Source organism: Triticum urartu, chromosome 3A, assembly GCF_056163025.1.
Source record: "Triticum urartu cultivar PI428250 chromosome 3A, HENAU_Tu73, whole genome shotgun sequence".
Taxonomy (NCBI): Eukaryota; Viridiplantae; Streptophyta; class Magnoliopsida; order Poales; family Poaceae; genus Triticum; species Triticum urartu.
The window spans coordinates 252,736,708-252,808,796 of record NC_141875.1 but is presented as its reverse complement, the minus strand read 5'-3'; the positions used below and the strand labels follow the sequence as shown (position 1 = coordinate 252,808,796).

The following is a 72,089-nucleotide window of genomic DNA, read 5'->3' as shown; positions in this document are numbered from 1 at the left end:
CGGGAAACGACCCTTCGTTAAGGCGGAGGAATTCTAACATTCCCACAGGTCATCGAGTGGTTGACCAGTCTCACGCTATATCATGACAGTCAGTTTTTGGCTTTCTCTACTGAGGTGCTCGTCCGGATGAACCAGGGCACAATCGCAGTAGTTCTCCTGGTGCTACCTTATCCGGCAAGGCGGAACGTAAGACACAAAAACACAGGAGCCGGGCAAACCCAACATTTGACCAACGACAATGATTCGGAGCTGATGCATATAGGGCCAAACTCGCGACGCCGAATACTCCCTAAGGTATTCGGTCTTTGTGGTATAAACCGGGCCTAAATAGTGGCCTTTGTAAGAAGCCCCGTGTGTCCAGGTACGTGCATTGTTCTGGCGTGGCCACATGCCAATACGTCAGCATCCTTCTCAACGGTGGATATGTATCAACAAGAGACAGTAAAAAAGGTTTACGCAGGGTCTTAATCTAAAAAGAATCCTTGGAGCGGGTCCCTGCTGCACGTCTGCGCCTGTGTCTCCATTGTACCGTATCTTGGACGGGTGTAGCACGATGATCGTCTGTAAAAGAGAGGAAGTTAAGTGAAAAAGTTGTCGTGCAAAAGGATAGTTTTTAAAGAAACCATGTATAATTCAAGATGATAAGAAATTGCCACTTGTTTGCGCGCGTTGAGCCCCTTGTATTGACAAATAGGGGTGTGACCACTTATTTCCGTATAAATAGCAGCGCCAGACTTGATTAGTTGTATCTGAGGTCTTGACGACCTATTGGATGCTTTCGTTTGTCCGGGCGCCTTTAGTGTGCGGCGGCCAAGGCAGCCTCACTCTCTTCGGCGCGCAGAGATCGCTTGATATTTCCGTGCACTGTAATGATGCCACGTGGACCGGGCATCTTGAGTGTGAGGGAGGTGTAGTGTGGTATTGCATTAAAGCGAGCGAAAGCTTCGCATCCGAGCAGTGCTTGATAGCCACTTTGAAACGGAGCGATGTGGAAAGTTAAATGCTTGCGACGGAAGTTATCGGGGGAGCCGAATGTAACTTGTAGTAGGAGGGAGCCCGTACAATGAGCCCCTAGGCCTGGCGTTACTCCTTTAAAGGTAGTATTGCTATGGCAAATTTGTGTTGGGTCTAGCCCCATCCCGCGGATTGTATCCTGATATATTAGGTTTAGACTACTGCCGCCATCCATCAAGACCTTTGTGAAGTGATATCCGCCAATTACTGGGTCTAATACCAGGGCAGCCCATCCTGCGTGTCGGATACTTGCTGAGTAATCGCGATGGTCGAAAGTGATCGGTTGAGATGACCAGTGGCAGGACTTCGTGGTGATAGGCACTTGGGTATACTTTCCTGGGAGTGCCGCATTGTTTTTTCCCTTGATTACGTGTAACACGTTTACTGTTTTGACTTCTGGTGGAAATTGCTTTTGTTCCCCCATGTCTTGCTTGGGGGGCTCGTCCTCGTCTTCACTTGATGTATCCTCCCCCTTGTGTGTTGAGCTTGCCGGACTGCTTGAAGACCCAACATTCTCTGTGGGTATGATTAGCAGGTTTACCAGGGGTACTATGAATCTGACATACTTGGTCCAGAATTTTATTGAGGCTGGACAGTGTTGGGGAACGTAGTAATTTCAAAAAAATTCCTACGCACACGCAAGATCATGGTGATGCAAAGCAACGAGAGGGGAGAGTGTTGTCTACGTACCAACGCAGACCGACTGCGGAAGCGATCACACAACGTAGAGGAAGTAGTCGTACGTTTTCCCGATCCGACCGATCCAAGCACCGTTACTCCGGCACCTCCGAGTTCTTAGCACACGTACAGCTCGATGACGATCCCCGGGCTCCGATCCAGCAAAGCTTCGGGGAGGAGTTCTGTCAGCACGACGGCGTGGTGACGATCTTGATGTTCTACCGTCGCAGGGCTTCGCCTAAGCACCGCTATGATATGACCGAGGTGGAATATGGTGGAGGGGGGCACCGCACACGGCTAAGGAACGATCACGAGGATCAACTTGTGTGTCTATGGGGTGCCCCTGCCCCCGTATATAAAGGAGTGGAGGAGGGGAGGGCCGGCCCTCTCTATGGCGCGCCCTAGGGGAGTCCTACTCCCACCGGGAGTAGGATTCCCCCTTTCCTAGTCCAACTAGGAGTCCTTCCATGTATTAGGAGTAGGAGTCAAGGCAAGGGAAAAGAGGAGAGAAGGAAGGAGGGGGCGCAGCCCTTCCCCCTAGTCCAATTCGGACTAGGCCTTGGGGGGGCGCCCAACCTCTCCTATCTCTTTCCCCTAAAGCCCAATAAGGCCCATATACTCCCCGGCGAATTCCCGTAACTTTCCGGTACTCCGAAAAATACTCGTATCACTCGGAACCTTTCCGATGTCCGAATATAGTCGTCCAATATATCGATTTTTACGTCTCGACCATTTCGAGACTCCTCGTCATGTCCCCGATCTCATCTGGGACTCCGAACTCCTTCGGTACATCAAAACTCATAAACTCATAATATAACTGTCATCGAAACCTTAAGCGTGCGGACCCTACGGTTCGAGAACAATGTAGACATGACCGAGACACGTCTCCGGTTAATAACCAATAGTGGGACCTGGATGCCCATATTGGCTCCTACATATTCTACGAAGATCTTTATCGGTCAGACCGCATAACAACATACGTTGTTCCCTTTGTCATCGGTATGTTACTTGCCCGAGATTCGATCGTCGGTATCCAATACCTAGTTCAATCTCGTTACCGGCAAGTCTCTTTACTCGTTCCGTAATACATCATCTCGCAACTAACTCATTAGTTGCAATGCTTGCAAGGCTTTATGTGATGTGCATTACCGAGAGGGCCCAGAGATACCTCTCTGACAATCGGAGTGACAAATCCTAATCTCGAAATATGCCAACCCAACATGTACCTTTGGAGACACCTGTAGAGCTCCTTTATAATCACCCAGTTACGTTGTGACGTTTGGTAGCACACAAAGTGTTCCTCCGGCAAACGGGAGTTGCATAATCTCATAGTCATAGGAACATGTATAAGTCATGAAGAAAGCAATAGCAACATACTAAACGATCGGGTGCTAAGCTAATGGAATGGGTCATGTCAATCAGATCATTCAACTAATGATGTGACCTCGTTAATCAAATAACAACTCTTTGTCTATGGTTAGGAAACATAACCATCTTTGATTAACGAGCTAGTCAAGTAGAGGCATACTAGTGACACTCTGTTTGTCTATGTATTCACACATGTATTATGTTTCCGGTTAATACAATTCTAGCATGAATAATAAACATTTATCATGAAATAAGGAAATAAATAATAACTTTATTATTGTCTCTAGGGCATATTTCCTTCAGTCTCCCACGTGCACTAGAGTCAATAATCTAGATCACATCACCATGTGATTAACATCGATAGTTCACATCATCATGTGATTAACACCCATAGTTCACATCGCCATGTGACCAACACCCAAAGGGTTTACTAGATTCAGTAATCTAGTTCACATCGCTTTGTGATTAACACCCAAGGAGTACTAAGGTGTGATCATGTTTTGCTTGTGAGAGAATTTTAGTCAACGGGTCTGCCACATTCAAATCCGCATGTATTTTGCAAATTTCTATGTCAACAATGCTCTGCATGGAGCTGCTCTAGCTAATTGCTCCCACTTTCAATATGTATCTAGACCGAGACTTAGAGTCATCTAGATTAGTGTCAAAACTTGCATCAGCGTAACCCTTTACGACGAACCTTTTTTTTCACTTCCATAATCGAGAAACATATCCTTATTCCACTAAGGATAATTTTGACCGCTGTCCAGTGATCTACTCCTAGATCACTATCGTACTCCATTGCCAAACTCAGTGGTAGGGCATACAATAGATCTGGTATACAGCATGGCATACTTTATAGAACCTATGACTGAGGCATAGGGAATGACTTTCATTCTCTTTCTATCTTCTGCCGTGGTCGGGCTTTGAGTCTTACTCAACTTCACACCTTGTAATACAGGCAAGAACTCTTTCTTTGACTGCTCCATTTTGAACTACTTCAAAATCTTGTCAAGGTATGTACTCATTGAAAAAACTTATCAAGCGTCTTGATCTATCTCTATAGATCTTGAAGCTCAATATGTAAGCAGCTTCACCGAAGTCTTTCTTTGAAAAACTCCTTTCAAACACTCCTTTATGCTTTGCAGAATAATTCTACATTATTTCCGATCAACAATATGTCATTCACATATACTTATCAGAAATGCTGTAGTGCTCACACTCACTTTCTTGTAAATACAGGCTTCACCGCAAGTCTGTATACAACTATATGCTTTGATCAACTTATCAAAGCGTATATTCCAACTCCGAGATTCTGGCACCAGTCCATAGATGGATCACTGGAGCTTGCATATTTAGTTAACACCTTTAGGATCGACAAAACCTTCTAGTTGCATCGTATACAACTCTTCTTTAGTAAATTCATTAAGGAATGCAGTTTTGTTTATCCATTTGCCAGATTTCATAAAACGCGGCAATTGCTAACATGATTCGGACAGACTTAAGCATAGATACGAGTGAGAAACTCTCATCGTAGTCAACACCTTGAACTTGTCGAAAACCTTTTGTGACAATTCTAGCTTTGTAGATAGTAACACTACTATCAGCGTCCGTCTTCCTCTTGAAGATCCATTTATTTTCTATGGCTTGCCGATCATCGGGCAAATACATCAAAGACCATACTTTGTTCTCATACATGGATCATATCTCAGATTTCATGGCCTCAAACCATTTCGCGGAATCTGGGCTCATCATCGCTTCCTCATAGTTCGCAAGTTCGTCATGGTCTAGTAACATGACTTCCAGAACAGGATTACCGTACCACTCTGGTGCGGATCTCACTCTGGTTTACCTACGAGATTTGGTAGTAACTTGATCTGAAGTTACATGATCATCATCATTAGCTTCTTCACTAATTGGTGTAGTAGCCACAGGAACAGATTTATGTGATGAACTACTTTCCAATAAGGGAGAAGGTACAATTACCTTATCAAGTTCTACTTTCCTCCCACTCACTTCTTTCGAGAGAAACTCCTTCTCTAGAAAAACTCCGAATTTAGCAACAAAAGTCTTGCCTTCGGATTTGTGATAGAAGGTGTACCCAACAGTCTCATTTGGGTATCCTATGAAGACATATTTCTCTGATTTGGGTTCGAGCTTATCATGTTGAAACTTTTTCACATAAGCATCGCAGTCCCAAACTTTAAGAAATGACAGCTTAGGTTTCTTGCCAAACCATAGTTCATATGGTGTCGTCTCAACGGATTTAGATGGTGCCCTATTTAACGTGAATGCAGCTGTCTCTAATGCATAACTCCAAAACGATAGTGGTAGATCGGTAAGAGACATCATAGATCGCACTATATCCAATAAAGTACGGTTATGACGTTCGGACACACCATTATGCTGTGGTGTTCCATGTGGCATGAGTTTGTGAAACTATTCCACATTGTTTTAATTGAAGACCAAACTCGTAACTCAAATATTTTACCTCTGCGATCATATCGTAGAAACTTTTATTTTCTTGTCACGATGATTTTCCACTTCACTCTGAAATTCTTTGAACTGTTCAAATGTTTCAGACTTATGTTTCATCAAGTAGATATCCCCATATCTGCTCAAATCATCTGTGAAGGTCAGAAAATAATGATACCTGCTGCAAGCCTTAATATTCATCGGACCACATACATCAGTATGTATGATCTCCAACAAATCTGTTGCTTGCTTCATTGTTCCGGAGAACGGCGTTTTAGTCATCTTGCCCAAAAGGCATGGTTCGCAAGCATCAAGTGATTCATAATCAAGTGATTCCAAAATCCCATCAGCATGGAGTTTCTTCATGCGCTTTACACCAATATGACCTAAACGGCAGTGCTACAAATAAGTTGCACTATCATTATTAACTTTGCATCTTTTGGTTTCAATATTATGATTATGTGTATCACTACGATCGAGATCCAACGAACTATTTTCATTGGGTGTGTAACCATATAAGGTTTTATTTATGTAAACAGAACAACAATTTATTCTCTTACTTAAATGAATAACCGTATTACAATAAACATGATCAAATCATATTCATGCTTAACGCAAACACCAAATAACACTTATTCAGGTTCAACACTAATCCCGAAAGTATAGGGAGTGTGCGATGATGATCATATCAATCTTGGAACCACTTCCAACACACATCGTCACTTCACCCTTAACTAGTCTCTGTTTATTCTGCAACTCCCGTTTCGAGTTACTAATCTTACCAACTGAACTAGTATCAAATACTGAGGGGTTGCTATAAATACTAGTAAAGTACACATCAATAACATGTATATCAAATATACTTATGTTCACTTTGCCATCCTTCTTATCTGCCAATCACTTGGGGTAGTTCCGCTTCCAGTGACCAATCCCTTTGCAGTAGAAACACTTAGTCTCAGGCTTAGGACCAGACTTGGGCTTCTTCACTTGAGCACCAACTTGCTTGCTGTTCTTCTTGAAGTTCCCCTTCTTCCCTCTGCCCTTTTCTTGAAACTAGTGGTCTTGTCTACCATCAACACTTGATGTTTTTCTCGATTTCTACCTTCGTCAATTTCATCATTACGAAGAGCTTGGGAATCGTTTCCGTTATACCTTGCATATCATAGTTCATCACGAAGTTCTACTAACTTGGTGATCGTGACTAGAGAATTCTGTCAATCACTTTCTTATCTGGAAGATTAACTCCCACTTGATTCAAGCGATTGTAGTACTCAGACAATCTGGGCACATGCTCACTAGTTGAGTGATTCTCCTCCATCTTTTATCTATAGAACTTGTTGGAGACTTCATATCTCCCAACTCGGGTATTTGCTTGAAATATTAACTTCAACTCCTGGAACATCTCATATGGTCCATGACGTTCAAAACATCTTTGAAGTCACGATTCTAAGCCATTAAGCATGGTGCACTAAACTATCATGTAGTCATCATATTGAGCTAGCCAAACGTTCATAACGTCTGCATCTGCTCCTGCAATAGGTCTGTCACCTAGCGGTGCATCAAGGACATAATTCTTCTGTGCAGCAATGAGGATAAACCTCAGATCACGGATCCAATCCGCATCTTTGCTACTAACATCTTTCAACACAATTTTCTCTAGGAACATATCAAAATAAACACAGGGAAGCAACAACGCGAGCTATTGATCTACAACATGATTTGCAAAATACTACCAGGACTAAGTTCATGATAAATTTAAGTTCAATTTAATCATATTACTTAAGAACTCCCACTTAGATAGAAATCCCTCTAATCTTCTAAGTGATTACGTGATCCATATCAACTAAACCATAACCGATCATCACGTGAGATGGAGTAGTTTTCAATGGTGAACATCACTATGTTGATCATATCTACTATATGATTCACGCTCGACCTTTCGGTCTTCGTGTTCCGAGGCCATATCTGCATATGCTAGGCTCGTCAAGTTTAACCTGAGTATTCCGCGTGTGCAAAACTGGCTTGCACCCGTTGTAGATGGACGTAGAGCTTATCACACCCGATCATCACGTGGTGTCTGGGCACGACGAACTTTGGCAACGGTGCATACTCAGGGAGAACACTTCTTGATAATTAGTGAGAGATCATCTTAAAATGCTACCGTCAAACTAAGCAAAATAAGATGTATAAAAGATAAACATCATATGCAATCAAAATATGTGACATGATATGGCCATCATCATCTTGCTTCTTTGATCTCCATCTCTAAAGTACTGTCATGATCTATATCGTCACCGGTATGACACCATGATCTCCATCATCTTGATCTATATCAATGTGTCGTCACATGGTCGTCTCGCCAACTATTGCTCTTGCAACTATTGCTATCGCATAGCTATAAAGTAAAGCAATTATTTGGCGCTTGCATCTTATGCAATAAAGAGACAACCATAAGGCCTTTGCCAGTTGCCGATAACTTCAAAAAAACATGATCATCTCATACAACAACTTATATCTCATCACGTTTTGACCATATCATATCACAACATGCCCTGCAAAACAAGTTAGACGTCCTCTACTTTGTTGTTGCAAGTTTTACGTGGCTGCTACGGGCTTAAGCAAGAACCAATCTCACCTACGCATCAAAACCACAATGATAATTTGTCAATTTGACTCCGTTTTAACCTTCGCAAGGACCGGGCATAGCCACACTCGGTTCAACTAAAGTTGGAGAAACAGTCACCCGCAAGTCACCTATGTGCAAAGCACGTCGGGGAAACCGGTCTCGCGTAAGCGTACGCGTAATGTCGGTCCGGGCCGCTTCATCCAACAATACCGCCGAACCAAAGTATGACATGCCGGTAGGCAGTATGACTTATATCGCCCACAACTCACTTGTGTTCTACTCGTGCATATAACATCAAACCATAAAACCTAGGCTCGGATGCCACTGTTGGGGAACGTAGTAATTTCAAAAAAATTCCTACGCACACGCAAGATCATGGTGATGCAAAGCAACGAGAGGGGAGAGTGTTGTCTACGTACCAACGCAGACCGACTGCGGAAGCGATCACACAATGTAGAGGAAGTAGTCGTACGTTTTCCCGATCCGACCGATCCAAGCACCGTTACTCCGGCACCTCCGAGTTCTTAGCACACGTACAGCTCGATGACGATCCCCGGGCTCCGATCCAGCAAAGCTTCGGGGAGGAGTTCTGTCAGCACGACGGCGTGGTGACGATCTTGATGTTCTACCGTCGCAGGGCTTCGCCTAAGCACCGCTATGATATGACCGAGGTGGAATATGGTGGAGGGGGGCACCGCACACGGCTAAGGAACGATCACGAGGATCAACTTGTGTGTCTATGGGGTGCCCCTGCCCCCGTATATAAAGGAGTGGAGGAGGGGAGGGCCGGCCCTCTCTATGGCGCGCCCTAGGGGAGTCCTACTCCCACCGGGAGTAGGATTCCCCTTTCCTAGTCCAACTAGGAGTCCTTCCATGTATTAGGAGTAGGAGTCAAGGCAAGGGAAAAGAGGAGAGAAGGAAGGAGGGGGCGCAGCCCTTCCCCCTAGTCCAATTCGGACTAGGCCTTGGGGGGGCGCCCAACCTCTCCTATCTCTTTCCCCTAAAGCCCAATAAGGCCCATATACTCCCCGGCGAATTCCCGTAACTTTCCGGTACTCTGAAAAATACTCGTATCACTCGGAACCTTTCCGATGTCCGAATATAGTCGTCCAATATATCGATTTTTACGTCTCGACCATTTCGAGACTCCTCGTCATGTCCCCGATCTCATCTGGGACTCCGAACTCCTTCGGTACATCAAAACTCATAAACTCATAATATAACTATCATCGAAACCTTAAGCGTGCGGACCCTACGGTTCGAGAACAATGTAGACATGACCGAGACACGTCTCCAGTCAATAACCAATAGCGGGACCTGGATGCCCATATTGGCTCCTACATATTCTACGAAGATCTTTATCGATCAGACCGCATAACAACATATGTTGTTCCCTTTGTCATCGGTATGTTACTTGCCCGAGATTCGATCGTCGGTATCCAATACCTAGTTCAATCTCGTTACCGGCAAGTCTCTTTACTCGTTCCGTAATACATCATCTCGCAACTAACTCATTAGTTGCAATGCTTGCAAGGCTTTATGTGATGTGCATTACCGAGAGGGCCCAGAGATACCTCTCCGACAATCGGAGTGACAAATCCTAATCTCGAAATATGCCAACCCAACATGTACCTTTGGAGGCACCTGTAGAGCTCCTTTATAATCACCCAGTTACGTTGTGACGTTTGGTAGCACACAAAGTGTTCCTCCGGCAAACGGGAGTTGCATAATCTCATAGTCATAGGAACATGTATAAGTCATGAAGAAAGCAATAGCAACATACTAAACGATCGGGTGCTAAGCTAATGGAATGGGTCATGTCAATCAGATCATTCAACTAATGATGTGACCTCGTTAATCAAATAACAACTCTTTGTCTATGGTTAGGAAACATAACCATCTTTGATTAACGAGCTAGTCAAGTAGAGGCATACTAGTGACACTCTGTTTGTCTATGTATTCACACATGTATTATGTTTCCGGTTAATACAATTCTAGCATGAATAATAAACATTTATCACGAAATAAGGAAATAAATAATAACTTTATTATTGCCTCTAGGGCATATTTCCTTCAGACAGTTCGTCCCTGGTGCCTTTAGGGGGCGGCTTTTGGCCTGGCTGAGAGCTTTTGAATCCGGCATTTACTGACGCGCCCTTCGTGCTGCCTTCTTTATTCCGGCATTTGTTATTGTTGTTGCGCCGTGATTTCCCGTTTCCATCTCTAACTTCAGATGTACTGGGGTCGCTGGTGCTGCATCTGGCTAGCCAGCTGTCCTCCCCCGCGCAAAAGCGGGTCATGAGGTTTGTTAATGCGGCCATCGTTCTCGGCTTATTTTGGCTGAGGTGTCTGGCGAGCCATTCATCACGGACGCTATGCTTGAAAGCTGCTAAGGCTTCGGCGTCCGGACAGTCGACAATCTGGTTCTTTTTAGTAAGAAACCTGTTCCAAAGCTTTCGGGCTGACTCTCCGGGCTGTTGAGTTATATGACTCAAATCGTTCGCATCCGGAGGTCGGACATACGTCCCTTGAAAATTTTCCCGAAAGGCGTTTTCGAGCTCTTCCCAACTTCCAATGGAGCTTTCGGGGAGGCCTTTGAGCCAGTGATGAGCTGACCCTTTGAGCTTGAGGGGTAAGTACTTGATGGCGTGGAGATCATCTCCTCGAGCCATATGGATATGAAGGATGTAGTCCTCAATCCAGACCCCGGGGTCTGTTGTTCCGTCATATGCCTCTATGTTTATGGGCTTGAATCCCTCTGGAAATTCGTGGTCCAGCACCTCATCGGTGAAACATAGGGGGTGTGCGGCACCCCTGTAGCTGGGTGTACCGCGTTGTTCGGATGTTTTTGTGTTGCATTGTATGCCGGGGCGCGCTTGCGTGGTCCATAGATGGATCTTGTTGCACCGTCCTTTGGGTGTGAGCCCTCGCATTGGTTGCGTGTTGTATGGTGAGCGGCGTTGTATGCCGCTCTATGTTGGTAGAGGGGTCGTCTATCCGACCAGTTGGCTGCTTTGATATTTGGTTGTGGGGGGTCTGAGGCCTCCTCATCGAATTCGGGTAGCAGCTTCCGCTTTGGGTAGCTCTTGTAGGGGCGATTGTCGCCATACCTTGCTGCTGTGTTGAGTATTTTACTCCATATGATTTGGAGTGTGTCTTGCGTGGCCTAAAGCCTTTGCTTCTATTTTTTCAGACTCCTCGCGGTGGCAACAAGCCTTTTACGGGCAGTCTGCTGCTCCGGGTACCTGTCCGGCGTTATGTCGCCCAGACCATTATCCTTGATAGGATTTGTTTGTTCGGTTTGATTATCCGGATTGCCGTTGTGCGGCAGCGGTTCGCCCTGCTCCAGCGCTGGGTCTGTGTGATCACTATTTCTGTCGAGGCTGGATTTGGGGCGACGCTTGCGTCGCCGCTTTGACTGCTTTTCGAGGGAACAAGCCTTCGGTGCGTCCTTCCGCTCCTCGTCGTCATCTTTTGGTGCGTCCACCATGTATACGTCATATGATGAGGTGGCGTTCCAGGGCCCAATAGGCGCTGGTTCTTCATCAGCGTCCATACCTTCGATGTCTTCGGAGTCGAGGTCGAGCATGTCGGTTAAATCATCGACAGTGGCTACAAAGTGGGTGGTGGGTGGGCTTTGAATTTCTTCATCGTCCATACCCCAACCTTGCTGACCGTAATTCGGCCAGGGCTCTCCTAATAAAGAGAGAGACTTTGGTGTCTTCAGAATATCGACGAAAGGCGAGTGCTGGAAGATGTTCGCGGTAGTAAACTCCATGATCGGTGCCCAATTGGATTCGATCGGCAGGGGCGCGGAGGGTTCGGGGTCCGGAGAGGAGTCCGGCTCCTTGGAGTCACGAGTCTCGCGGAGTGCAGGGCGGTGTTCGGCTCAATCGCCGTTGGGATCGCAGCCCCCGAGGCGGTGTCCAACCACCCATCCTCGATCGGCGTGGTTGGCTCCGAATTAAGGGTCGAAGTCGATGCGGGTGCGGCCTCCAGGGCACTGTTCGGTGGCAGAGCTAGATCATGCTCGTCGGGACAGAGCTAGATCATGCTAGATCATGGCTCGAATCCGTCGAAGATCAAGTCCCCGTGGATGTCAGCCGTGTAGTTTAAACTTCCAAATCTGACCTGACGGCCAGGGGCGTATCTTTCGATCTGCTCCAGATGGCCAAGTGAATTGGCCCGCAGTGCGAAGCCGCCGAAGACGAAGATCTGTTCGGGGAGGAAGGTCTCACCCAGGACTGCATCATTATTGGTGATCGTAGGAGCCATCGAGCCTGACAACGACGACACAGAGGAACTCTCAATGAAAGCACCAATGTCGGTGTCAAAACCGGCGGATCTCGGGTAGGGGGTCCCGAACTGTGCGTCTAGGCCGGATGGTAACAGGAGGTAAGGGACACGAAGTTTTACCCAGGTTCGGGCCCTCTCGATGGAGGTAAAACCCTACGTCCTGCTTGATTAATATTGATGATATGGGTAGTACAAGAGTAGATCTACCACGAGATCGAAGAGGCTAAACCCTAGAAGCTAGCCTATGGTATGATTGTTGATGTCTATGTTGTCCTACGGACTAAAACCCTCCGGTTTATATAGACACCGGATAGGGTTAGGGTTACATAGAGTCGGTTACAATGGTAGGAGATCTACATATCCGTATCGCCAAGCTTGCCTTCCACGCCAAGGAAAGTCCCTCCCGGACACGGGACGAAGTCTTCAATCTTGTATCTTCATATTCCAGGAGTCCGGCTGAAGGTATAGTCCGGCTATCCGAACACCCCCTAATCCAGGACTCCCTCAATGACCATAAAAGATATTACTCATATAAATAGAACAACCATTATTCTTTGATTGAAATGAATAACCATCTTGCATCAAACAAGATCTAGATATAATGTTCATGCTTAACGCTGGCACAAAATAACAATTATTCAGGACTAAAACTAATCCCGAAGGTAGATGTAGAGGTAGCGTGCCGACGACGATCACATCGACTTTGGAACCATTTCCCACGCGCATCGTCACCTTGTCCTTAGCCAATCTTCGCTTAATCTGTAGCCCCTGTTTCGAGTTGCAAATATTAGCAACAGAACCAGTATCAAATACCCAGGCGCTACTGCGAGCATTAGTAAGGTACACATCAATAACATGTATATCAAATATACCTTTCACTTTGCCATCCTTCTTATCCGCCAAATACTTGAGGCAGTTCCACTTCCAGTGAGTAGTCCCTTTGTAGTAGAAGCACTCAGTCTTAGGCTTAGGTCCAGACTTGGGCTTCTTCACTTGAGCAGCAACTTTCTTGTTGTTCTTCCTGAAGTTCCCCTTCTTCCCTTTGCCCTTCTTCTTGAAACTGGTGGTCTTATTGACCATCAACACTAGATGCTCCTTCTTGATTTCTACCTCCACAGCTTTTAGCACCACGAAGAGCTCGGGAATTGTATTATCCATCCCTTGCATATTATAGTTCATCATGAAGCTTTTGTAGCTTGGTGGCAGTGATTGGAGAACTTTGTCAATGACATTATCAACCGGAAGATTAACTCCCAGCTGAGTCAAGTGATTGTGGTACCGAGACATTCTGAGTATATGTTCACTAAGAGAACTATCTCCCAATCCAGGCATTTGCTTGAAATATTAACTTCAACTCCTGGAACATCTCATATGCTCCATCACGTTCAAAACGTCGTTAAAATCCCGATTCTAAGTCGTAAAGGATGGCACACTGAACTATCGAGTAGTCATCAGCTTTGCTCTGCCAGACGTTCTTAACGTCGTCAATAGCATCTGCAGCAGGCCTAGCACCTAGCGGTGCTTCCAAAACGTAATTCTTCTGTGCAGCAATGAGGATAATCCTCAAGTTATGGACCCAGTCCGTGTAATTGCTACCATCATTTTTCAACTTAGCTTTCTCTAGGAACGCATTAAAATTCAACGGAACAACAGCACGGGCCATTTATCTACAACAACATAGACATGCAAAATACTATCAGGTACTAAGTTCATGATAAATTAAATTTCAATTAATCATATTACTTAAGAACTCCCACTTAGATAGACATCCCTCTAATCATCTAAGTGATCACGTGATCCATATCAACTAAACCATGTCCGATCATCAGGTGAGATGGAGTAGTTTTTAATGGTGAACATCACTATGTTGATCATATCTACTATATGATTCACGCTCGACCTTTCGGTCTCAGTGTTTCGAGGCCATATCTGCATATGCTAGGCTCGTCAAGTTTAACTCGAGTATTTTGCTTGTGCAAAACTGGTTTGCACCCGTTGTATGTGAACGTAGAGCTTATCACACCCGATCATCACGTGGTGTCTCGGCACGACGAACTATAGCAACGGTGCATGCTCAGGGAGAACACTTGTAGCTTGAAATTTAGTGAGAGATCATCTTATAATGCTACCACTGTACTAAGCAAAATAAGATGCATAAAGGATAAACATCACATGCAATCAAATAAGTGATATGATATGGCCATCATCATCTTGTGCCTTTTGATCTTCATCTCCAAAGCATCGTCATGATCACCACCGTCACCGGCTTGACACCTTGATCTCCATCGAAGAATCATTGTCGTCTCGCCAACTATTGCTTCCACGACTATCGCCACCGCTTAGTGATAAAGTAAAGCAATTACATGGCGATTGCATTTCATACAATAAAGCGACAACCATATGGCTCCTGCCAGTTGCCGATAACTGTGTTACAAAACATGATCATCTCATACAACAATTTATATAATCATGTCTTGACCATATCACATCACAACATGCCCTGCAAAAACAAGTTAGACGTCCTCTACTTTGTTGTTGTAAGTTTTACGTGGATGCTACGGGCTTCTAGCAAGAACCGTTCTTACCTACGCATCAAAACCACAACGTAGTATAGTGATTGCTTTTTGATCTTCAGAAAGAACCCTGTTCATTGAAACCGATTCAACTAAAGTTGGAGAAACAGACACCCACTAGCCACCTATGTGCGAAGCACGTCGGTAGAACCAGTCTCGCGTAAGCATACGCGTGTCGGTCTGAGCCGCTTCATCCAACAATACCGTTGGATCAATAATCAACTAGTGATGGCAAGCAATATGTATATACCCACACCCACAACTCCTTTGTATTCTACTTGTGCATATAACATCTACGCATAGACCTGGCTTGGATGCCACTGTTGGAGAGCGCAGTATTTCAAAAAAATTCCTACGATCACGCAAGATCTATCTAGGAGATGAATAGCAATGAGAGGGGGAGAGTATGTCTACGTACCCTCGTAGACCGAAAGCGGAAGCGTTATGAAACGCGGTTGATGTGGTTGAACGTCTTTGCGATCCGACCAATCAAGTACCGAACGCACGGCACCTCCGTGATCTGCACACGTTCAGCTCGGTGACGTCCCTCGTACTCTTGATACAGTTGAGGCCGAGGGAGAGTTTCATCAGCACGACGGCTGATAACGATGATGTTGAAGTTACCGACACAGGGCTTCGTCTAAGCACTACAACGATATGACCGAGGTGGAATTCTGTGGAGGGGGGCACCGCACATGGGTAAACAATCAACTTGTGTGTCTATGGGGTACCCCCTCCCCCGTATATAAAGGGGTGGAGGAGGGGGCTAGCCGGCCACCTTAGGCGCCCCCCCCAAGGGAAGAATCCTACTCTTACTAGGAGTAGGTTCCCGCCTTTTCTAGTCCTAATAGGAGGGGAAGGAAGGGAGAGAGGGGAGGAAGGAAAGGGGGGCCGGCCCCCCTCCCAATTCGGATTGGGCTTGGGGGGCGTCCCTCCTCTTGGCCTTCTCCTCTCTCTTCCACTAAAGCCCATGTAGGCCCATTAAGCCCCCGGGGTTCCACTAACCTCCCGGTACTCCGGTAAATGCCCGAACACATCTGAAACCATTCCGGTGTCCAAACATAACCTTCCAATATATCAATCTTCATGTGTCAACCATTTCGAGGTCCCTCGTCATGTCCGTGATCATATCCGGGATTCCAAACTACCTTCGGTACATCAAAACACATGAACTCATAATACCCCGATCGTCATCGAACGTTAAGCGTGCGGACCCTACGGGTTCGAGAACTATGTAGACATGACCGAGACTCATCTCTGGTCAATAACAAATAGCGGAACTTGGATGCTCATATTGGTTCCTACATATTCTATGAAGATCTTTTACCGGTCAATTCGCATAACAACATACGTTGTTCCCTTTGTCATCGGTATGTTACTTGCCCGAGATTCGATCGTCGGTATCTCAATACCTAGTTCAATCTTGTTACTGGCAAGTCTCTTTACTCGTTCCGTAATGCATCATCCCGCAACTAACTTATTAGTCACGGTGCTTGCAAGGCTTATAGTGATGTGCATTACCGAGAGGGCCCAGAGATACCTCTCTGATACACGGAGTGACAAATCCTAATCTCGATCTATGCCAACTCAACAAACACCATCGGAGACACCTGTAGAGCATCTTTATAGTCACCGAGTTACGTTGTGACGTTTGATAGCACACTAAGTGTTCCTCCGGTATTCGGGAGTTGCATAATCTCATAGTCGTAGGAACATGTATAAGTTATGAAGAAAGCAATAGCAATAAACTAAACGATCATAGTGCGAAGCTAACGGATGGGTCAAGTCAATCACATCATTCTCTAATGATGTGATCCCGTTCATCAAATGACAACACATGTCTATGGTTAGAAAACTTAACCATCTTTGATTAACGAGCTAGTCAAGTAGAGGCATACTAGTGACACTCTATTTGTCTATGTATTCACACATGTACTAAGTTTCCAGATAATACAATTCTAGCATGAATAATAAACATTTATCATGATATAAGGAAATATAAATAACAATTTTATTACTGCCTCTAGGGCATATTTCCTTCACAAACATAACCTTCCAATATATCAATCTTCATGTCTCGACCATTTCGAGACTCCTCGTCATGTCCGTGATCACATCCGGACTCCGAACAACCTTCGGTACATCAAATCACATAAACTCATAATACCCCGATCGTCATCGAACGTTAAGCGTGCGGACCCTACGGGTTCGAGAACTATGTAGACATGACCGAGACTCATCTCCGGTCAGTAACCAATAACGAAATCTGGATGCTCATATTGGTTCCTATATATTCTACAAAGATCTTTATCGGTCAAACCGCATAACAACATACGTTGTTCCCTTTGTCATCGGTATGTTACTTGCCCGAGATTCGATCGTCGGTATCATCATACCTAGTTCAATCTCGTTACCGGCAAGTCTCTTTACTCGTTTCGTAATGCAACATCCCGTAACTAACTCATTAGTCACATTGCTTGCAAGGCTTATAGTAATGTGCATTACCGAGAGGGCCCAGAGATACCTCTCCAAATGGGAGTGACAAATCCTAATCTCGATCTATGCCAACTCAACAAACACCATCAGAGACACCTGTAGAGTATCTTTATAATCACCCAGTTACGTTGTGACATTTGATAGCACACTAAGTGTTCCTCCAGTATTCGGGAGTTGCATAATGTCATAGTCATAGGAACATGTATAAGTTATGAAGAAAGCAATAGCAATAAACTAAACAATCATAGTGCTAAGCTAACGGATGGGTCATGCCAATCACATCATTCTCTAATGATGTGATCCCGTTTATCAAATGACAATTCATGTCTATGGTTAGGAAACTTAACCATCTTCGATTGACGTCAGTCAAGTAGAGGCGTACTAGTGACACTCTGTTTGTCTATGTATTCACACATGTACTAAGTTTCCAGTTAATACAATTCTAGTATGAATAATAAACATTTATCATGATATAAGGAAATATAAATAACAACTTTATTATTGCCTCCAGGGCATATTTCCTTCAGTCTCCCACTTGCACTAGAGTCAATAATTTAGATTACACTGTAATGATTCTAACACCCATGGAGTCTTGGTGTTGATCATGTTTTGCTCGTGAGAGAGGCTTAGTCAACGGGTCTGCAACATTCAAATCCGTGTGTATCTTGCAAATCTCTATGTCTCCCTCCTTGACTTGATCGCGGATGGAATTGAAAAGTCTCTTGATGTGCTTGGTTCTCTTGTGAAATATGGATTCCTTTGCCAAGGAAATTGCACCAGTATTGTTACAAAAGATTTTCATTGGACCCGATGCACTAGGTATGACACCTAGATCGGATATGAACTCTTTCATCCAGACTCCTTCATTTGCTGCTTCCAAAGCAGCTATGTATTCCGCTTCACACGTGGATCCCGTCACGATGCTTTGCTTAGAACTGCACCAATTGACAGCTTCACCATTCAATAAAAATACGTATCCGGTTTGTGACTTAGAGTCATCCGAACCAGTGTCAAAACTTGCATCGACGTAACTGTTTACGACGAGCTCTTTGTCACCTCCATAAATGAGAAACATATCCTTAATCCTTTTCAGGTATTTCAGGATGTTCTTGACCACTGTTCAGTGATCCACTCCTGGATTACTTTGGTACCTTTCTGCTAAACTAATAGCAAGGTACACATCAGGTCTGTTACACAACATTGCATGCATGATAAAACCTATGGCCGAAGCATAGGGAATGCCTTTCATTTTCCCTCTATCTTCTGCAGTGGTCGGGCGTTGAGTCTGACTCAACTTCACACCTTATAACACATGCAAGAACGCTTTCTTTGTTTGATCCATTTTAAACTTTTTTAAAACTTTATCAAGGTATGTTCTTTGTGAAAGTCCAATTAAGCGTCTTGATCTATCTTTATAGATCTTGATGCCCAATATATAAGCAGCTTCACCGAGGCCTTTCATTGAAAAATTCTTATTCAAGTATTCTTTTATGGTATTCAGAAATTCAGTATCATTTCCAATCAATAATATGTCATCCACATATAATATCAGAAATGCTACAGGAGAGAGGTGTTTAAAGTAACATAACATGTTACTGTAACATAGCGCTTTCCGAAAAAGAATGAGTATACAACCTAATAAATGAACCAATCTATGACACTACTATTATGTTACTTTGCACTATGAAGATAATAACTTATACTAGTGTCATGCATATGATACTAGTTTAAGTTACTTCCCACTATGACCAGCCTTATTGTTTGTAGAACATATTTATTGTTTGATGTTCCGTGAGCGGCCGAAGAAGCGCCAGCGCTCTCCACAGGCCCAGTCCCCACTCTCTCCCTCCTGACCCCCTCAGCTCAGCCCCCCTCTCTCCTCGAGATCTCCCACGGGCCAAGGCCAGGAGCCAACAAACGCAAGGCCACCGCCGCCTCTGCGCCTACGCAGTCGCCGTTCTGCGATCTTGCCCGCCGCCGCCCGGAGATATGGCGAAGGCGTTTTACGCGGTAGGTTTCTGGATCCGGGAGACCGGTCAGGCCCTCGACCGCCTCGGCTGTCGCCTCCAGGGGAACTACTTCTTCCACGAGCAGAGTAAGCATAAACACCTTCCCTCGCCCCTAATAATCCTACCTTTCGCCCCTCCCTCGCCGATTTCTGCAGATACTTCGGGCATCGCGTGGATTCGGTCTTCTCTGGCGGTCCCAAATGAGTGAGCATTTCGGGATTGCCGCCTAGGGTTAGGGACGGTTCAGGAAATATTACGGTCATGTGTGCCCCATTAGGTTGGGGTTGGTCTAGGGTTATCTATTCTTAGGTCATCGTGCATTCGTCGTTAATTCACATGCTAAGATTCGAATTCAAATTGAGGTGTCTTTCTACGCAGGTTGCTTCATAGTGTGCTAAAATTATGGAGGTGGACAGTTGTATGGATTATGGATCATTCTTTGGTAGAACTTGCTACTTACCCAATTGTTTATACCAATGGGATATTAACTGAAAGTCCTGAATATGTCAAATTGCTATCCGCAATATCTATTATCGTTAGGTATTTGCCATGATATTGGGATGCTATACGAATAGCTGTAGTTCTGTTAAACATTCTTGAGCTCCTTTCTGCCCCCTTTATCGTTCTAGGCCTTTTTATTTACCATACCAGGTGAGCTGAAACTCGAGGAATTCCTGTCCAAGACGGGGGTTGTGGTTGGAGTTTAATAATGTTTTTGATAATTTGTTTGTTTCAAATAACTTATATCGTTATTGGTAAGATTTACCTTTATCTTTACAGATAGTCGGTCATGGCTTTTGAGATTTTACATGATGTCAACTAAAATTTTAGAAGTTCTAGAGCTGTCGATGATGGTTTCCTCCGACGAGTTGATGCTCACTAAGATGCTTGAAGATAATTTAATAGCTCCAGTTCTGTTATCATCGCCATGGACCATCCTACTCCATTTATTGTTTGAGGTTTTACTCATTCTGTTGCAAAATGTAGGGCGTGTTTTTATCGGTTTAAGACAAGACTTTGACCACAACAGTCACTCCATAAGTATGCAATGTTATATGATTTTTTGTACTCAAAATTATTTCCTTATAATTGTGATTTTGAATAACACAACCAAATTTTAACATACTAATTGTTCGTCAAAAGCCCCCTAGGTAGCTGGTGCTGCAGCTTGCTTGTTAGAATTATCTCTTGTCGCGATTGACTATTGCCCCGACCAGGGATCGCCATTTACATCTGTCTTTGATTCAAATACTCCCTCCGTTCCTAAATATTTGTCTTTTTAGAGATTTCAAATGGACTACCACATACGGATGTATATAGACATATTTTAGAGTGTAGATTCACTCATTTTGCTCCGTATGTAGTCACTTGTTCAAATATCTAGAAAGACAAATATTTAGGAACGGAGGGAGTAGAAATTAACACTGGTAGTTTGCTTTCAAAAGACTCTTAATCTCCTGAATCTACAATACTCTAGTATGCAAGCAATTGTACCCTTAAATTATTAACTCTTTGAGTAAATTGCACAATAAACGTAGCATTTAAGTTTTCCTTCCGCATGACACAATATCTTTGGCAATCTAGTATTGGATCTGACTTGCTTACAGCCCCCACTCGCAGCCATGTCTCAAAATGCTGGCTGGCCGTGGACTGTGGTGGTATCTGATGTGTCTCGTTGGAGTAGTCTCTCTGTTGCACAGCAGACCCCAAGACACGCTGTTCAATCTTAGCCTCTCAGGCTGCGCCAATCTCCCATGTCAACACTGTTGCCACCGTATCAGCCCAGAATCGTGCCTGTAGCTAGTTCTGCTCTGTCAGTAAGCTGGCCTACGCAGACAGTTTGTTTAGGTGATATAAAGCGCTTTCCTTTGGCAGAGGATTGGCTGATTGTGGATGTATTTCTTAGAGGTTTTGTTTTATACAAATGAGTTCGGTATACATGGTGAATTGTGCAATTTGCTCCGGTACTGTACCCGCTGCTCCCGAGAGCGACACAAATATGACTGGACACTTTTTGGTTCTGCACATTTCTCCCTAATCGATCCATTATCCTTGGATGTGCATATGTTGTGTTCACCCCTTGCTTGTATATCTGATGATGTTATTTTTGCTGTTTTCTGCTGGATTGTTTTTATATATTTGTAGGCTTAGTAATTCCGTGTTAGCATTTTGATTGTGCATCTCCTGAATGATATCTAAGTATGTCACATTTCAGTAAAAAAGGCATTGACATTTCACTTACATCGACTATCTTCTTTGAGCACTTAATCTCTGATCAAGCTCATGAATTTGTGTTTCCTCTTCATGTCACACTCTGGATAAAATTATCCATCTGTAAGTTTTTTCTTCATCTGCATATTAGCTTTCTGTGGCTGTGAAGTGGCAGATAACTCGGAGACACTTTTTGATTACCTGATCTTCTGCATCTTTATCTTCAGGATGCTGCTTATGTTCTGCACTGCATCTAATTATTATGGCCATGTTTTATGTTGACATATGTTATAATTGTTTGTGCTGTTGTGAGCAACTACACCTATAAAAGTGCTAACATGATTTTGTTTTGGACCTTTCCAGTTTCAAGGCATCGCACACTTATGAACATCTTTGACAAAGCCCCTCATGTTCACAAAGAGGCATTTGTCGCTCCAAGTGCATCCCTTATTGGCGATGTTGAAGTTGGGCAAGGGTCTTCAATTTGGTACGGATGCGTCTTAAGAGGTTTGTGCTCAGTGTTCCAGTGAGCATCATTTTGATCTTCTTTGCTAAATTAACGGGTGCTTCCAAATTGTGCCTGTATTCAGATTTGACTGTACCAAAATGTGTGATAGTAATCACCCCGTTGTGCTGCGTTTCTTTTCCAATAGTCTTCCGGCTCTTATCTTATGCAATTTACTTTCTAGTTCTGGTTCTATATTATTCTTGGCTAGCATATCTTTCGTTATTTGTTATTTCTATACATAAATAAATACATCATCCAAGACAAATAAGCAACAGTTCTGTGGCTAAATGCACCATGCATATCCATTTGCATCGTCTTGTTGCAGATAATGTTGAGAAGGGTGAGTTCAGTGTACATTAGTTGTAGCCTTGTAGGTGCGGTGGGCGTGCACAGTCCATGGTTTATTATTCCCTTAAATATGCAGTTGAATTTAACAAAATACCCAGCAGTATGAAGATTTGAAGAGATAGACCCCATGGATTTTAGTAACTAGATATTAGACAGATGATTGATTCGTAGCTCCACCAGTGGGTGATCATGATCATGTCTTTCCATCTCCATGTTTTTTTTTGCCTTGCCACCTTATGCAAACGTTGACGCCTGAGTGCAGCTAGTTTTTCTTTCACTAGATCTATTTGATCCATGCTGGAATTTCTCAGTATACAAATAATTTAAATTCCCAACTTTAAGATTTGCCGTTTACTGAAAATTGCAAAAAAGGGAAACTACAAGGAGGATACGGCATGATGGCCCACCTGTCATTTGCAGTAAAACGCAGATGATCTGTTGCTGTGTTGTATTGTAAACAAGAATATCGTTTGAAGAAAAAGGAAAGAGAGGGGCTCTCAGCTTACAATGAAGAGCAAGCAAGAAATGTGATCTTTCTTGTCCCTCGACTCCCTTACAAAAGGCATGATGCAAGTCCAATTTCAGGGGTTTGTTCATTGAACAATCGTAGCAGCACGTTATCCGAGGAGGATAAATAGTGATGCTACTCTTCCTCACCAGTTCTATCAGTCCACTGCCTCTTTCTCTCCCATAACCCACAACTCTGACTGCAGTTTTGATTTTGTTCTTTGTGGTGCCTTGAAGGCGCCGCCATTGTGGTGCCTCACACGAGTTGATGATTCGGCACCGGGTTAGGTCTAGGCATGTTCATGACCCCCAGCGGCGTGCTTTCTTGGTGTTTGTATTTTGTGTGTTTTTCAATGCTTGTCTTCAGTGTGATACTCCATATTTGTGTTCCTTCATGTTGTTATGTTGCTTAGTCTAGGTTTCAAGTCTATCACTTAGGATGGATGGTGTTATATCTCTTGTAACAGATGCCAATATCCTGCAGCAACGGTGACATAATATTATTGTGTGGACACCGTCGTTGTTTGTGCCTCACCATCTTTCAGATTTAGCTATTTGTTGAGCTAATGTTTTCATAAGCAGTAGAACTAATGCCATATCAATCCATGATCTTCTATGCTTCGTTATATCTACTTGTTACTACTTTCTCCAGGTTTATTATATAGCCCCCCACGTATTTTGGGTCAAACTTTGACCATATGTTTAACTAATAAAATAGAGATAAGCCCACTTTTCAATCCTTAACTAACCAGATGGTTTAAGAATCAACCCTGAACTCATTAACCGGTTACTGCATGACCTCCAACTTATCCCATCGCCCCCCTTAACCGGGCGAAAACTGTTTTTTTGCTCATGCGGCTGGTATTTACCGAGTCGACCGCCTCATCGGCATTACAATTTGCCATGTCAGCTAGCTCACTAAAGGCACCGAGTCGCGGCGCCTCACTCCCCAACCCTTCACTCTATTACCCCAACGCTAGACGGCAGACTGACGAACGGTGGTGCTACACATCCGATACGTGCTACCCTCTCCACCCCCTTGCCACGGCCCCAAACCAAGAGCATGGTGGGGCTTCAACGTCGGTGTTGTCCATGCACGATGTTGAGCCGGTTCATCTCATGGCTGCTCACCCAGTATGCCATGGCGGGGTGCGCGGCGGCCAACGCGAGTCAGAAGAGGACGTCGGCAGCTGTGACTAGAACGGTGGGGAGATGGAGTAGAGCGGGACCAACAACAATGGAGAGTGGGCTTGTGGGGGGTGCTTCCCGCTCACGATTGAGCATTTCAACATGCTAAGAGGGATTAGAGGAAGCTCTTGGAGGAAGGGACCAAGAGGAAGCCCCTCTTGATTTGCGAGGCTGCGGCGGTGTCCTCGGCCGGAGAGGAAGAAGGCTAGCATGGGAGAAATTGCAGCTCGGGGAGCTCGATTGAGAGTGATCGGAGTTCGGTGGCGAAGCGTGGCATGATCGGGTTGGCTTATTTGCAGGCAGTCGTCGGTGCGCCATGGGCGGCACGCATGGTTGCATGTGGTAGGAAGCAGCGATGAGCGTTCTTAGTCTTGTTGTGGCTTAGCGATGGTTCTAGAGGCTTGGTCAAGGCTAGGAAGGCTGTGAGGACCAAGTGGAGCAAGCCAATGCTGCGGGGCTGCAACATCGATGCCGCAATGTCTCACGCAATCGAGTTGTTCGACATGCTCTCCTGAGCTTTGGAGGAGAGAAATGTCGGGGAGAAAGAGGAGCAATGGAGGGGTGTAGTTGCAGGTTCCAGGGGAGGCTGAGGGGCATACATGGCGCATGTGGTGTGCCAGCACCAGTCTTGCCACACCCAAATGCCGGTTTGGCTGGGTGTTAGTGTAACTTCTGATCCGACAGTACTCTCGGTGTTGGTTTTGAAACCCTAACTTGTAAACTCCAGTAGCCAAAGCAACGTACGTGCAAGCTAACCTCACAAGCAGCCAAGCAGGCAGCTTAATTGATAGTAGCTAGCTAGCTCGTACTTGCCGGCGACTTGTATTACACAGGATCGATTCGATCTTTGGCAAGACGTAGCGACTTCTTTCGATAGAACGAACACAAAAACGAATTGATGTGATGGCCACAGGTGCGTGTCGCACCTGTTGAATACTTTGTATTGCTTTTCTCTTCTCTAATTTTCTGGTTACAAGGAGCACCCCTGGGGTGCTTTTTATACACGTCCATAAGGGACTATGGAAATAGACTAGGACTAGGAATCCTAATACTACTAGGACTCGCACTTACTCTTTTTCCTAATCCTACGTGTACTGAGGCAACGTGGTTAACTTCTACATTCACCTCCTTAACCTTGTTGCTTGACTGCATCTCATGTACTCCGACTTTGTTCCTCATCTCGGTGAACTTCTGCCGACCAAGGGACTTCGTGAGAATGTCGGCAAGCTGCTCCTTCGTGTTCACGTGCTGGACTTCGATCATCCCTTCCTCAATGCACTCCCGGATATGGTGGAACCGGGTATCTATGTGCTTGCTCCTCTCGTGATGAATCGGATTTTTGCACAAAGAGATTGCAGCTTGGTTGTCAATCTTCAATGACACCTTCTGCACCTCCCACTTTGCAAGATCAGCTAGGAGTCTTCTCAGCCACACTGCTTGACAAGCCGCCGTGCTTGCCACTATGTATTCTGCCTTGCATGAAGACAACGCAACCACCTTTTGTTTCTGAGAATTCCAGCTGATAGGATTTGGGCCAAGGTAGAATATCATGCCCGTGGTGCTTTTCCAGTCATCCACATCACTTGCCATGTCACTATCTGAGTATCCATGAAGGATCAACCCTTCCTTTCCCTTTCTGTACGTGCAGCCAAGATTAATAGTGCCTTTCACATAGCGCAAAATTTGCTTGACCGCGCTCATGTGCTCGGTTGTCGGATTCTCCATGAAACGACTCACGATCCCGACTGAATAAGCCAAGTCAGGTCGGGTATGCACCAAATATCTTAGGCTGCCCACAACGCTTCGATACATTGTGGTGTCCACCGGCGGATTTGAGCTACGCTTGCTCAACTTGTGGCGTTGGTCCATTGGAGCTTGTGTCTTGTAGCAATCTGTCATGCCACACTTGTCCAATAACTTGACCGCATAAGCCGATTGACATAGGGAAATCTCCTCGGAGCTTTGCTTCACTTCGATGCCCAAGTAATAGCTGAGTAATCCCAAATCGCTCATGCTAAACTTCTTCATCCGCGCCGCCTTGAAACGTTCAATTTCTTGCGCGCTATCTCCGGTGATAATCAGATTGTCGACATAAACTCCAACTAGCAGGTTTGATCCTTTGGAGTTCTTTGTATAGACGGCGTGCTCGAGGGGGCATCTCTTGAACCCGAGCGAGATCAAACTTCGGTCTAACTTTGCGTTCCAAGCTCTTGGCGCTTGCTTCAACCCGTAAAGTGCCTTCTTGAGCTTGTAAACTTTCGCTTCTTCGCCTTTCTTCTCGTAGCCGAGGGGTTGTTCCACGTACACTTCTTCTTTGCTGCCAAAGCTAGGAGCACTCTCACGGTCTCGATTCGAGCAACCGGTGCAAACACCTCCTCATAGTCAACTCCTTGATGTTGTACGTAGCCCTTTGCGACGAGTCTTGCCTTGTACTTTACAATGGCACCCTTCGTGTCCTTCTTTAACTTGTAAACCCACTTCAAACCTATGGCCTTTTGGTTTGGAGGTCGGGTTACCAAAGTCCACGTGCCATTGCTCTCGATCGCCTTCATCTCCTCATCCATGGCGTGCATCCAACTTGAACTTTTGCTCGCCTCTACGAAGTTCGCCGGCTCCTCAACTCCGAGTAAACACAAATCGGAGCACTCGAGCGTAACTGGCTTTGCGTACTTGTAGACTTTCTTGAGGGTCTTGTAGCGATGAGGCCCGGAAGAATCCGTTGTGGCTTGCGAAGGAGGCGACACAAATTGTGTCGGCGTCGATGCACTTGAGGAAGACGGTCGAGTCTCGGGCGTGGTAGATGCCGGGTCGTTGGCATCTGCGTCTTCGGCGTAGTCGTCGTGATCGTGACCATCATCTTGATTGTCATCATCACTATGCGCCTCATTGTCGATGTCGTTGTTGAGATCTCTACCCGTGTCTTGCACATCGTTGTCGCTATCACCTTGCGACCCATGCGCGTCGTCGTTTGGTGTCGGCACCATGATGATCACTACCATTGTGGTCACCTTGGTTGGGCGTCTTGCCAACCACCTGGACGTCCTCCCCTGCATCATCATCCGTTGGAAATTCAACCGTGAATATATTACCATTTGGAGCATCGTTGGCTGTTGCGCTCCAATTCCACGCTTGGTTTTCTTCAAATACGACGTTGCGTGAAATCCGTAGACGCTTGGTTCGTGGATCGTAGAAGCGGTATGCCTTGGTGCCGGAACTTCTCTCGTATCCGATGAACACCATCTTGGTGCTGCGATCGGCAAGCTTTGAGAGATGCGGCTCCGCCGTCTTCACATGCGCCACACACCCGAACGTTCGTAGATGAGACACATTCGGCTTCCGTCCGTAAATTGCTTCATACGGAGTCTTGCCGATCACCGCCTTCGTTGGAGCCCGGTTGAGAAGATAGACTGCTGTCGAGACAGCTTCTCCCTAAAATGTCCCTGGCAGATTCTTGCTCTTGAGTAAGCTCCTTGCCATGTCAACGGCGGTTCGATTGCGCCTTTCAACAACCCCGTTCTGCTGCGGCGTATAAGGTGCCGTGAGGAACCTCTTTATGCCAATCTTCTCGCAGTAGTCGTTGAACTCGTTCGACGTAAACTCTCCGCCGCGATCTGTCCGTAGAGCGCGAACCTTCAACTTGTGTTCCATCTCTGTTGCAGCCTTTAGCTTCTTGAATGCTTCAAACACCTCATCTTTAGATCGTAGGAGAACGACCCACATATATCTCGAGTAGTCATCTACCACAAGGAAGAAGTACTTCTTTCCTCCATGAGTTGCTGGGGTGATAGGGCCACATAGATCACCATGGAGCAGCTTGAGTGCATGACTTGCATGATAGGTAGACTGAGCAGGGAATGGCCTGCGGTGTTGTTTTCCAACGAAGCACCCATCACATACTCGATCAACATGGTCGATAAACGGCATCCCAGATACCATCTCCATCTTCGACATCTTCTTCAAGGCGTAGAAGTTAACGTGTCCAAATCTAGCATGCCATAACCATGAATCGTCATCACTCTTGGCGAGCCAACACTCTGGTTGAGATTGATCAAAGTTGAGGATATAGAGCCTGTTCCGTGTGCGATTAACATGGGTTAGCACGTTTTGGAGGTTGTCGAAGATCATCAACACTCCGTTCTCAATATCCACCTTGCATCCATTCTTGTCAAGTTTCCCGACAGAGATGATGTTGTTGCGAAGCTGTGGGATGTAATACACTCCGGTGAGTATGCGATGTTCTCCTATGAGACCCTCGAAGAGGACAGAACCTTGCCCGCAAATCTCCACATTTGAACCATCACCGAACTTGACCGAGCCTTGAACATCATATTCCAGCTCGAGAAACTTCTCCTTGCACCCCGTCATGTGGTTACTGGCACCTGTGTCTAGATACCACGACATGTTCTGACTCCCGGATAACTTTGGTGTTACCTTTTTCCCATGAAGTAGCACCTTCCGGTTTGGCTTCGCAACTGCTGTTTGGACGAGATCACAAACTTCGGCCATCAGAAGACCTGGACGTACGTCTTCCTGCTTTGCCAAATTTGCCTTGATCTCCCGCTTGTTAGGCTCCGGACAATCCTTCGCAAAGTGACCCATCTCGTTGCAGTTATAGCACTTGACCTCGGACATATCCAAGTTCCGTGGCTTCCGCTCTTTAGATCGGTCCACCTTACCATGACTTTGTGGCTTGCCTTTTCCTTTGCCTTTTCCGGTTTGTTCGCCACGCTTCGTGTTGTTTGAGCCTTCACCACCGTCACGCCTTCCTTTGCTACTTGGGGCCTCCCAATCTGCGCGCGAGTACATGAGTTGGTCACCACCTCCTCCTTTGCCTTTCCGACAGCCACGAGCATTCTCTTCCCATGTCCGCAAGCGTCCGATCGCCTTCGTTATGGTCATGTCGTTGATGTCGTAAAGCTGCTCGAGCGTGCCGATGATGAACGTGAATTTATCAGTCATCGAACTAAAAAACTTCTCCACAATCTTGGCTTCCTCGAGCTTCGCACCAAGCGCGCGGATCTCTCCCACCAATGTAGTCAGACGCATGGCATAGTCGTTCACCGATTCAGTTTCCTCCATCTGCAACTTGTGAAATTGGCGCTTCAGCACTTGTGCCCGAGCCTTCGTGACGCGATCTTCTCCAATCCTCATCTCTTTGAGTGCGTTCCATGCCTCTCTTGCTGTCTCGAACTCCGCCAATGTCATCAGCACAGAATCCGGCACAGACTGGGCTATGGCGGCCATGGCACCTTCGTCGCACTCCTGGTCAAAGTCGTCGTCCGTGATGGCCTCCCACACTCGAAGGGTTCGGAGAATGATCTTCATAATCACCGCCCACACGCCGTAGTTGGCGTCGGTGAGCATCGGGTACTGGATGGGGATATTGCGATGCGCCAGTACGTTGGCGCCGCCCGTTCCGCCACCACTAGTCGCTGACTTGCTGCCCTTCTTCACCTTGTCGCTGTTCTTGTTCGCCTTGGAACCGCCGTTGCCAGACTTGACTGACTCAGCGTCGCTGTCCGTCATCGTAGATCGTAGATCGTCGAGGCTCTAGATAACAAGTGTTGGTTTTGAAACCCTAACGCTCTGTTTGGATGTAGACATTCAAGACCTGGATATTGCATTGGCTCCAATGCCTAATATCCCAAGGCATTGGTATTGAGCTGCAATGCCACACTTTGTGTTTGGATGTTCTTGTATTGGGCACTTGGAATTCAAGGGACGGAGGAATGCCAAATCTTGTTTGGATGCGCATAGTGTAGAATTGGGCATTGTGAAATGTATGAACAATATAATAATTTCTTGTACAAGTTTGGAAATTAAATCTGATCATCATGCCATACATTTGAGAGATTATTGTATTATAATACATAAAATTGCATGCAAATAAAATACAAGAAAAATTGGCTGAAAAGTGTACATAGGCAACATGAACATATTATCATGCACTGGACAAGTTCCAACTCCTCAAAAACATGAAAAATAGGCTGAAAACTGTACATTACAGTAGTATACAGCAGCATATTATGATGAACTTGATAACACAATCAACTGTTCAAAAACATGAAAAATTAGGCTGAAAACTATATGTAACAGCCACATATCATGATGAACTTGAGAACATCAATTTGTCCAAAAACTATCATCAACAACAACATATTATGATAACCTTGCCAACAACATTACATATTATAACATGTCTCACACCATCCAGAACACATAGCAAGTCTTGTGCATAACAACGCAACTTTAGGACAAGTTTAGAAGTCTCTCACAAACTAGGAGAAATAAGAGTAGCAACACACATACATATTATAACATGTCTCACACCATCCAGAACACATAGCAAGTCTTGTGCATAACAATGCAACTTTAGGACAAGTTTAGAAGTCTCTCACAAACTAGGAGAAATAAGAGTAGCAACACACATACATATTATCAATCAAGAGCCATTCTACTAATTCAACATCAACAACCATTCCTTCCTGATGTTCATGGGAAGCTCAAGAAGCGCTTGGTACAAGCGTTCGCTAAGGATCAACTTACCATAAGATCGCAAGATGTCACCACGAGCTAGATCAGGGATCATCTCAAGTGTCGCAAGGATTTCAGCAGGAGGTGTAACTTGGGGCAGAGGTAAAGGCTCGAGTGACTTCAAAGCATCATGAAATGAGCCTTTCATATCCCCAAGAAGGCACAGGATGGCATCACCAGTTCGCTGTTTTTTTGTGGCACTTCAGGAGAGGCTTCATTGGGTTCCGTAGTTGGTTCTACAACAGTTTCAGCACCAGTGACAGCGCCTTCACCATTTGCATGATCTTTTGAGTATATGGTGGTGATAGCATCCCAATTCTTAATGACCCTGTTCTTGTAAAATCCTACTTTCTTGTTAGCCTGCACACACACACACAAAAAAAAAAGAGAGAATTGTCAAACAAAGGTAGATCTTACATATGTACAATATAATCAAAATGTGGAAAGGATAAGTTTCTTACCACGACATATTTAAGCCACACATCTTCACTATCAATTGACAGCTTGTTATTGACCCAATCCCACCCAAATCCACTTTGAGATAGCATCTTGCTAATGGCCTCGTAGTGCTTTTCAAAGGTTTTGCACCTTGAACTGATGTTTTCCTTTGTGATGGTCACAGAGCACTTCTCACGCACATTACCTATAACAGCATTGTAGACATGGGACTTCCATCCGTTCTGGGCATGATCGCCATTGTTGTGATGCTCAACAAGGACCTTGAGTAGTGCAGTGTCCATTTCATCTGTCCATGTGAGGTAATTTCTACCAAATTTTTTTCCACCTCCTTCAGCCATGGTCCTACAAGAAAATTCATGCACATAATATCCAAACACAAAGACAACATAAGGTGCATGTAAGTTGAAACACAAAGACAGCAAGGTAATGTCACACACACACACACACACACACACACATATATATATATTAATTTCATAATATGAGGCATGTACAGAATACCCAAAAGGCACACATTCCACCAAAGTCATATCAAGGTTGATCCACACATCCCACCAAAGTCATATCAACTAGCTAGCACAAAAGAGAACACCATTATCTAGTCGACCCGCACATCCTACTCCAACTCTAGTTCAGCATGTCTCACGAGGTACTCGTCAAACATGTCATTAGCTAGCTGCTCTCTAAAGTTGGTCCATGAAGTGCTGACTTGAACACTCCTAATTAAGTTAGCATCATCTAGAGGATCATCTTCGGAAGAGGATCATCCACACATCTCTAAAGCTGAACCCTCCCAGCCAGGCAAGACATACATAAATTTCATATTCCAATCAACCACACCAAGCATGTTAGTGCTGATAGCTTGCTTCCTGTTCCTATATCTCCCTTGGTCACACACGGGCACACAAACATCAACATGACACCCATCTAGCGCTCCAAGTGCATTGCCAAACCACTTCCATTTGTAATCATCAGGTGGCTGAGTAGAAGGATCAGGAAGCTTAATGAACTCCGCGGTTAGAGATAGAATCGCTGTTAATACATTGTCAAAGTGGGTACTAATAGTCCATAAGGAGCGCTTGTAAGTGCCACGCAGAATCCTCATTTTGATACCATGGCCAACTACCAACAAGAACATTGCCACCTTTTCTTCCACGAAAACATAGACACTGTCATGAAGACCAGCCCTCTCACGCAACATGGTGCATAAGTCATGGAAGTTTCTTTTAGTTAAATGCAACTGATCATAGCATGTTACTTCTGCCCCATCATACATTCCTTTTAGCAAATACTTCCGATGAATGTTCTTTTCCTCATCGTCACTAAAACTCCCTAAATCCCTTGGTGCCCTCCTCGTACTAAGATATGCTATCCCACGAAGAAACGATTCAAAGTACAGTTTGGTCAAAACTATCCGTCTCCTCTTTCTTCTTTTGTTCTCCTCGTTTATGTAAGCAACCAAGTCCATGTCAGACATGGTGCAGCTACATTACATTTCACAAATTAGACATTCATGCCTCATTCAATCACACAAGTAAATATACAAAGACATGGTACAGCAAGCATTTCAAAAATTATGCTACGGCTAGCTATTAAGGACAAGTCATCAATCAGCCATACGACATAAGCAAGCAAGATACAATCAGGCATATAAGACAAGCTATCAAAAATTGTTGTAGTAATTTATGCTACAACAAGCTATCAAAATTTCAGCAAGCATTCAGTCATTTAAGACAGGGCACAACAAGCATTCACTATATTGTCAAATGCTGATTCTAGTTCTCTTCACCACATGAATGCATGGCCAAACAAAACTTATTTTTTCCTTACTGATAGCAAAAATTATCTTTGAACATACCTTCAGTTGGTCTACAGGGATGTGCCAATCCAAAACAAATAACCTGTAGCAGAGTTAATTTAAGACAGATTAGTATCTTAGTATGCAAACATATTGGGGAGGAGGGACGAACTGTGATGGGGAAGAGGGGGAGCAGCCATCAGATCTGAATGGGAGGGAGGGGAGGTCATGGGATTAGGGTTGAGTAGGAGAGGGAGAAGGGCAGATGGGGGGTGGTAGATGGACGGAGCTACCGCTGGTAGGGATGGGAGAGGGACAATCCAAGGGACGGGTCGCCGGCGGCCATCGGACCTGAAAGGGCTGGGGAGATTGGGGAGGGCAGGGGGAGATGAAGCACGAGGAGAAGGCCTACCGGAGCAAGGGGAGAAGGAGGAGGAGGAGCGGGAGATGGAGGAGACCTGCCGGAGATGGGAAAGGAGGAGGACGGCGGCGGGAGATGAGCACCCACCTGCGCCGCCGCTGTTTTCCCGCGCCGCTTCTCCTGCGGCCTGTGTTCTCTGTTTTCGGGGGAGGAACGGGGAGGGTTGAAGAGGTAAGCGAGCCAGACTGGGCAATTTCAGCCGAAAACAGAGCGGGGAGGCAAGGTATTCGCGCGGGCACTCGCTAGTCTTGGCGCGCTGTGTCCAATATCAGGCTACGATGCCACGACCGAATACCCAGTGCATCCAAACGCTGGCATTCGGGAGCTACAAATGCCAAATGCCAATATTACCTCCCAATCCATACATCCAAACATATCGTAACTTGTAAACTCCAGTAGCCAAAGCAACATATGTGCAAGCTAACCTCACAAGCAGCCAAGCAGGCAGCTTAATTGATAGTAGCTAGCTAGCTCGTACTTGCCGGCGACTTGTATTACACAGGATCGATTCGATCTTTGGCAGGACGTAGCGACTTCTTCCAATAGAACGAACACAAAAACGAATCGATGTGATGGCCACAGGTGCGTGACACGCACCTGTTGAATACTTTGTATTGCTTTTCTCTTCTCTAATTTTCTGGTTACAAGGAGCACCCCTGGGGTGCTTTTTATACACGTCCATAAGGGACTATGGAAATAGACTAGGACTAGGAATCCTAATACTACTAGGACTCGCACTTACTCTTTTTCCTAATCCTACGTGTACTGAGGCAACGTGGTTAACTTCTACACTCGGAGGGGTATGGTGGATAGCTAAATTTGTTCGGAGGGATGTACGAGTGGCAGATCGGAATGGCTACACACAAGACACAAGGATTTGCCCAGGTTCGGGCCCTCTCTGATCTCTAGCCAGCACAAGCAATACAACTCTCAGTAGACAACACAAGGATCTCATCAATGGCTCAAAAACCTTGCACGGTACATACCCAAGTATTAGTCAACACTCGAGACAACATAAAACAGCTCCTACATACACAACATAAAAAGAGCCACTAGCTATAATATAAAACAACCAATACCTTGAGGCAAAGAGACATTTTTCCAATAGCCCCTACTCATGATTGTGGCATGAGTTAACTTTCCTTTCTTTGTTCTTGTGTGCTTGCATTCTTCCCAAGCATCACTACAAACCATTGCTCTTAATTCCTTCTTAGCAACCGAACTTTGCAAAGTAACAAATGCTGAAGCAAATCTTGTCACTCCTGGTCTCACAATGTCTCTCTCTTTTGTATAAGACCTTGTCAAGGACAATGTTTTATGATGTGCATAAAGGAAAATAATCAGCTCCTTTGATTTAGTGATTCTAACACCAAACTTTTCAGACGATGTTGGACAAGCTTCTCTTCAATCGGCGCTACCCCAACTCTATCTCGTATATCATCATTCCGGATTCGGTCCTTGTGTGGCCACACATCCATCTCAACATGCACATCTCCGCCACACCTAACTGTTGAACATGTCACCTTTTAGTCAGCCAACACTCAGCGCCATACAACATTGTGGGTCAAACTGCCGTCCTATGGAACTTGCCTTTTAGCTTTTGTGGCACTCTCTTGTCATAGAGAATGCCAAAAGCTTGGTGCCACTTCATCCATCCAGCTTTGATTCGACGATTCACATCTTCATCGATATCCCCATCCTTTTGCAGCATAGACCCCAAATATCTAAAGGTGTACTTCTGAGGCACCACCTGCCCATCAAGGCTGACCTCCTCCTCGTGGAAGCAATTCAACATTGAATTGAAATTTTCTAGCACTGCCCATGCACAAACAGATGGACAAATGGAAGTGGTGAACAAGTTTTTGGGTAATCTGATCCGTTGCATTGGTGGAGAAAGAAAGGGACAATGGGATTTGGCTTTATCTCCTGCAGAGTTCTACAATAACTCCAAGCATAGGTCCACAGGAAGGAGGCCTTTTTCCATTGTCTACACTAAATTTCCAACATATGTGGTGGACCTGGTGAAGCTACCATCAAGGGGAAACTCAAAATCAGCATTGTCCTTTGCTGATAATTACACTGAGTTATTTGAAGAGATTTGTGGTGTTTTGGAAGCACAAAATCAGAAATATAAACAACTTGCTGATTGCAAAAGGAGGCCAAAATCATTCCAAGTTGGTGATAAGGTGATGGTCTACCTCCGAAAAGAGAGGCTGCCTTTAGGTGTTAAAAGGGAAGCTTAGGCAGCGAAGGTGTGGGTCCTTCTCTACCATGAGGAAGATAAATGATAATGCCTATGTGATAGATCTTCCAAGCGACATGGGCAGATCTTCCAAGCGACATGGGCATATCCAACACTTTCAATGTTGCGGACTTGACTCTCTACCATCCAGAAGAAGTGCTCTATGAAGATAACTCGAGGGCGAGTTCGAAACAACCCGGGGAGAATGATGAGGAACAATAGATGAGAAAAATAGAAAAAGGAAACCACATGCTAGATCTGTTTGGCTACTTCTAGATACTTCCACTCTAGTGTAGTATTTCTTCTCTACCCTACCTACTGTTTTCTAGAGTCCTCTAGTTGTGAGTAGCTATGAGTATAATGGTGAATCTTAAGTAATGTTTTCCGGAGTGTTCTAGCCATAACTAGAAGTATGTGAAGACTACCCAAAGCCCTATAAATAGAGGTCGTCACCTCTAGTTTGTACCCAGATGATGTACCCCCACTATCTATAATATATCTTGGTGTTCTTATCTAAGATCTTGGAGTAGATCTTGTGCTCTAGGAGTTCTGGATTGAACTCCTGCTGCCATATTGGCCTACATTCGCCTCTAGAATGATATCTAGCGCAACACGTTGAAGTAGTTCCTTCAACTCTAGTGCTGTACACTTTGTAGCAGCAAGGTGGAGTTGCTCCTCCACAACCTTGTGCTGCTTCACCACCATGCAACTTTTTACTTGACGTTTCACTTGACCAACATGTTGCTTCAATCTGCTTATCCTAATACTGATCTCCTTTCCACACAACCTGCATTTCACCCTCTGTAGATCATCAGGATCATACAAGACTCCAAACTTCCGCCCCATGTCATCTGAAATTTTCTTTTAAATGTTGGAGCACTTGCTGCAGTTGAAGCAACCATAGATTGCTACAAAAATGAATGTTGCATACATATCAGTACACATACCAATCTACAAGTATGTAAAATAAGAATACATCTATATGTTGTTCTACATACATATCAGTACACATGCCAATCTACAGATCTACATGCAAATAAATATATGACTTGCACATCTATATAGATTATAGAATAGCAACAGCAGCAGCAAGCCAGCAACATGGAGCATAAATCAGCAAGCTCATTTATATATGACCTGACAACATTGCCTGTACATGCAAGCAGAGCAGTGAGGAATAGCAACAACTCAATTTCTGCAGCAAACTAGCAACACCTCAAAGTGGTGGGAGGCTACAAAGCATGGATACGGCAGAAACTGCCGAATTGCCGTCCTAGTACTGGGGGATACGGGGACACACGCGGATACGCCGGGATACACGTATCCCGCAGTATCCCATCTTTTCCTAATTAAAAAAAGGCGGAAAGAAATCTGGATACGGCAGATACGGTGTGGACACGGTGGGGACTCGGGAGCCAGCCTCGCTGCCGCAGCCTAGGCTTGAGGCTGCAGCCGCCTGGACTCGCTTCTCTGGTCGCCGGCTCGCTCTTCCCCCGACGAAGAACGTCCATCCAGCAGAGAGGAAGATGGCAAGGCGTTCGAGGACAAGGAAGAAGGACCGGGCAGGGAGAAAGATGGGGACTGCAGCCAGCAGCGAGGAAGAAGATATAAGTGGCGGCGCAATCTTTTTTCTGCTCTCTGCAGCTCTCAGGCGGCTGGAGGAAACAAGAAGAGAAGGGCTAAAGGAGCTGACTAGTCTAGGGTTTCAGGAACTGGACCTTATATGGGCTCTGAGTGGAGAGCTACATGGGTCTGAGTGGAGGGTTCGTATGGGACTATGGGCTGCCCCAAAGTCTTCTATCAATAGAAATGAGGCAACATATATCCAGTAATTCCTTTACAAAAAACATATATCCAGTACAAAATCTCTGATAAAAAATTATCATTAAATCTTTATTACATGCTGTTATTTTTTTCTATATATTGATATACCCTGCCGTATCCCTGAATGGCTGTTTTCGAAAAATGCCGTATCCCGTGTCCCCGTATGTGCGTATCCTCGTCTTTCCGTCCCCATGTCCGTGCTTTTTAGGTGGGAGGAGCAGCAACATACCTTGCTGCTGGACGCCATGGACAGTGCAACGGTGGAGGTGAAGGTGACCTTCATTGGCTTTGGCTGCAGTACTGCAGCAGAGACAGCAGCGTCCGAGGTGAGGGGCAGTGCCGCCGGCTGGTTGGGTGGGGGAGGTGAGCTCGAGCTGCTGAAGGTCGGGGCGCTCGTTTGGGGTGGGGAGGAGGTGGTGGTGGGGGGGGGGGGGGGGGGTTGAGGGGCTGGCCAGCGGCTGCTTGATTTGTGAGCCGGAGAGGGGAGCTGGAGCCGCAATTTCCCTAGCCCTAAGATGTGGGGCGACTGCAGATATGCACAGCAGCCCAATTAATCGCTGCTCCCTGGATTACTCGGTCTGACGGCCTGATTAATTGGCTGGGCAATAAATGCGGGGAATAGGTGTTATGTTGACCATTGATTTTGGTAGTCAATTCTATGGTCAAATTTTGACCCCAATACAAGGGGGCTTATAAACCCAGACTGAGGAAGTAGTTAATAAAGCTGCTATATGATCTGTTATCTTCCGAATCATTTCCCTCGTGCTGGTAGCTTAATAAAACACTTGAGTTCTTTACTAGAATGTCACCGTGGCTATCACTAGTTAGATGAATGCGTGTGCATCTAACTAGCAGGGGGCGGTAGCACTACAATAATTTATGTTCACAGCTACTAACACAACAACTAAGAAATTTTCAGCAGGATGACAAATCGTTAACACTTTTGGGAATTTTTAAACATGTACAAGTAAGATCTAACTAAGAATTGAAGACCATGGATAGGAATAACACTAGTTCTAGTGCTCACTGCAAGAAAGTAATGGGCGGATGAACAAAAAATCTCACATAGCACAGTCGCAGCATCTGAAAGATGGGGAGACACGCCGCAGCGATGTTTTACGGAGAATAATACCTCCCCACCTTCGTCGTAGGATACGTCTGTTCCTGTCCAGCATATGTGGCTAGTGGAGCGATGCACTTGATACTCTGGTTTAAGTAACACCACTGTGAGCATCACATAGAAAAAATAAGAACACTGACATACCACTCTGTCGGAGGCTGCCCAGACTGTTGTACCCTACACGCTGTAGCAGCACCACCATAGGTATGCATCACCTGTCATAACTCTGCAGAGATCAGCCTAGGCACTGTGCTCTTATCTTGAGATGATAGAGGATATCGATTAGAATGGGATTGGTGAGGGAGATTAGTGCTCTCACTTATCCTCAAGGGGTCTCACAACTGAAAACTGATTAGTGCATTTTGTTCTTGCTCTTCGTTACAGGCAGTGCACTGACAGGTGTGCCTGCCGGAGAAGAAATAAGCTTTGACTGGCTGATGCAAGACACCAGTAAAGATGTTCTTTACCATGAAGCAAATATTTTCATGGAATTTTGTTCTTGCGAAGAAAATGTTTTCATGGAATTGATATCTACAGCTGGAAACACCTTTTCTATTTTATGTATTGTTTACTAGTAGTTCCCAAGTTTATTTATATCCTTATGTATCATACTGTACTGTGAGTGTGTGACTTCAGTTGTTAGTCATGCTTCCTACAAGTTACTTAACATACTTGGTTACAGGTGATGCAAATAACGTTCAAGTTGGATCTGGGACCAATATACAGGATAATTCTGTTGTGCATGTGGCAAAATCTAATCTAAGTGGCAAAGTCTTTCCAACTATCATTGGCGACAATGTCACAGTAGGTAAAAATAGATTTACCTTCTGGTTCTTGTTTTAACCACTGATTTATTCCACAGCCTCACGATGTTCAATTGTTCATTATCTGCTTAGACCAAAGTCTAGTATAGTAAAATTGCTATTGATCTTTTCCGGGGTACTACTTTTCATCAATATCCACAAATATTTTGTTATTGGAGCCCTAATTCTATGGTAAGTAAACTGGAAACAAACATACCAGACAGATATCACTCCGCTACCTTGTTTTTGTTCCAACACAATAGTATAGATAATTTTGAAGACAAGTTTGAGCAATTGAGCAACAACATCAACAACAACAACAAAGCCTTTAATCCCAAACAAGTTGGGGTAGGCTAGAGGTGAAACCCATAAGATCTTGCGACCAATTCATGGTTCGGGCACATGGATAGCAAGCTTCCACGCACCCCTGTCCATAGCTAGTTCTTTGGTGATACTCCAATCCTTCACATCTCTCTTTACAGACTCCTCCCATGTCAAATTCGGTCTACCCCGACCTCTCTTGACATTCTCCGCATGCTTGAGCCGTCCGCTATGCACTGGAGCTTCTGGAGGCCTGCGCTAAATATGCCCAAACCATCTCAGACCATGTTGAACAAGCTTCTCTTCAATTGGTGCTACCCCATCATTCCGGACTCGATCCTTCCTCGTGTGGCCACACATCCATCTCAACATACGCATCTTCGCCACACCTAATTGCTGAACATGTCGCCTTTTAGTTGGCCAACACTCCGCGCCATACAACATTGTGGGTCGAACCGCTGTCCTGTAGAACTTGCCTTTTAGCTTTTGTGGCACTCTTTTATCATAGAGGATGCCAGAAGCTTGGCGCCACTTCATCCATCCGACTTTGATTCAATGGTTCACATCTTCATCAATACCCCCATCCTTCTGCAGCATTGACCCATATGCCCATCAAGGGTAACCTCCTCCTCCTCGCGCCTAGTAGTACCGAAACCGCACATCATGTACTCGGTTTTAGTTCTACTAAGCCTAAATCCTTTCAATTCCAAGGTTTGTCTCCATAACTCTAACTTCCTATTTACCCCCGTCTGATTATCGTCAACTAGCACCACATCATCCGCAAAGAGCATACACCATGGGATATCTTGTTGTATATCTCTTGTGACCTCATCCATCACCAAGGCAAAAAGATAAGGGCTCAAAGCTGACCCCTGATGCAGTCCTATTTTAATCGGGAAGTCATCAGTGTCGACATCATTTGTTCGAATACTTGTCACAACATTAACGTACATGTCCTTGATGAGGGTAGTGTACTTTGCTTGGACTTTGTTTGTCTCCATAGGCCTTCTCCAAGTCAATGAACACCATATGCAAGTCCTTCTTTTGCTCCCTGTATCTCCATAAGTTGTCGTACCAAGAAAATGGCTTCCATGGCCGACATCCCAGGCATGAAACCAAACTGATTTTTGGTCACACTTGTCATTCTTCTTAAGCGGTGCTCAATGACTCTCTCCCATAGCTTCATTGTATGGCTCATCAACTTAATTCCACGGTAATTACTAATTAGTACAACTCCGAACACCCCCCTTCTTCTTGAAGATTGGTACTAATATACTCCATCTCCATTCTTCTGGCATCTTGTTTGCCCGGAAAATGAGGTTGAAAAGCTTGGTTAGCCATACTATCGCTATGTCCCCAAGGCCTCTTCACACCTTAATGGGGATACAATCAGGGCCCATCGCCTTGCCTCCTTTCATCCTTTTTAAAGCCTCCTTGACCTCAGATTCCTGGATTCGCCGCACAAAACGCATGCTGGTCTCATCAAAGGAGTTGTCCAGTTCAATGGTAGAACTATCATTCTCCTCATTGAACAACTTGTCGAAGTACTCCCGCCATCTATGCTTAATCTCCTCGTCCTTCACCAGGAGTTGGTCTGCTCCATCCTTAATGCATTTGACTTGGCCAACATCCCTCGTCTTCCTCTCTCGGATCTTGGCCATCTTATAGATGTCCCTTTCGCCTTCCTTCGTGCCTAACCGGCAGTAGAGGTCCTCATACGCCCGACCCCTTGCTTCACCGACAGCTCGCTTTGCGGCCTTCTTTGCCATCTTGTACTTCTCTATGTTGTCTGCACTCCTATCCAGGTACAGGCGCCTGAAACAATCTTTCTTCTCCTTAATCACCTTCTGGACATCATCATTCCACCACCAGGTATCCTTAGCTTCGCTTCTCCTTCCCCTGGACACTCCAAACTCCTCCGAGGCCACCTTACGGATGCAAGTCGCCATCTTCATCCACACATTGTTCGCATCCCCTCCTTCCTCCCAAGGGCCCTCCTTAATGACCCTTTCCTTGAACACCCGAGCTACCCCCCCCCTTGAGCTTCCACCACTTTGTTCTAGCGACTTTCGCACGCTTATCCTGCTGGACACGAATCCGAAAGCGGAAGTCAGCAACCACCAGCTTATGCTGAGCGACAACACTCTCTCCAGGTATCACCTTACAATCTAGGCACGCCCGCCTATCTTCTCTTCTCGAGAGGATGAAATCAATCTGGCTGGAGTGTTGGCCACTACTAAAAGTCACCAGATGTGATTCTCTCTTTTTGAAGAGGGTGTTAGCTACGATCATGTCGTAGGCTAGAGCAAAGCTTAAGACATCTTCTCCTTCTTGATTCCTGATGCCATAGCCAAAGCCCCCATGTGCCCCTTCATGAGCTTTTGTGTAAAACCTTGGTAGAGTTAGCATGACATACATTTGTTAGAGGATATGCACCATCAATAAACATTTGTATTGGAAATTTAAACCAATCTGACACCAACCATTGCCTCTCATCTTGCTCACTATCTGAAATGCCAAAACCAATCTGACAACAACCAGTTATCTGCTATTTAGGACCTTCATTCTCGTGTAAAATATTCACTGATAATTCGGATAACATATATATTCCAAACTTTGTTTCGCAGGGCATAGTGCTGTATTACAAGGATGCACTGTTGAGGATGAAGCTTTTGTTGGTATGGGAGCTACCCTGTTAGATGGTGTTGTTGTGGAAAAGCATGGGATGGTTGCTGCTGGAGCCCTTGTAAGACAGAACACGAGGATCCCTTGTGGAGAGGTTGTGCTTTACTTGACCACTATTGTTTGGATTCTTATTTAGGTCATCTCAGACACGTTTGCTCATCTGGTTTTAATTAACTACCGGTTATTTATGATAAGGTATGTCTGAATCTGGATTAGCATGTGTTAAGAGAAGACCCCATTTTCTTAGATACAAAAAACCCTTTTGACACTACTAGATATTGTGACATGCTTCATGATGCTTTTTTTGGGGGTAATTGCATTTTTCAGTGACTTTGATGCCATGCATTTATGCATGGATGAAACAAAAAAAAATGCTTCATGACTCTTGTTTGATAATCTTATCTCAGCAAGTGCTCTGTTGTTGACTATCTCTGTTCAATTTAGGTATGGGGTGGAAACCCTGCAAAATTTCTGAGGAAGCTCACAGACGAGGAGATCGCTTTTATTGCGGAATCAGCTGCCAACTATTCCAACTTAGCCAAGGCACATGCTGTTGAGAATGCTAAACCCTTGGAAAAGATTGATTTTGAGAAAGTGCTGCACAAGAAATTTGCTCACGAGGGCGATGAACACGATTCCATGCTTAGTGTCACTCGAGAGGTCCCTCCAGAGCTGGCGCCCCCCAGTCCTACTCCTGCCCAATAAGCTTTTCTTATCACCACCTTCAGTTTGGATTCTTATATCTCTATCTGTCCAGTGAGTTTGGCAGTTTACTTTTACTTCAGTAATTTTGGGTCAAGCAATATTTCTAAAGCTGACCATGTACTTCAGTTTCTGTATTCCATATGTTCAAGATCCATGGAACAAATAGATCCATTTCGCACAAATTTACCAGTAGCATGCGCTGTGTGCATAGTTTACTCTGGCTGAAATTGCGAGATGCACTGGAGGCAGCACATGAACTGTTGGCCTGTAGTTAAATGCTTAATTGAATAAATATTTTGATAACAAAAGGTACTGAAGGATAAATTTTATTGGTGAATTGGTTGGTGTTGGATTTATGTTTGTCTGTACTCTCTTCGATCCATGTCAGTTGCCGTTGATTTAGTATAACTTTAGTACAAAGTTGGACTAAAGCAGGACAATTAATATGGATTGGAGGTAGTACAAGTATTTCTGAAACAACTGAATCTTCTGTTTCTCTTAGTTCTACTCCCTCCGTTCTAAATTACTCGTCGCAGAAATGGATGTATCTAGAACTAAAATACATTTAGATACATCCATACCTGTGACAAGTAATACGGAACAGAGGGAGTAGTACGGTAGCGTTCCCTGGTAACGGCCATGATGCGTTGGAATAAGGTCTTTTTAGCCTCCTTATCTTGACAATGTTTGATCCGAACGCTGGCGACTGGTCTGTTGCCTCCTTTTGGATTTCAACAGTTGGTGTGTCAATCAATGGATCTTGGTGCAGCGGCTTCGGCATCTTTCCTTGATTTTTTCGGTGACATGGTCCTTTTTTTCAACCCTCTTGACTGGAGGGGAATATTTTTTTTTGTGCGGGGGACTGGTGGGGAAGAATTAGCCATGCCCGTGTGGTGCACTCTGCACCCTATTGATGCATTATGTTGAAGTTATCTACGTGGTAAGAGGAAGATTTATGTGTTAATTATTGGACGCCAATAACTGCGTCGGTCATGCCGCATGATCTGTCTGGTGTTTCACCAAGCCAGCCCGCACGCCTGCCGTCCCGGCAAACACTTCAACACCCGCATGCCGCATGATCTATCTGGTGTTTCACCAAGCCAGCCCGCACGCCTGCCGTCCCGGCAAACACTTCAACACCCGCATGTCCGGGTGACCACCTGACGGCGAATCAAGATATTGTGTACCAAAAAATCATGCGAAAAAGTAACGTGACGATAACAAGTAGACCAAAAAAATATATCTAAACTCATAAAAACGATAAGAGCAACATGGATAATGAACTGTCAAACTTACAAATTTTGTAAAATGCAGGAACGACATGTAGAACATGGCACCAACTCACAATGGGAGTCCTGCCATCAACATCTTACGCAGCTGAGACATGAAAAATTGCTTGCATGCACAATATGTCAAAAAATATTCACAAAGTATTTGCTACATGACTGATCACTTACCAACTGAAGTTGCCATAACTTATCAACTGCATTTGCCAATCACTTGTCAAATTCATTTTCCATGTCTGATCAACTGCATTTGCCATGTCTGGTAAACTGCAGTTGCCATCTCTGATCAACTGAAATTGCCATCACCTATCAACTGCATTTACAATATCTGTTCAACTACAGTTGCCATGTCTTATCAACTGCATTTGCCATGTCTGTTCAAGCTACATTTGCCATGAATTATCAACTGCATTTCCCGTGCCTTAAAAACTATAGTTGACATCAAACTGCATTTGGCATCATGTATCAAATTCATTTGCCATGTCTGATCATCTGCATTTGCCATGTCTGGTAAACTACATTTGCCATCTCTGATCAACTGCATTTGCCATCACTTATCAACTATATTTACAAAAAATGCCTCTTCAATTGCAGTTGCCATGACTTATCAGCTGCATTTGCCATGTCTGTTTCAAACTGTATTTCCCATCAATTTTCAAATGCATTTGCCATGTCTTAACAACTATAGTTGACACATGTGATCAAATGCATTTGCCATAGGTGAACGATTGCAGTTGCCATGCATGATTATATACACCATACATGCATGGGAAACTGTAGTTGCCTTGAGGGATCAACTGCAGTTTCCATATTGTATTAGCTATAGTTGCCATGGGGATCATATAAAGTTGCCACTCAAAGTACTGACTACACACGTTCTCGATAAAAAAATGCAGGAGCTTCAACTACACTCAGCAACGTGCCAACTACGTCTGCTACGGGTACCTCAGACCACCCATGAGGGTCGCTCCACGAGCAGGCCAACCAGCCAAGCACGAACAATGCAGACATAAGTCACTGTTACGGCTTTGCCATCGTTGCAATAACGACAACCAACAGGCCTATGTGCACCGGCACGAGCAATGTACAAATAGAAGAAACGTCACCAATACAGAAGTGAATGAGGAAAATGATGATGAAATGCAGGAAGAGGAAGAAGAGGGACAATCAGAATTCATGCAAACTCAACCACCGTACATTGGTCAGAGATTTAGTACATTTGATGATGCCAAGAAATATTACTACCTCCATTTTTGTATACAAGGCCACAAACACACATTACATGTACCAAGGCAAAAGTAAATGTGTGTTTAAGTCAATATTGCAAGCTAGGTTGTCTCTTTGTTTGTCGTGTTAATTAATGCATATTTTTCTGTCCCACCTACAACAAGGCAATGCTCTCACTCCTTTTGGTTGATTAATGAGGCACATGCAAGGGATAATTAATGTCCTCCTTTGCTAGTACGAGACAAACACCATCAATTTTGTCTCGATTAGTGTTTGTGGCCTTGTATAGTTGCAAATTGTAATTTTGATTATGGCCTTGTATATAAAAATGGAGGGAGTATCAGAGTAATGCAAAATTCAATGGCTTCACGGTAAACACGGAATACCATAGGAAACTAGAAACAACCGGGGAGTACAATAGAGGTGAGCTGAGATGCTACAAGGCGATAAAGAATAAGAAATCCAAGGCTGATGGGCCAGTCGTACCAGATCGCAGAAGAGGCGTCGTTTTGAAGACGGGATGCCGTGCCAGAATGAGGCTCAACATGGAAGGAGCTTGGTGCATTGTCAAAGAGTTTGTCGACGATCACAATTATGAGATGATTAAGACGTTTGACCTGGTAAAATTTCTGAGCGCCCACTGAGGATTCAACCCCTAGGAGAAGCAGTTTATAAAATTGCTGCATGATTCCAATGTCAATACTGCAAGAATGGTCTAGATACTGTCCCTCATCCATAGCAAAGATGAAAAAATGAGTAGCTTGCCCTACCTACCAGCAGATCTCACATACCTGAAGGCAAAGTATCGCAGAGAAAGCAAGTTAGCTGACGTAGAAGACAACATTGCCTACTTCAAAGAGAAAGAGAAGGAGGATCCCTATTTCTTCTACAGAATAAGACTCGACGATGAGGACCGTGTCAAAAACATGTACTGAGTGGATGGTGCAGCGCGGGGAGCCTACAAACATTTTCGTGACTGCATTTCTTTCGACGCGACATATCTCATGAATATGTACAAGATGCCATGTGCTCCATTCATAGGCATAAACAACCACAACAAGTCCTTGCAATTTGGTTGTAGCCTTGTATGGAACGAAGACAATGATGGCTACATGTAGCTGTTCAAAACCTTCTTGGAGTGCATGGATGGACTTGCTCCAATGAACATAATAACGGACCAAGACTTTAGCATTGGTGGAGGCATCAAGGAAGTATTTCCCCTTGCAGTGCATAGGCACTGCATGTGGCATATTATAAGGAAGGCAGAAGAGACTTTGAGACCGTTCTTTGCTGACCGTCAAGATCTACATAAGGCATTCGAGTTGTGTGTGGACTACAACTTGACAGTGGAAGAGTTTGAATGGAGCTGGATGGCCATGATTAAAAAATACCAAGTTCAAGACAACGAAACCCTTCAAAGCCAGTGGGAGAAGCGGAAGTACTGGGTGCCATCCTTCTTTATGCACTGCTTCTATTTCTACAAACTATGCAACACATTGAAGGTTTCAATGCTGTTTTGAAGCGTTACGTGAGCCCTGGCAACTCATTGCTACAGTTTGCCAAGCAACATATAGCTTTGCAGCAAAAAATACTGGTTGCGGAGCTGCAGCAAGAAGCGAACACAACACTTAAGCAACCTAATTTCCTGACGTACAAACAGATGGAGAGGCAGATGAGCAAAATATACACGAACAAAATCTTTTTCAGGTAAGTGTATGCGCGTACAAAAGTAGTTGACGTGTATTGCAGAATGCATTCACCATCATACTTATTAAAAAAAGGGCTAGGAAAAAGCAAGAACCATGGTACATGCTATGTTTTGCAAAGTAACACAAATAACAAATATGTTTGCCATGTGTAATGGAATGTAGCTGCCATATAGATTGAACTATGTATGCATGCTGAAAATGAACTACAGTTGCCAATTGGAGAACAAATCATAGTTACCCTGTGTTTTGCACTTTGTTTGCCATCTTGAATGTACTGTAGTTGCCATGTGGAATGTACTGTAATTGCCATGTGGAATGCAAGAAAATTGCCATGTAGAATAAATTATGTTTGCCATGTGAAAATTTGCTACAGTTGCCATGTTGAAACAACCATAATTGCCATGTGTACCACACTTTGTTTTCCATGTCGAGTTTACTATAATTGCCAGGTTTGACCTACTATAATATGCCATGTACAATTGCTAGTTTGACATGTGCAAAAAATGTAAGATACCAGAACAGTTGCCATGTGGGTCACACTTTGCCTGCCATATAAAATGAACTACAATTGCCATGTGGAAACAACCATATTTGCCATCTGTTTTACGCTTTGTTTGCCGTGTTGAATTTACTATGGTTGCCATTTGTGGCCTACTATAAAAATATATAAAAAAGAAAGTAATGACCACAAAACATGCAGGTTCCAGGAAGAAATAAAACTGTCCTCCTCATATGCTGCTTATCAGATTGACAAATGGACATACAAGGTGTGTACTCTCAGGGAAATGTCTGATTGAGAACCAGAGGATCCAGACAAAGGAATAAACTACTATGTGAGGGCCAACATAAAGGATGATGAGTACTATTGCGAATGCTGCAAGTATGAACGGGATGGGATCGTGTGCTGCTACATACTTAGAGTTATGGATGTGCACGCGGTAAAGCATTTCCCTGCCATTTCATACGATAACGATGGACTTGAGACGCTGACGAGGCCTTAGGGCCACACACATCGAATGCAGTCTTGGCCGTGCATGAGAACAGACGAGAGGCAACCATGGACTCCGTGAGGCACACAGTCTTGACTAAGGACTATGCTAAACTAATAGACGACACATGCAAGAGCGATGAGATGGCCAGAGTAGCAGATAAACACAAAAATGCCCTAAAAAGAGAGCTTTATGGGATCAAACAAAGGATGGCCGAGGAGGTCTTACACAGATTCTCACGCAGTTCTAGTGCGCCTACGTCCACAAGGCCATCCTCTAAAAACTCAGAATTAGGGTCTAGAGCATCAAACACACAAACACAAGTCAGGAACTCACCACGCTCCGTCACCAAAGGGCGCCCAAAGGAGGTGAGATAAAAGTCAGGGTTAGAAACTCAAGCAAAGCACAAGAAGCCAAGGAAAGGAGGTTGGGACCCGTAGGCAACTATGGAAGCTGCTAGGTTTGTGGTTAGTGACAATTTTGCAAAGCGGACGGTGATGTGGTAGGCATGTCAACAGTATTGGTGATGTCTCACAAAAGATATTTTTCCATGTATCTACTACTACAACTGCCATGGGAGAGCTACTCTATTTGCATTATATGCATTCTCAAAAATAATAATTCCATATACATACTACTGTTGCTACCATGTGAGAGGTATATTCTCCATCAATGAATTGTAGAAAAATAGTTGCCATCTATGTAATACAGAAATTCCCGTGCGAGGGGTACCACATTTTCCATGTATGAATTACTATACTTGCTATGTGAAGTACGCAAAAACTAAAGTACGGTCATATATAGAAAATACCATGTGGTCACTAGTGTATTTGCCAAGTTGCAAAAGTTTTGCAGTTGCAATGTGGACAATATTTAGAAATTTTAATGTATAGAACACTATATTTGCCGCATGCAAGCAGTAGTAGTTGCCATGTGTGTTCATCTACACTCCAAAAAAACACTTCCGTGATGCTACATGTTTGTCATAGTAGGTTACGTTTTCTGTCATGCATGTACATCCATGACGATTTTATGACAGAATCAAGATAGTCATACCTGTGCTATCGTAGAAGTGTTCCATTACAATACTTAAATTATCATCACGGAAGTGTCCACTTCCATGATGATAATCGGCGCGTCATGGAAGTGGTTTCGTCAAGGGTAACCAACACGTGGCATCCACCGTAACGGGTCACTATTAAGCTATCAGGTCCGGTTTTGGATCCGATAACCTGATAACAGCACAAACCAATGGCGATTTTCCACGTGTAAAATTCTCATTGGCCGAAGGAACCACGTGTCAGCTCTCCGCCGCGACAGATGTCAGCCGTCCAATGCACAGGAGAGCCTATGATACGTCGACATGTGGCAAGGCCCAACAGTGGCGCAGTTGGGTTAAAAGGTCAGGCCTGTCAAAATAAGTGGGCCAACCCATTACCGTTCTGCTCGCGTCTGGCCCATTCACAACCACAACCCATACAATTTACGCAAAATCGGCCCGTCAAAGGCCCATTATAGATTTGACACCATCCCGGGCCATCGTCAGTTCGAGCCTGTTAACAACCCTATGTATTTGGGATCAATTGCGGCCCGAGTTCTTTCGGCCAGTTAGCAGCCCATTAAAGAGATGGGCCAATATCCCCATAGGTATGTCTTTCGGCCTTTTGTCAGCCCATTCGGTACTTGGGTCAATTTCTAGCCCGTTTTGTCTTTCAGTCTATTAACGGCCCACACAACAGTTGAGCCTTTGACGGTCCCACCTGACTTTGGGTCCATTAATGGCCCACATTCTCCACGACACAATTCCAGCCTGACCCGACTTTCGGCCTGTTAAAAGTCTATGTTGTACATTGGGCCCCTTTTGGCCCAGAATGCTTTAGGCCTCTTTATGGCCCGACATGGGAATGGGCTGAGACAAAACTGATGCTTATTTTGGCATGCTAGAGGCCCGCAAGCCATCTCCATCACTGCGGCCCTATCGAGCTTTCGACCTGTTAACGACCTAGTAAGAGCCCTTTTTACGATGAGCCAACATCCGAGGACAAAATCTACTATTTCTAACGGGCCTAGTTGATTGGGCCATCTGGGCCATTATGAGCCCACATAGATTAGCATGCATTAACTAATTAGTTGACAAGCCCAATTAAGGCCCGCTTCGACTACCCATGTTTGTTCGCTCAGATGGCGCCAAGGTGATGTTAGGGCGTGTTGGGCCCCGTTTAAACAATAGCATATACAAAGAATTATCCTACTCTACACCATATCCTCTAAAATACCTACACCATACAATAAAGAGATTAAAGCATAAAAACAAAGAATAATCCTACACTATACAATAAAAAATTATAACATATTACATCCATTGGGCATCATAGTTCGCCATCAGTGATAATAAAGCATACACAAACAACAAATTACATACACTGGGCAAATAAAGCTCATACATCATGGACGCACATCAACAAAACTTACCATTTGAACTATAATACCTATAGAAAATAGGATTGGCCAGATTCAGATAGCATAAATTCCAATCTGCAAAATCTCCAACTCCTTTGTGGTTACCTCAGTGTCTTGTTTCATTTTTTGACTCATGCATCTGATATCTGCACCTCCAGTCTCAATGTGTTCATTACATGTTGAGACTCATATGCACGTTGTCTTGCCACCTCTAGTTGATGCTCTAGAACATCAGCACATTCCAATTCCAATCCATAATCATATGGTAACGGCCATGCCGCACTACTCTAAGATCGTTGTGTTGATGTCACTTCATCCTGAAATGTTTCTGTAAGTACACATGACTAGGGAAAAAATATAGTTACAATAGTGAAGCGAGCAAGACAAACTATCTTGTACATGGAAAAACATGACTAACAATAATGTACACATCATGAAGCATAAGCAGGTGATATTTTAATAATTATAAAATAGTAGTATGTGCAGCCCGGGTACAAAGATCTCCTCGTAGCTCACCAACAGAGCATTGATGTTGGGGCCAAATCCAAAACACATACATGTCACAAATTTATATATATCTTGTGTATAAGTAAGCAAGCAGTTAGCCATTCTGTAGCTCATATTAACTAGGTGGAACATTGTGTGCCATGTTTCAAAAGAGTGTTAGGGAGCATAATGAACTACAGAGGGATTCACACAAACCTACTACAACAAACGAAACTATGCAATCATTAGCCTCATATAAACATTGTAATCCTCATGCAGTAATAGTTGGTTAATAGACTTCAAAAGCTTCAGGCACACTTTGTCGGATTCAGGGTTCCACAGACCCTTGAGAGGTTTGAACACCGGGGTGCGTGCGAAGAACTCTCCCTTCCTAGTCTGCCTGCTCAATGATTCCATGGCCTAGCTCGACGAACCCAAGGGACAAGAGACACAACGGTTTATCCTGGTTCAGGCCACCTTGCGGTGTAATACCCTACTCCAGCTTTGTGGTGGATTGCCTCGAGGGGCTGAGGATGAACTAGTACAGTGGTGGAACAGCCTCAGGAGGTGAGGTGTTCTTGAGCTCGATGAGCTAGTGGGTGAGAGGATGATCTGAATGATCTCACTTTCTATGGTGGTGGCTAAGTCCTATTTATAGTGGCCTTGGTCCTCTTCCCAAATGTAGGTGGGATGGGATCCACAACGACCAAATTTGAAGGGGGACAACTAGTACAAGCTATCCTGACAAAAGTAGTCTTCGCCTGCAAAAGGCTCTGGTGGTGACGCTATGGTGGGCTCCGCGATGACCTCCGTCCTGCCGTCCTGGTGGTCTTGTTCTTGTTGCACCGATATGTAAACCTTTGCTTGATTCCTCGAGACTCCGCGCCTACGCTTGCCTCCTTAGTACCAAAGAGGAAACTGGTACACTGCGCCCGCTGGCGCCCGCCTGACCTTGGTCTTCATGGCTCACGTCATGTGAACCTCGCGAGGTGCACCTTGCCTTGATATCTCCGCTCCTCGGGAGCTAGCCTAGTGAGGCCACCCCCTAGGGAGGTCTTGGTGTCATCTGCCTCACGAGGCTTGGCCCCTCGCGAGGGTCTTGGATTTCTGTTGCTGAAGCTGGGCCGTACCAGGCCGTCGATGGAGCCACGTCGTGGGTCGCAGGCAGGAAATTTTGGGTACCCCCGTTCCCAGGATGCCGACAGTAGCCCCCGGGCCCAAGGCGCGCTCAAACTTGGCTTTGAGGCAAAGCCAAAGGGCAAGGGCAGAGCGCCGTGGGCCCCAACCTCCTGCGGCCTTGGTCGACGTGTGGCGACTAATGGGATGTGGGTGCTTCCGCTTCCCCATGCGGCCTCGGCAACCATTTGACTTGACGATACTCTACTGCATGCAGAGAAAAATCATCATTATGTGCGATCATGGAGGCCGACGGTTGGCCTCCTTCTGGCTATAAATGAGGGGAGGGGCGGAGCCCCCTTTGCTCATTTATGTCTTCTTGCAGTCCGCTTCTTATTCCTCCTTGTCCCTCCATCTTGCTGTAGCTCTCATGGCACCGACCAGGAGGTTCTCTATGGCGGAAAAGGGAAAGGCCCCTTGGGAGGAGCCTGAACCACTTCCGCCGAAGAAAAGGTTCAGCCGCCCTCGCGATGTCGGGGAGAGACAGGAGGTGACGTGGCCCTGGTACGAGCGACCACCGCTTGACTTCCCGCTCCCTCTGTACACCCGAGCACAGGGCCCCGGAGAGGGCGGCAACGCCCAACACCGCGCGGGCCATGGCCACAGTGGCTAGGCTGAGGCTGCCTGGCCGGCCGGCCTGCGAACCCACGCGGAGGGCTCCTCGCGTGAGTTCGTGATATGGGCAGCAATGCCGCCGCGCACTTGGATTCGGTTCCCGTGGTTCTTCACTGAGGAGATGCCGCCGAGGGGGGCGCTTGAGTTGTGGCTGCAGCACGTGAGGTGCTGCAGCCTAGCCACGGGGGCGGAAGTCGAGGCCATCCCTCTAGGCGGCATCTTCATGACCCAAGGATGGGGCCAGGTTGCCCGTGCCTGCCGCGCAGACGGGGCCCTCGCCATTCACTTCGAGTACGATGGCGCTTCCATGCTGTTCTTCAAGGTCTTCGATGAGGAAGGCCACCGCCTGGAGTGCTGCCTCGAGGGAAGCCGACAGCATGGCGCGGCAGCGGGCACTGAGCCTGCTTCCGGTCCTGCCGACAGCTCCTCCAGCAGCAACGACGACTCCTGGGGGTCCAACGACTCTCCGGAGCCTAGCGAGTCTCCGGAGTCAAGCGACGACAACTACGTGCCTCCGAGCTCTCGCCGTGCCCGGAGCGCGGCAGCGGCATCCGCTCGACGTCGACGATGATCTGGATGGGGTTGGCGCCGGCCTCGCGTGGCTCACTATTGATGATGGTGTCGACGGTGTTGCTCGTAGCCAGGACTCCTTGAAGTTTTTCTTCTTTTGTTCCCTGCGAGGAATCGAGGCAAACCCCCGCGGGGCATGTAAAAAACCTTGTAATGCTTTGGCTCTTAAGTTTATTAGTCCGAGTAAATGGTTGTAGCTGTGTGTCCCGCTTCGGCATTGTTCCACCTGTTCGTTCTCGTGGTAGCTTAGCACTCTACACTGGTAGGTCCCAGTCCCCAGGCAGGCTTCGGTCGTCGCTGGTATGCCAGGTCACGATGCCATGGTCATGGCCAGGAGGTGAGCGCCCCGAGGTCCGGTAAGAGCTCCTGAGGCGTGATGCTCAAGAGGTCCCCTTTGGTGTGCAAGCAGCTCCATGGAGGCCGAAAAGGGAAGAAGCGTTGCCGGAGTGAGTTTATGAGAGTGGAGAACATCGGCGGAGAGATACACGCCGTCATGCATGGGTGACTTATCTTTTGGCAAGCCTAAGGTGATCCCCTTGTGCGATGCCTGATTTTTGCTTTAGCGGTGGTGCTACTAGGTAGGGCTCACGCCAGCCTCCCCTTTCCTCGTTCATCTAAATGCTCTGCGTCCTCAGGTCCCGACCCTCGAGCGAGGCTTAGCCACCGCTGGTATGCTAGGTCGCAATGCCGTGGTCAAGGTGTAACACCCACAATGCGGCTATATCTCCCACGTGTCGGAGCACGACTTAGAGGCATAACCGCATTGTAGGTGTTACAAGTTGGTAATCAGAGCCTTGCCCGACTTAGGAGCCCCCTGCTTGATTGAATCGCTGGCGTTGTTGAGTCTAGAAAAATGTTTTGAGTCTTTTAGGATTATATATATCGGAGAGTAGGATTATTTTTCCTCCTCAGTCCCTTCGTCGCTCTGGTGAGGCCTCCTGACATAGAGTTTTAACTCTTCTCTTCTCAAATTTCACGAATTTTCTTTAGGATCACGCTGGTATCTTGGAATCGTTCCGATGGTTTTGTGACGAGAACATTGTTCTTGGTGCCTCCTGACATTTAGGGGTTGTGGCAGTGTCCCGGGGAGTTGAGCTCCGAGGTGTTGTCGTCAGAATTTTATCGTTGCAGTTCTGGAATACCTGAGTTTCACCGACATCGAAAATCTCCTTTATGCAGTTGTTGGTGAGATAACCTCGACGCCACCCAGTACTGGGGCGGGAGTTCGAGAGTATTGCCATAACTCGTCTAACGGATGCTTTTCGAAGGTTGAGGTAAATGATTTCTGAAGGTTTCTTGGTTATGTGTTGAAGGATGGATACAACTGGATGTAGGATTTGCTAGTTTTGGGTGAGATATTATGCTTCCCCTGTATCCCCAACACCCGATTGCATAACCGGAAAGTTTCGGGAGTTTCATAGGTGGGAATTCTTGTAGCTCTAGTATTTCTTCCCCACGATGCGGCTATATCTCCCACGTGTCAGAGCACGACTTAGAGGCATAACCGCATTGTAGGCATGTCGCAAGAGGGGTAATCTTTACACATCCCATGTATTGAGTAAGAAAGAGATAAAGAGTTGGCTTACAATCGCCACTTCACACAATACATAAATACAGCATTACATCATCCAGAATACAATCAAGGTCCGACTACGGAACCAAAATACAAGAAGACAACCCCTAATGCTAGATCCCCGATCGCCCCGACTGGGCTCCACTACTGATCAACTGGAAACAAAACAACACAACGAACACGATCTTCAACGAGCTCCCACTTGAGCTGGGTTGCTTCACCTGCACGGGCATCATCGGCACCTGCAACTGTTTTGGAAGTATCTGTGAGTCACGGGGACTCAGCAATCTCACACCCTCGCGATCAAGACTATTTAAGCTTATGGGTTGGAAAAGGTAGTGAGGTGGAGCTGCAGCAAGCACTAGCATATATGGTGGCTAACTTACGCAAATGAGAGCCAGAAGAGAAGTAAAGCACGGTCGTGAACTAGAAGTGATCAAGAAGTGATCCTGAAACTACTTACGTTCAAACATAACTCAAGAACCGTGTTCACTTCCCGGACCCCGCCGAGAAGAGACCATCATGGCTACACACGCGGTTGATGCATTTTAAATTAAGTTAAGTGTCAAGTTCTCTACAACCGGACATTAACAAATTCCCATCTGCCCATAACCGCGGGCATGACTTTCGAAAGATCAAACCCTGCAGGGGTGTCCCAACTTAGCCCATCACAAGCTGTCACGGTCAACGAAGGATATTCCTTCTCCTAGGAAGACCCGATCAGACTCGGAATCCCGGTTACAAGACATTTCGATAATGGTAAAACAAGAATAGCAAAGCCGCCCGGATGTGCAGACAAATCCCAATAGGAGCTGCACATATCTCGTTCTCAGGGCACACTGGATGAGCCAGACGTCGGGTTGGCATAGACCCTGGTTGCCCAGGGGGCGCCGGACATTGCTCAGGTTGGACGAACACTTAGAGAAGCACTGGCCGGGGGGGGGGGGTTAAAATAAAGATGACCCTCGGGCTCCGGAAACTCAAGGGAAAAAGGCTAGGTGAGGCAAATGTAAAACCAAGGTTGGGCCTTGCTAGAGGAGTTTTATTCAAAGCGAACTGTCAAGGGGTTCCCATAACACCCAACCGTGTAAGGAACACAAAATCAAGGAACATAACACCGGTATGACAGAAACTAGGGCGACAAGAGTGGAAAAAAACACCAGGCATAAGGCCGAGCCTTCCACCCTTTACCAAGTATATATATGCATTAATTTAAAATAAGAGATATTGTGATATCCCAACGTATCCATGTTCCAACATGGAACAAACTTCATCTTCACCTGCAACTAACAATGCTATAAGAGGGGCTGAGCAAAAGCGGTAACATAGCCAAACAATGGTTTGCTAGGAAAGGTGGGTTAGAGGCTTGACATGGCAATATGGGAGGCATGATAAAGCAAGTGGTAGGTATCGCGGCATAGCAATAGAGCGAACAACTAGCCAGCAAAGATAGAAGTGATTTCGAGGGTATGGTAATCTTGCCTGCAAAGTTCTCCGAGTTGACGAAAGCTTGATCCTCGTAAGCGTACTCAACGGGTTCCTCGAACACGTAATCGTCTCCTGGCTCTACCCAAAGCAAGAACACAAGCAAAAGGACCAACAATCAATCACGGTGCAATGCGCAAGCAACATGATGCAAAACATGGCATGATGTGCGGGATGTGATATGCAATGCATATGCGTGCTCCGGAAGGAAAATATTGAACCAGGCCTCAACTTGGAAAACCAAGAGTGCCGCTGGAAAGATGAGTTGATTTTGGTCGAAATCGATATAAAGATCTCCGGAAACGGATGCACGGTTTGCAAATGGCAAGCAAAACAAGAATGGCACAATTCTGCGATAAACAGCATGATGCCATCTAGAATGCAACAAGAAACTCAGCTACTGCACCCCAATAGCAACAAAGCACATGGCAGTGATCTACTCAAAATGCTTGACAAAAGATGAACACTGAGCTACGGCTAAATCACACAAGAGCAGGTTCAAACAAGCATGGCAAAAGTGCAAAAGATATCAGCATCACAGACTTAGTGAAAATACTAATATGTCAGGAATTAACATCAGGAAGCAATGTTTAGAGAAAGATAACAACATTCTATAGGAACAGAACATAGCAAACAAAGGCATGTCATGAATCTACTCAAAGCATATAACAAAAGTCCCTTACTGACCATAAGCCAAAAAGGATCAGAAGATATGATGGCACCCATGTAAACATAGCAAGTTTCGTTAACATATTCAGACTTCGCAGAAAACTGGACATGACATAAACAGAATTATGAAGGCATGTTTGCGAGCTCGATGCACTCAACACAAGGCATTGCATGACAAACTAAACTTACTACCAACAAGAAGACATGATCAAGAAGCTAACCATGGCAAGAACAATCTCATAGCATGCATGGATCAACTACAACAACCTTGGCAAAATTGATTAATACGTAAACAATCTGCCAGGAACATTTTATAGCAAAAGTAGCGCAAGATTGAGTCATGCTAGGGCACTCCATAAATGCAAACAGGGACATGGATGGATAGAGAATAACCATATGTCCAAATCATCCTTACTGAACATACTCAAAAGAAGCATGGATCTCTCTGTAGCAACATGAATACATGGCATAAAAATAACAGCAGAGCAAAGACTTGGTGAAATTCTAAGTCCCTGAAATCAGCAATATCACGAGAGCTACTTTGCATGCTTGTGCTAGTCACCACATTGATCACAAAAAATACATGGAATACACCCCTGTAAAGATGGCATGGCATAGCCCAAAACACATGTAGGGCTCAAGCCCATATGCAGAACACAATAATCATGGCAAAAATGACAAATGCTCAAGACCTGCTAAGAATCAGCACCTAACATTTTATAGCACTCTTGCATCAACTATTAGGGCATCAAGATGGACTCAAACAAGCATGGCACAATGGAACAAAATGAAGAGCACATCCACATGAACATTTTGATATATCATGCGCATGAAATGGAGCTACGATGATGAAGTTATGATGCGATGAACATGGCCTAAAAACATCACAGATCTGGGGACTTGGAGAAAATCAACCTCCGAAAAAGTCAACTCGGGACGGAGACGTGCGGGACGAGGAGATCCAGGACATGGGCGCGACGTTTGGTTCGGTGGCCTGGTGGATCTGGTCCACCTCCAGATCCAGCGCCGGTGAGAGCTCCGGCGAGCTCTCCGGCGAGGGGGAGGCTGGCGAGGGGCGCGGGATGACGGAGGAGCTCGGGGACGACGCGGGCCAGATCCGGCCGGACCGAGGGGCGCGCTCCGGCGAAGCTTCTGCAGGCGGCTCGACTCCGTTGGCACGAGCAGGAGCTCCGGCGAGGTTGGCGGCGCGGGGCGCGGAGGCAGGCGGCGGTGGGTGGCGCACTGTGGCGGCGGAGCACGCCGGCGGCGGGCGGCGCGCGGCTCCACGGGGCGCTGGAGCCCGCGGGAGGCGGCGGGGGAGATCCGGGCCGGGCGGGCCCGCGATGGGCCGCGGCGGCCGGTGCGGCGGCGGGAGGACGGCGGGACAAGTGGCGAGGCACGGTTGGACGCGGGCGGTGGTGAGGCTGATGTGGCACGACCCGATTGGTCGGAGTGAGGTGGATGGGCGTGGCGCGGACGCGTCCTGACGCACGGAGGAGGAGGTTAGGGTTCAACCACGAATTTTTCGGGGGAGAGGACATATATATAGGTAGAGGGAGCTAGGAGAGTCCAAATAAGGTGCGGTTTTCGGCCACACGATCGTGATCAAACATCTGAGAGGAAGGAGGGGGTTTGGATGGGTTATTGGTCCACTTTGGAGGGGTGTTGGGCTGCAACACACACGAGGCCTTTATGGTTCCCTGGTTAACCGTTGGACTATCAAACAGACTCCAAATGGCACGAAACTTGACAGGCGGTCTACCGGTGGTGAACCAAGGCCACTTGGAAAATCTCAGTCCAATCCGAGAATGTTTGACACCCGCTCACGAAAAGAGGCAAAAGGGGGCGCCGGAAAACGTAGGAGTGTTGGATCGCAAAACAGACAACGGGGAAAATGCTCGGATGCATGAGACGAACACATATGCAAATGCGATGCACATGATGACATGATATGAAATGCATGACATGCAAACAAATGGCAAGGCAACAACAACGAATAACTGGAAGACACCTGGCGCAACGGTCTCGGGGCGTTACAACGCTCCACCACTATGAGAGGATCTCGACCCGAGATCTAGGATGGCACCGGAGGGAAACGGAAGAGGAAGAGAAGAGGTAAAACTAAGTTGCATCTTTGACAAACGAGTGAAACCCAAAGAACCTTGCGAGCTTGAACAACTTGGAAGAAAGAATACAACAAGGATGAACAACATTGAAAACACTCCGTTAGAAAAGAGGAACAAGGAAGAACAAATTCGGGCAGCACTCCGGTTGAAAAGTGATATGAAACTTGATAAGATGAAAAGAACTTGAGCAGAGGGCACAACACTCCGGTTAAATGGATAAGCACGAAAAGAACACGATCCTCACCATTCAAGATGATGAGAGAAAAGAGCAACATCACAATGCCTCCGGAAGAAATGAAATAATGGAATGGAATGGATGGAGGGAAATAAGATCTTGGGAGAGCACGCTTATGACAAATGCTGGAACAGAGTTGCTGGAAAAAAAACCAACAACGAAAAGGATAAGCTTGATATGGACTTATAGAAGACATCTCCAAAATTATGAGGTGACAACTTGCCACTCACGGAAAAGGTTTGATTGGGAGCTAGAAAAAGATAGAAATCTTCTTCCACCGAGGTGATAAGGATAAAACTTGGATCATAGATAATCACCACAAAGAGCAACATTCCTTAGGGAAGGCTTTAGATGAAACATGACACAAGAAAACTCCAAAAAAGAGATTGGTGGATTAAAAATATCTCAATCTTGACAACATGGGAATCATGAAACACAAACTCAAATTGTCAAGAGTGACATAACACCACCTCAAAAGATAAGATAGGAAGAACTGCACTTTGGAATGCAAGATGAAGAATACTTAAACTCCTCAAGACAAAACATGTATTGAGCACCATGTTTATTTTAGAGTATAGCTTGGCGGATTATAGCTTCGAGAGAAATCTTGAAGAACAAATGAATAATGAGAAGAATCCTTGATGAACCACCATGTAGAGCGTCCATGAAGAACTCCGGTAATAAAAGAATAATCAAACGAAATGAAGGGTGAAAAGAATAAGGTTGAAGCCTTGCAATGATTAGATGGATCTTCATGATGAGATAAAGCGGAAAACCTGGAACTCCGAAAAAGAAAGATGAACAAATGAAATCAAGAATTTGATGAACCTCTGGAATAAGGAATTAATCACTTGGATGAAACAAGAATAAGAATTACATTATGCGTATCCTTCACCAATTAAATTGATGATGAGCAAACGGATTTGGCATACTACTTATTTTCGTAGAAAGTATTAAGATAGATATAGCGCCAACTTGAAGAGGCCTTCAACGAACCACCGGTAGGATTTGGAAACAATGAATGAATCTATATGATAACAAAGGAGAGAACTCTTGGACGAACCACCGTAAGAATTGAATATGAACGAAGAAAAGATAAAGAACCACCGGGAAGAATTAGCAAATGAACGAAGATGCTTGAGAGAATTTAGATACAAGTGAACAAAGAGATCCCGAGTTGAATAGAGAAATATGAATGATGCACCGGTAAGATTTGGGGAACGAGAATTGAAAGCTAAGAGTGAATAATTCTGAGATCATGGGCTTCGGAGAATTAACCTGAAAAGACTCTTGAATTGCTCCGGAAGGGTGAAAATAATTCTCACAATCGAAAACAATTATGAGAGGATGGCATCAAGCTAGAACCACGAGTCTTTGGAAGAACGGGTAAGGATTTAAGAGGAACTCTTCTTCGGTCTTCAAATCCGAGAATGACGACGAGAAACACCATCAAGAATTGTTGAGATACTCCGGGATGACGAATAGAAAGGTTGAGCCAACAGTGAATTTTTTTGAAAGATCTTGGAGAAAGACATCTGACTGATGATAACTCATTCTTACGTCAAACTTTAAAAGATTTGATAATCGCTCCGGGCAAATTAGAAGAGTCAGGTAAGATCCTGGTAAAAGACCTGTGGGTTAGGGACCGCTCAAAAGAAACATCGTTGAGCAATTTAAAAGATAGATTGTGCCGGTTGAGTTAAATGGCTTGAATAAGATAACAACCTCGAGATAGGTTTGAACGGATCTTGAATGAAAAGACGAGCCTTCTGAGGTATCTTCAGCACTCCCGAACAAATGAATAGTGAGAAGTGAATGAATATGAGGTGCACCGACATGAGAAGGTATTTGAAACGAGGAAAAAGGATATGATCAACAAAGATTGAATTGAATCCATTGGAGAAGAAAGAGAACAAATAATGATGAACTTGTAGAGCAACCTTCATGAGAACCACCGGGTAAGAACATTGACGGAAAAGAATGGAGAGACTTCCCATCAATAAAAGGATACTTGATTAAGACATCCGAGTCCTTGAAGAAAAAAGGGTTGGGTGGGCGGGAAAACAAAGGCAACTTGAGGACAGATGAAACAAACAATGTTGACGAAAAACTGAGATTGGATCTTGCAAATGTTGAAATGATCGGATCCACTTGACGAGAAGCACACCGGTTGAGAAGAAATTGAGATGGCAAACTCGAAGATCAAGAAGGATTACCCAACCCAGGCTATCAGAACAAAGCTTCGTCTCATGCTCCAAGGTCAAGTGCTCCGTATCACCAGCCGCTCTCAGAGGTTACGTGCAACAAGTGTCAGCAGAAAGGGCACTATGCGAACAAATGCTTCAACCAGAGGCGCCTTCCGCCTCCTCCTCCTGTGAGATCTGCCAGCAATGCAGTGGTCAAGCATAATCCCAAGTCTGCAAAGGTCAACATGATAAACGCAACTCAGGCAGAGGACTCTTCAGAAGTGATCATGGGTAATCTTCCTGTTAATGATATTCCTGCAAAAGTCCTTTTCGATACTGGTGCATCGCATTGTTTCATTTCAAGACCATTTGCATCTAAGCATGAGTTGCTTTTCCAAGATTTTCCTAGGCAATTATCAGTTGTCTCTCCGGGTAAATTCATGAACACAAGCTCTATGGTTCCGGATGTTTCTATCAAGACGGGCGACTATAAGTTTCTGTCCTCTCCAATTGTTCTTGGTAACTCGGATATTGATCTAATTCTTGGCATGGACTGGCTTTCTAAGCACAAGGCTCAGCTTGATTGTGCTGCCAGGCAGATTCAATTGACACACTCGTTTGAGGATGTGATCATCTATGCCGCTCATGATGATACCATTTGACAGTTTTCTCTCAATGAGAAGGGCGAGTTGAATGCCATCTCCCAGATTCCAGTCGTTTGTGAATATCAAGACGTCTTTCTAGAAGAGCTTCCGGGAATGCCTCCTCACTGGCCAGTTGAATTCGTCATCGATCTTGAGCCTGGCACAGAACCTGTTTGTAAACGTCCTTACAAGCTTGGACTAGAAGAGTTGAAGGAGCTGAAGAAACAACTCGATATACAAGAGCGTATGGGTCTGATCCGACCGAGTTCTTCTCCATGGGGTTGTGGTGTTCTTTTTGTCAAGAAGAAAGATGGCACGGACCGACTTTGTGTCGACTACCGCCCATTGAACAAGAAGACGATAAAGAACAAGTACCCACTTCCCAACATCAATGAGCTTTTCGAACAACTCAAAGGTGCTCAAGTTTTCTCCAAGCTTGACATTTGTATGGGCTATCATCAGATTCGCATTCGTGAACAAGATATCCCCAAGACAACATTCAGAACAAGCTATGGTTCCTATGAATACACTATCATGTCTTTCGGCCTTGTCAATGCTCCTCCAACGTTCTCTCGCATGATGAACTTCATCTTCAACCCTTATACAAATGACTTCGTCTTGGTGTATCTCGATGATATTTTGGTCTTTTCCAAGAACAAATAGGATCATGCCAAGCATTTGAGATTGGTACTCGACAAACTCAGAGAACATCAATTCTATGCGAAGTTTTCAAAGTGCGAGTTTTGGCTCGATGAGATTCTCTACCTTGGGCATATCATCTCCGCCAAGGGCATAGCTGTTAATCCTGAGAAGGTGTCTGCAATTGTGAATTGGGAACCGCCTCAGAATGTGAAGCAGCTCCGCAGTTTCCTTGGGCTCGCAAGCTATTGTCGAAGATTCGTTGAGAATTTCTCTAAGATTGCAAAGCCTCTTTCCAACCTCCTCCAGAAGCATGTGAAGTATGTCTGGACGCTTGATTGTGACGTGGCTTTCAACACCCTCAAAGAGAAGTTAGTCGCAGCTCCAGTTCTGACTCCTCCTGATGAATCCAAACCATTCGAAGTTTTCTGTGATGCTTCCCTGCAAGGTCTCGGTGCTGTGTTAATGCAAGAGAAGAAATTTGTGGCCTATACCTCTCGCCAGTTGAATCCCAACGAAAAGAACTACCCCACTCATGACCTCGAGTTGGCGGCAGTTGTCCATGCTCTTTTAACATGGAGACATCTCTTGTTGGGAAGGAAATTGGACATCTTCACTGATCATAAGAGTCTCAAGTACATCTTCACTCAACCCAACCTCAACCTCAGGTAGACTCGTTGGGTCGAGATGATTCAAGAGTATAATCCGAGTATTGAATATACTCCAGGCAAGGCCAATGTCATTGCAGACGCTTTGAGCATAAAGGCTTACTGCAACAGTTTGATTCTCAAGCCCTTCCAACCGGATCTTTGTGAAGCTTTCCGCAAACTTAATCTCCAAGTTGTCCCTCAAGGATTTCTTGCCAACCTCCAAGTCTCTCCTACTTTGGAAGATCAAATTCGTGAGGCACAACTTCTTGATGCCATGGTGAAGGTGAAGAATGGGATTGCCAAGAGCCAACCCAAGTACAAGTGCTATCGCCTTGATGACAAAGATACTCTATTCTTCGAGGATCGCATTGTTGTTCCTAAGGGTGACCTTCGTAAAGTCATTATGAACGAGGCTCACAATTCACTCCTATCTATTCATCCTGGAAGTACAAAGATCTACCATGACCTCAAGCAGTCGTATTAGTGGACTCGAATGAAGTGAGAGATTGCTCAGTTCGTGAATGAATGTGATGTTTGCAGAAGAGTGAAAGCAGAACACCAATGACCAGCTGGTCTCCTACAACCTCTTGCCATTCCAGAAAGGAAGTTTGACCACATTGAGATGGACTTCGTGACTGGATTTCCCAAGTCCAAGTGTGGCAATGATGCTATCTTTGTTGTCATCGACAAGCTTACAAAAGTGGCTCATTTTCTTCCTATCAAAGAATCTATCACAACAGCTCAGTTGGCAGAGCTATATACCTCCAGGATTGTCTCCTTGCACGACATTCCACAATTGATATCTTCAGATCATGGAAGAATTTTTACTTCTAAGTTCTAGGATTCCTTCCAGAAGGCCATGGGCACCAACATTCGCTTTAGCACAGTCTTCCATCCGCAAACTAGTGGACAAGTCAAGCGAGTTAATCAAATTCTTGAAGATATGCTCAGGGCTTGTGTCATTTCTTTCGGTATGAATTGGGAAGATTGTATTCCATATGTCGAGTTCTCCTACAACAACAGCTTCCAAGCGAGTTCGGGCAAGGCCCCATTCGAGATTCTCTATGGCAGAAAGTGCCGTACTCCTCTTAATTGGTCAGAGACTAGTGAACGCCAACTTCTTGGCAATGACTTGATCACAGAGGCTGAAGAAATGTGCAAAGTCATTCATGAAAATCTCAAAGCCGCGTAATCACGCCAGAAGAGTTACTATGATAGCAAGCATCGTGACTTGGCTTTCGAGATCGGAGACCATGTCTACCTCCGCGTCTCTCCAATGAAAGGTACTCGTCGCTTCGGTATCAAAGGGAAGCTTGCCCCTAGATACGTGGGTCCTTTCAAGATCATTGGCAAAAGAGGTGACCTCGCCTATCAACTTGAGCTTCCATCCAACTTTGCAAACGTGCATGACGTGTTTCACGTGTCTCAGCTTCACAAGTGTTTCAAGACTCCTGACCGCACCATCAACTTCGAAGAGATTGATCTCTAAGAAGACCTGTCTTATCATGAGCATCCCATTGCTATTCTTGAAGAAACTGAGCGCAAGACTCGCAACAAGTCTATCAAATTCCTGAAAGTGAAGTGGTCACATCATTCCGACCGAGAAGCCACCTGGGAACGCGAGGACCACCTCCGTTCCGAATATCTAGAGTTCTTTCAGTCCTAGATCTCGAGACGAGATCCTTTCGTAGTGGTGGAGTGTTGTAACACCCCGGATGTAACTTGCCATATTTGTATTCCAACTCTTGTCATTTTCGGCTCTAAGTTATGATATTCCCTCGTGGTTGGGTTTTGCCTTCGTTTTGCATTTTGTCCATGTCATGCATTTCATATCATGTCATCATGTGCAACGCATTTGCATACGTGTTCATCTCATGCATCCGAGCATTTTCCCCATTGTCCATTTTGCAATCCGACACTCCTACGTCCTTCGGCGCCCCCTTTTGCCTCTTTTCGTGTGCGGGTGTTAAACATTCTCGGAGTGGACCGAGATTTGCCAAGCGGCCTTGGTACACTACCGGTAGACCGCCTGTCAAGTTTCATGCCATTTGGAGTCCGTTTGATACTCCAACGGTTAACTGGGGAATCGTAAAGGCCTCGTGTGTGTTGCAGCCCAACACCCCTCCAAAGTGGCCCAAAACCCATCCAAACCCCCTCCATCCTCTCGGCCGTTCGATCACGATCACGTGGCCGAAAACCGCACTCCAATTGGACTCTCCTAGCTCCCTCTACCTATATATTTGCACCTCCCTCAAAAATTCGCGGTCAAAAACCCTACCCTAACCTCTCCCTCCGCGCCGGACACGTCCGGACGGCGCCGGACGTGTCCGCCACCGTGCCCCAGCCACTCCGGAGCCGCCACGTGGTGCGCCCGCCGGCCCGCCTGGCCCGTGGCCGACCCCCGAGGCCCGGTCGCCCCGCCGCAGACTCTCCTCCCGGGCCGCACGGTCGCCGACCCCGCGCCCGAAGCTCCGCGCTCGTCGGCGGCCAAGCTCCGCCGTCCCTCCTCACCGGCGTCGCACCGCCTCCCCGAGCTCGCCGCGAGCCGCACCGCCTCCGCTCCCGAAGCTCCGCGCGTGCCACCGCAGACCGCCGCCCGGATCCGGCCCGTCCCCGCCCAGATCCAACGGCCCCGACCCCATCTCCCTCCACTCCGGCCTCTCCCTCCACTCCGTCGAAGATCCGGCGAAGTTCCAACGCCACCTCGGTTCACGTGCAAAAGTCAACCCTAGATCCAGAGGTTGGAATTTTGCCTAAGTCCTTTTCTGTTATATTATCTACCCCTGTTCTACATGTCATAACTCTGTCATCGTAGCTCTGTTTCGTGCGCATAATATATCAAAATGTTCATCTGGATGTGCTCTTCATTTTGTTCCATTGCACCATGCTTGTTTGAGTCCATCTTGATGCCCAAATTGTTGATGCAAGAGTGCTTCATAATTTTAGTTCCTGTTACTTAGCAGATCTTGAGCTTTTGTCATTTTTTCCATGATTATTGTGTGCTACATATGAGCATGATCTCTACATGTGTTTTGGGCTATGCCATGCCATCTTTACAGGGGTGTATGCGATGTATTTTTGTGATCAATGTGGTGACTAGCACAAGCATGCCAAGTAGCTCTCGTAATATTGCTGATTTCAGAGACTAAGAATTTCACTAAGTCTTTGCTCTGCTGTTATTTTTATGCCATGTATTCATGTTGCTACAGAGAGATCCATGCCCCTTTTGAGTATGTTCAGTTAGGATGATTTGGGCATATGGTTGTGCTCTATGCATCCATGTCCCTGTTTGCATTTATGGAGTACCTAGCATGACTCAATCTTGCTCTACTTTTGCTACAACATGTTCCTGGCAGATTGTTTACGTGTTAATCAATTTTGCCAAGGTTGTTGTAGTTGATCCATGCATGCTATGAGATTGTTCTTGCCATGTTTAGCTTCTTGATCATGTCTTCTTGCTGGTAGTATGCTTAGCTTGTCATGCAATGCCTTGTGTTGAGTGAATCGAGCTCGCAAAGAGGCCTTCATAACTCTGTTTTTGCCATGTCCAGTTTTCTGCTAAGTTTGAATCTGTTAACGAAACTTGCTATGTTTACATGGGTGCCATCATATTTTCTGTGCCCTTTTGGCTTATGGTTAGTAAGGGACTTTTGTTATATGCTTTTAGTAGATTCATGCCATGCCTTTTTTTGCCATGATATGTTCCTGTAGCATGTTGTTATCTTGCTCTAAACATTGCTTCCTGATGTTAATTCCTGACATGTTATTTTTCCACTAAGTCTGTGAAGCTGATATGTTTTGCAATTTTGCCATGCTTGTTTGAACCTGCTATTGTGTGATTTAGCCGTAGCTCACTGTTCATCTTTTGTCAAGAATCTTGATTAGATCACTGCCATGTGCTTTGTTGCTGTGTTGGAGTGCAGTAGCTTAGTTTCTTGTTGCATTCTAGATGGCATCGTGTTGTTAATAGCAGAATTGTGCCATTCTTGTTTTGCTTGCCATTTGCAAACCATGCATCCGATTCCGGTGATCTTTATATCGATTTCGACCGAAATCAACTCATCTTTCCATAGGCACGCTTGGTTTGCCAAGTGAGGCCTGGTTCAATCTTTTCCTTCCGGAGCATGCATACGCATTGCATATCACATTCCACATATCATGCCATGTTTTGCGTCATGTTGCTTGCGCATTGCACCGTGGTTGATTGTTGTCTCCTTTGCTTGTGTTCTTGCCTTGGGTAGAGCCGGGAGACGAGTACATGATCGAGGAACTCGTTGAGTACGCTTATGAGGGTCAAGCTTACGTCAACTCGGAGAACTTTGCAGGCAAGATGACCATACCCTCGAAGTCACTTCTATCTTTGCTTGCTAGTTGCTCGATCTTTTGCTATGCGGATACCTACCACTTGCTATATCATGCCTCCCATATTGCCATGTCAAACCTCTAACCCACCTTGTCCTAGCAAACCGTTGTTTGGCTATGTTACCGCTTTGCTCAGCCCCTCTTATAGCGTTGCTAGTTATAGGTGAAGATGGAGTTTGTTCCTTGTTGGAACATGATTATTGTTTTACTTTAATGCACCCATATACTTGGTAAAGGTTGGAAGGCTCGGCCTTATGACTGGTGTTTTGTTCCACTCTTGCCGCCCTAGTTTCTGTCATACCGGTGTTATGTTCCTTGATTTTGCGTTCCTTACGCGGTTGGGTTATAATGGGAACCCCTTGACAGTTCGCCTTGAATAAAACTCCTCCAGCAAGGCCCGACCTTGGTTTTACCATTTGCCACCTAAGCCTTTTTCCCTTGGGTTCCGCGGACTCAAGGGTCATCTTTATTTTAAACCCCCGGGCCAGTGCTCCTGTGAGTGTTGGTCCAAACTAGAGCCCCTTACAGCGCCACCTCGGGGAAACTTGAGGGTTGGTTTTAGTTGTACGGATTGCTTATCCGGTGCGCCCTGAGAACGAGATATGTGCAGCTCCTATGGGGATTTGTCGGCACATTAGGGTGGCTTTGCTGGTCTTATTTTACCATTGTCGAGATGTCTTGTAACCGGGATTCCGAGTCTGATCGGGTCATCCTGGGAGAAGGAATATCCTTCGTTGACCGTGAGAGCTTGTGATGGGCTAAGTTGGGACACCCTTGCAGGGTTTTGAACTTTCAAAAGCCGTGCCCGCGATTATGGGCAGATGGGAATTTGTTAATATCCGGTTGTAGAAAACTTGACACTTAACTTAATTAAAATGAATCAACAGCGTGTGTAGCCATGATGGTCTCTTTTCGGCGGAGTCCGGGAAGAGAACACGGTTTCGTGTTATGCTTGAACGTAAGTGGTTTTTTAGGATCACTTATTGATCTTTGTAGCTTCTCGACCGTGCTTTGCTTCTCTTCTCGCTCTCATTTGTGTTAGTTAGCCACCATATATGCTAGTGCTTGCTGCAGCTCCACCTCACTACCTTTTCCTACCCATAGCTTAAATAGTCTTGATCGCGAGGGTGTGAGATTGCTGAGTCCCCGTGACTCACAAATTACTTCCAAAACCATATGCACGTGCCGATGATGCCAGTACTAGGGATGCGACCGAACTCAAGTGGGAGTTCGACGAGGATTCATGACGTTACTATGTTTTGTTTCCAGACGATCAGTAGTGGATCCCAGTTGGGGCGATCGGGGATCTTATGCATTTGGGGTTGTCTTTATTTTGGTTCCGTAGTCGGACCTTGATTGTATTCTGGATGATGTAATGCTATATTTATGTATTGTGTGAAGTGGCGATTGTAAGCCAACTCTTTATCTCTTTCTTATTCAGTACATGGGATGTGTAAAGATTACCCCTCTTGCGACATGCCTACTATGTGACTATGCCTCTAAGTCGTGCTCCGACACGTGGGAGATATAGCCGCATCGTGGGTGTTACACAAGGCCAGGGGGTGAGGGCTGGAGAGTCAGTAGGAGCTCCTGAGTCGTGATGCTCAGGAGCCCCCCTTTAACGCGCAAGTGAATCACGTAAAAAAGGGGCGGCCGACGGGGCAACCTGTAGTTAAGCTCTGGAGATTCCTGCGGGTTAGTCTGAGAGGGGAATATAACTCATAATCATGTTTTGCTGTCTTGCTGCTGATCTTTCCGCAAGAACATGAAGGCACTGAGGATGCGCGGAGCGGGCCGCGAGCCAGAGCTCGATCTCTCAGGTTTGTCAGCATTGTAGGGACGGACCCGAGCACAAGCGCCGTGCCAGCATGTGTTGCCCCCGTTGCGGGATGAGCTGGAGGCTGGTCAGTAACGCGGTAAACCGCGAAGGGCAACAAGCAATCAGGTGATAACATAAATCATCTCATGGAAGGAGATAACGCTAGTTCTGATAGATGCAAGAACGATATATGCCGCCTGGACAGACCCACGCGGCCTGGGGATGATGCTGTTGGGTTTCGTAGTAATTTCAAAAAAATTTCTACGCTCATGCAAGATCATGGTGATGCATAGCAACGAGAGGGGAGAGTATGATCTACGTACCCTTGTAGATCGACAACGGAAGCGTTTGGTTGATGTAGTCGTACGTCTCCACGACCCGACCGATCAAGCACCGAAACTACGACACCTCCGAGTTCTAGCACACGTTCAGCTCGATGACGATCCCCGGACTCCGATCCAGCAAAGTGTCGGGGAAGAGTTCCGTCAGCACGACGGCGTGGTGACGATCTTGATGTACTACCGTCGCAGGGCTTCGCCTAAGCACCGCTACAATATTATCGAGGACTATGGTGGAAGGGGGCACCGCACACGGCTAAGAATATGATCACGCGGATCAACTTGTGTTCATGGGGTGCCCCTTGCCTCAGTATATAAAGGATGGAGGAGGAGGAGGCCGGCCAAGGCAATTGGTGCGGCCAGGATGTGGAGTCCTACTAGGACTCCAAGTCCTAGTAGGAGTCCACCAAGAGGGGAGGAAGGGAGAAGGAAGTAGAGGAGAAGGAAAGGTGGCCGGCCCCCTTTTCCCTAGTCCAATTTGGACCAGAGGGGAGGGGGGGCGCAGCAGCCCTTTGGCCCTTTCTTCTCTTCCCACTAAAGCCCATCAAGGCCCATTGCTTCTCCCGTAACTACCCGGTACTCCGAAAAATACCCGAATCACTCGGAACCTTTCCGATGTCCGAATATAGTCGTCCAATATATCAATCTTTACGTCTCGACCATTTCGAGACTCCTCGTCATGTCCCCGATCTCATCCGGGACTCCAAACTCCTTCGGTACATCAAAACTCATAAAGTCATAATATAACTGTCATTGAAACCTTAAGCGTGCGGACCCTACGGGTTCGAGAACAATGTAGACATGACCGAGACACGTCTCCAGTCAATAACCAATAGCGAAACCTGGATGCTCATATTGGCTCCCACATATTCTACGAAGATCTTTATCGGTCAGACCGCATAACAACATACGTTGTTCCCTTTGTCATCGGTATGTTACTTGCCCGAGATTCAATCGTCGGTATCCAATACCTAGTTCAATCTCGTTACCGGCAAGTCTCTTTACTCGTTCCGTAATACATCATCTCGCAACTAACTCATTAGTTGCAATGCTTGCAAGGCTTTATGTGATGTGCATTACCGAGAGGGCCCAGAGATACCTCTCCGACAATCGGAGTGACAAATCCTAATCTCGAAATACGCCAACCCAACATGTACCTTTGGAGACACTTGTAGAGCTCCTTTATAATCACCCAGTTACGTTGTGACGTTTGGTAGCACACAAAAAGTGTTCCTCCGGCAAACGGGAGTTGCGTAATCTCATAGTCATAGGAACATGTATAAGTCATGAAGAAAGCAATAGCAACATACTAAACGATCGGGTGCTAAGCTAATGGAATGGGTCATGTCAATCAGATCATTCAACTAATGATGTGATCCCGTTAATCAAATGACAACTCTTTGTCTATGGTTAGGAAATATAACCATCTTTGATTAACGAGCTAGTCAAGTAGAGGCATACTAGTGACACTCTGTTTTGTCTATGTATTCACACATGTATTATGTTTCCGGTTAATACAATTCTAGCATGAATAATAAACATTTATCATGAAATAAGGAAATAAATAATAACTTTATTATTGCCTCTAGGGCATATTTCCTTCAGTCTCCCACTTGCACTAGAGTCAATAATCTAGTTC

At 45.5% G+C, this 72,089-nt stretch overlaps 1 protein-coding gene and 1 pseudogene across 2 annotated transcripts; one reads left to right on the top strand and one right to left on the bottom strand.

The window, feature by feature from the left end:
- Window positions 1-19,318: 19,318 nt before the first annotated feature.
- LOC125543785 (gamma carbonic anhydrase 1, mitochondrial) lies at window positions 19,319-43,543 on the top strand. 2 transcript variants are annotated; one of them, XM_048707251.2, is made up of 5 exons: window positions 19,321-19,618; window positions 22,107-22,250; window positions 39,375-39,500; window positions 42,444-42,595; window positions 42,946-43,543. In XM_048707251.2, the coding sequence occupies exons 1-5, from the start codon at window positions 19,513-19,515 to the stop codon at window positions 43,204-43,206; spliced, it is 789 nt and encodes a 262-aa protein (XP_048563208.1). In that variant the 5' UTR covers window positions 19,321-19,512; the 3' UTR covers window positions 43,207-43,543. The 2 variants fall into 2 exon arrangements, with proteins under 2 accessions (XP_087402987.1, XP_048563208.1); XM_087546861.1 differs by lacking the exon at window positions 39,375-39,500 and having other exon boundaries at window positions 19,319-19,618.
- Window positions 29,935-32,360, bottom strand: LOC147979370 (uncharacterized; annotated as a pseudogene).
- Window positions 43,544-72,089: the final 28,546 nt, after the last annotated feature.

Bases quoted from the DNA above. Each gene is read 5' to 3' on its own strand.
- LOC125543785 (XM_048707251.2), top strand. From the start codon at position 19,513: ATGGCGAAGGCGTTTTACGCGGTAGGTTTCTGGATCCGGGAGACCGGT. The intron at 19,619-22,106 runs GTAAGCATAAAC...GGACCTTTCCAG, and splicing joins CTACTTCTTCCACGAGCAGA to TTTCAAGGCATCGCACACTT. The intron at 39,501-42,443 runs GTAAAAATAGAT...TTTGTTTCGCAG, and splicing joins TGGCGACAATGTCACAGTAG to GGCATAGTGCTGTATTACAA.